At 36.8% G+C, this 72,089-nt stretch overlaps 4 protein-coding genes across 4 annotated transcripts; all 4 read left to right on the top strand.

Moving 5' to 3' along the window:
- The first annotated feature begins 5,240 nt into the window (after positions 1–5,240).
- On the top strand, positions 5,241–14,624 carry LOC139143926 (neurotrypsin-like). Its single transcript, XM_070714544.1, has 9 exons — positions 5,241–5,334; positions 7,721–7,864; positions 8,716–8,886; positions 9,269–9,553; positions 10,745–10,930; positions 11,730–11,885; positions 13,635–13,793; positions 14,014–14,292; positions 14,611–14,624. Exons 1-9 carry the CDS (start codon positions 5,241–5,243, stop codon positions 14,622–14,624), a joined length of 1,488 nt encoding a protein of 495 aa, XP_070570645.1.
- Positions 14,625–29,426: 14,802 nt separating this feature from the next.
- Positions 29,427–32,665, top strand: LOC139137035 (kremen protein 1-like). The gene is made up of 5 exons (XM_070705007.1): positions 29,427–29,568; positions 30,036–30,206; positions 31,020–31,307; positions 31,555–31,897; positions 32,486–32,665. The coding sequence occupies exons 1-4, from the start codon at positions 29,508–29,510 to the stop codon at positions 31,680–31,682; spliced, it is 648 nt and encodes a 215-aa protein (XP_070561108.1). The 5' UTR covers positions 29,427–29,507; the 3' UTR covers positions 31,683–31,897; positions 32,486–32,665.
- Positions 32,666–39,906: 7,241 nt separating this feature from the next.
- Positions 39,907–45,435, top strand: LOC139136965 (uncharacterized). Its single transcript, XM_070704876.1, has 5 exons — positions 39,907–40,115; positions 40,412–40,587; positions 40,990–41,031; positions 41,685–41,760; positions 42,650–45,435. Exons 2-5 carry the CDS (start codon positions 40,539–40,541, stop codon positions 43,236–43,238), a joined length of 756 nt encoding a protein of 251 aa, XP_070560977.1. The 5' UTR covers positions 39,907–40,115; positions 40,412–40,538; the 3' UTR covers positions 43,239–45,435.
- Positions 45,436–46,525: 1,090 nt separating this feature from the next.
- Positions 46,526–54,318, top strand: LOC139135031 (histamine N-methyltransferase A-like). The gene is made up of 4 exons (XM_070702205.1): positions 46,526–46,637; positions 51,762–51,962; positions 52,450–52,791; positions 53,387–54,318. Exons 2-4 carry the CDS (start codon positions 51,770–51,772, stop codon positions 53,773–53,775), a joined length of 924 nt encoding a protein of 307 aa, XP_070558306.1. The 5' UTR covers positions 46,526–46,637; positions 51,762–51,769; the 3' UTR covers positions 53,776–54,318.
- Positions 54,319–72,089: the final 17,771 nt, after the last annotated feature.

Genomic DNA, 72,089 nt, shown 5'->3' with positions numbered 1-72,089 from the left:
GGAGCAACATCCGCCAAAAGTTCGCAGGAAAGAGATGATAGGTCACCTTATGAGAACCTTGACCCTAAAACGCGCAATCAGCACCAATACACTGGCCTGACAAAACATGAAGAAATTCGACAGAGTGACGAAACTTTGTACAAAAGAGAAGAATCAGTCGCTATGTCCGCGTATAAGCCTACACATCCATCTCTTCTTAGCGATAATACTTACTGTAGTTTCAAGGAAAACAACGCCGATAATGGTATCTAAAAGGCCCTGTTGAAACAAATGGCTTGAGGATACTTTTCCAAAACAAGTTTTCGTATGCAAACCTTTGTCATATATGATTTTAGTTTTAGGGTGATATATTACCTTTAAGTTAGACCATAACTTCAAAAAGAAATGTTTAGCATCGCTTTGCTCTTCGTAGGCGTATTTTGAATATTCACCAACCTTATTAATATTTTTATCAGTTTTTGCGGGCGGCGGTCAATGTGAATGGGACACCTAACTAATAAAACGGACTTTGTCAATAATCATGTCCGATTGTTCGTCCATTATCTTCAACTTTCAGATGCCATATGTTTGTGATATCTGCACATTTCATCTGGCCAAACAGCAAGTATTTATCACAAAACTCATATTTTAAAGTCAAATAAGGCACGAAGCCGCATAAATCCCTGATGTTGAAAATATCCACTCTAATGACTGGTGTTTTAAGAGAATCCATTTCTATTTGTTCCCTCAGGAAAACGATTATTTTAGTCGTGGTAAATCCTGCTTATTTCTATCGATAACAATTATTTTATATCTTTTATCAGGTACTGGATTAAGAGTACATCAGACAAGATCAATAGTAATTGTTACTTGAAACTATTGAATGCTTCGAGCTGTAATTATCAAATTTATTGAACGTCAGATAGCGTACAGTGCGTGTTTCGATAAGTTTTTGGTCTCTTTTAGGCTAAAGAATATCGAACAACATACTGAACATGTAAATATGAAAGATTCTTATGTGTTCTTTGTAGGATGGATTAGTGTAATCGTACGAAATCAGTACAAACGACATACCTTACTACAGAGGAACTTTAAAGGTTTCGCTGCATCGAGGTCAGAGACAGCACAATATGCCATTATCACAGACAAATTTAAGAGTTATATTCTATGAAAGGCAATTTTGTCAATGTAACTGTCTTCAATGCACCACTATTTACCCCTGAAAAAGTTCTCCAAATAGCGAATGCCATCAAGTTCCCGATGTCTTCTAGATAGTATTCGTCAGAAGATGCTTGAAACGAGATCTTTTGTGTGCAGCATTTGTTAGGGAGATGTCTAAAGTTAGATCCTCTAGTTCAATGCAACAAAGTTCCTGGTGCATACAAAGTCGTTCTATTCTCCAGAGATTCTAATCTCTAAGAAGCAAAGCCATATCATGGCAAAATACAGAAGATATAGATATTGGCTGTAGCGCTTGAAATCACAATATTGTATTCTATGGCACTTTTTACGACTTTTAAAACTATGTTGATTTCATGTTAAAGGGACAAATTGGGCCATTTTCATGAATTTTGTTTGATACGAGATACTACTTATATTGTTTAACACATGTTGAAAGACTCTGAATGAATGGATGACCATGCATATATTCGACCCCGGTTTTAAAAACGATACATGAAACCATGGCGAAAATGAATTAATTGTCATGACCATTAATTCATTTTTGCGATAGTTTCATTTAATTTGTCTAAAACCGTCGTCGAATATATGCATGGTCACCTAATCATTCAGTATCTGTCAACATGTCAAACAATATAGTAGTAGCTCGTACCAAACAAAATTAATGAAAAATGGCCGACTTTGTCCCTTTAACCACGAAGTAAAATGATAGTGTAAAACTATGCAAGTAAAACAGTATTACCTAGGCACACCACGCACTGAATTGTTGGAGAAAGTTTGGGGTTAGTTAGTTAAGGAGAGAGTTTCAACAGAAAATGAACAAATATAAAGCCTGATATTAAAAGTATATGTGTATACATGTAGACGGCAAGACGAATACATGTGTAGGTATTTCTCTGATCTGAATTATCCATACATCAAAATACATGGAATTGCTATGAAAGATTATATGATTATTGTATTTTGCTACTTCCTTTATCTTTCATGAAAAATACTACAAGACAATATTAAATTCAATGTTTCAGTGATATATGTTATGAATCACATGACAACATATTTGAATAAAATATTATCAGTGTCCTGATATTTACCAGTATGTGACATTCTAAATGGCGACACCTTTTTTATTTTTGTAGAGGAAAATTAATTCCTTATAAGCCGACGAATACTAATTTGCTCCATAACTTCAAAATGAGCAACTATTAAATGGTAGGCTAGAATAATGCTATAATTATTTTAGAGTCCGAATATCTGTTACCGCGGTACATTCATAATATTCTTTAGTTCTAATGCTCTTCTTCTTCAAAAGTAGCGTAAACACTCGTGCAAGACTTGGGACACTGTTTACGGTTTAGCATACTAGAGTCTGCCCCTGTCACTTTGAGAAGTTTTGAACAAGGAATTGAGTGGAGTGCTGTCAATCCTGCGAGTGCTACTCGATCATACTGTCGATTGGAAGTGGTTTATTTGTTGTATCCTAATTCATTTTGGCCTTTTCAACCATGCTTCTCATAGAAATAACATGTGAAATCGAATCGTCCTGAGCACAACCTTACTGACCTTGGCATGAGCAATTGATGCGGGGAAGAAGGGGATGCCAAAGCTGTTAAAACAGCGTTGTACATGAAAGTAGAGATGTACACAAGATGCAGTAAATGCAAAACCGATTATTCAAATTCAACTATGACTGGTATAGCAGTTGAGCAAGTCGTTGATTTGCCCAGGGCACGATCTTTAACCATACATCATCTTCTCCACGTTATCAGTTCTACCAGAAGATTGCTGGGCATTTCTTGCCATGCTCCAAAGGATCATTCTTGCCAGAAAATGGTTTGAGCCAACAATACAAGCTGACCGGCGGCTTCAATCCTAGTTGCTGGAATCACTTAATACTCAGAAAGTTTGTCTTTCAATCGCAAAGTTTGAAGTTGCAGTTGCCATACATGGTGTGGAAACAACACCTTCGACACAGTGCCGGTCAATTTTAAGGACTACATAGAATACAAGTACAGGTGGACAAGTGTATGAGGTTCTTTATCAGATCTGTCTACAGGTCACTCTATTTACAAAGGGACATTATAATGTGCGATATTTGATAGGGATACACTAAAGTACTCTACACGTAACGGTGCAAATTTACTGCTCTGTTTATATACGCGACGTCACAATTTTACAATTGAGGAGTTTCACCTCGATGGTCTCGCCCGCGACAAATCTTTTTGTAGTGTTCAGGTAAAATTTACACGCAGGTCATTGTTCATCGAACACTATAGCTGCTTGTTGTCATTTGGTAGCTCCTAGTTCATATGAACTGAAATGCATGATTTCCCTCAAAAACCCTGACACTACCCAAAATACGCAGATGATCACAATGTTGTTTTATTGTAAAAAATCAAAACATTAAAAACCAAATGCCATGTTTTTCATTCATATACAAAATCAGACAGATAGAATTATATTTATCTTCAACTCGTTCATCGCCTGTATGGTCTCCTCTTTAATAATTTTGCTGCTCAGAGAGAGTTGCCTGCTCTAGACACAGTTGGTAAACAGACCGACCTAAACTAACGCAGTTATTTACCATTATTATTATTATTATTATTATTATTATTATTATTATTATTATACTTTATTTAAACTCAATGGACTGTTGAGCCAAAGGCTCTTCTCACACAGTGTCGAGATGCAAGAAAAATACAATATGTACATTAAAAAATATAAAAAACAGAACAGAGAAAAACAAACATTAAGGCAGCAAGAAACAATGTACAAAATGTAAAAAAATGTACAAAATGTAAAAAAATGTACAGACATGTAAAAAAACGGCCAAAATGGCTTTAGAATTACATTTTGCCAAAAGATGAGACTTACATTTCATTTTTAAAAAAGAATGAAGAGTAGAGCATAATTTGACATCTGCTGGTAAACTATTCCATATTTTGACATCTGCTGGTAAACTATTCTATATTTTACACCGTAACACGTAAAACCTCTCTTAAAAATTTTGAGTTCTGTGTCTTGGAATGTATAATTCATATCTGTCTGCAGAACTTGTACTACGACTGTGGACGTTCTGGACACTTCTAAAAACCACTAGGAGTGCTAAAATAGGAGTCTAAAAGTACTCTGGTTACAGCTTTCTGTAATCTTTCAACACGAAGTAAAAGTTGTTTGGAACAATGACCCCATATGTTAGAACAGTAGTCAAAATGGGGTAATATAAACCAATTGTAAAATATCACCTTAGCTCTCTGAGTTAAAGAGGGACAAATACGTTTGAGATGCAGCAATTTAAAGGCTACCATACTACAAACTGTATTTACTTGCTTTTCCCAATTTAGGGTGTCGTGAATGGTTACACCAAACAATTTTTCATGAGTTACACAATCGAGCTGATCATTGCCACACATAACATTGATGTGATTAAAACCCCCGTATGTGTGTTCTGTACTAAAAGAATGCTCGCCGTAGAATCTGACGGGAAGAATGCTGACAGGAGTAACTTTATCCTTTGTGGTCGTGATTACACCATCATGTCGTTTTCGAGAGAGGGACAGAAACTTATGGAGGCGTAACGTGGCTAATTTCTGATCTCGATAGCCGTAAGACCATGACTTCTGCTTTTGTGAGTAGGGTGAAGAACGTTATAAGGGGTTATACTTTCAAGTATACACTGTTTTATGGTCTGTTGTTTCAAGTTTTAGACTTGATTAAGTGTGGAATAAATGGAGTTCAAGAAGATCTAACATTTACTGTACACAAAAGGTTGACCCAAAGACCGGTGAGCGTTTCACGGACTGGTGACTTCGTGTCACCACCAAGCCAAATTGGTCCATTGGACAATGGGTGCTGTAATTGATAGGTCCTTCATGACTCATGGTGAATATTTTATATCCACCCCCTCACGTGCAGTGCAGCGATACAGTATGACGATGCGTTTTCCACAGAAATGCTAACACTAAAATTCGCATGTAACCTATGAACCGGGACACCGGGACATCACGTGTTTCGCCGTCTTTTTTACACCCACTCCGCTGGAAGAAAGCCATACTTACCTAAAAATCAACTGTCAACGTAGAGTAATGGAAAGCAAAAAGTGGCAAGCCAGAGCCACCTTGCTGCTTGTTGCCATTCTCCTACTAGTCGTTAACGTTCTCAGCGTGCGAGGAAATAGAGGTAAGTTTTAAGTACAACATGGCTATTGAACAAGCACGGTTTAGAGGTTAACACACCTCGGAATTTAAGAGTTATTTACGTCTATTAAAATATGTGAACATTTAGCTACACGCAGGGACTTACCATTATATTGAGTTTCTATGTGAGTACATATATATATTGCTAAATGAACGGAGTTTCATGTAATCGAAGACCTAGCAAGTTGCTCTTATTTTGATACGTTTTTCTTTGAATTAAGGAGGTTAGCCGATAAATGCCGCGGGTTTAATGGACTGTCGCTATCTTACGTATGAAACGCATGATCTACTCCTTACACAGATGTAGAAGAATGATAATGCCAGCTCCAACACCGTAAATCCCATGGCCTGTACTCGTAAATGCCTTAACTTTAAGTACTCCTGGTGTAAAGAGAGTTACGCTGTGCTGTTTTCCATCTGATGCCCTTTTTCATTCCTGTTGAAATGTTCGTCATTGAGTTTCTTCGTCACTAAAGTTGGAATTAATGTCATTTACAAATGCTATAAGGATTGGCTCATAAAGATAAAAATACGAACGAAATTCAATGGTAGTCATGGCAACTCCAGGCATTACCTTTGTTATCTTAATATTTGCATGTCATACAATTTACGATGTGAGGTTACATAAAAATATAAAAATAGCACGAAACAGAAACACTCCACTGCATTGTTTGATAACGAATTCAAGCAGATTAATGTATAGAGAACTTGCTGATGTCACAGGGGACAGTTTACATTTTCAAACCGGGTGTCATTTTCTCACCACGGGGTTCTCCTCGCTATTGTTAATTTTATTGTTTTTTAATAAATTTTGAATGTGATAGTCTTAATAAATATATTCACACTACCCACCTCTTGTGCCTTGGTCTTAGCATTGATATCGTAAAGAGTATTTTCTGTGTATCCTTTAATGTGTCATGTATTTGTCCCGTGATGACTCTAAGGTAATTGTGTCGTTGTGTAGCGTCTATTGTCTGATGCCTTTGATTGCGTCACTGTCCCCTGTGGAGGGACCGTGATTGCATGTGCAAAAGCAAGTAAGGGTAAGCTACTAATTTGTGGACGCCGTTACCTGATTATCACTGGATTAACTTGGACAAAGCTCGTTAAGCAATAAACCATGCCGAGGGTCGGTTTTGACCAGTTCACCTCGACATATATACTGGTCAAAACCGAGGGGTATGCCCATTGCTGGGATGGTTTATTGCTATGATATCATAACAGTATTATATTAAAATTCTGGCGTGAACGTTAAATATGATTTTTTTTTTCTATATAGGGTTCGTTCCTGTTACAACAGTGCTTTATCGTGAGAGCACGGTTATTTTCACGTCTCTTCCAATCACATCACTTCATTTACGCAGCCGATATATTGTATGACATAATTCATATTTTCAAAATGGTAAAATAGTGTTCATATCAGTACTCTTTATATGAGAATGGCAATACAGGCATAGCGTGTATCATATAATGCACGCTGTCACCTTGCATGAATTAAGCAATAAAGTGGTATACCATGATATTTTGACCAGTTCACGATATATATCCACAAGCGATAGCGAGTGCATATTTAAAGTGAACTTGTCAAAATCGAGTGGTATACCGTCGCTTAGCGTGCTTTATTACTATTATATCAAAACAGTATATTGGCATGGAACGTCAAAAATGATTTTTACTATTGCCTAGAGCTCGCGCCTGTGCCAACCGTGATATATATTCCTGAAACGGAAGCGTGACGGGAGCCAAACTTCAATGCAAGCGATCTCTTGTGCGAGGCATGCTGCAGGACATATCTGCTGCTAGGGCCTCTCACACTGTTCTTTTCACTTCTCGACCAATCAGATCGCTTTATTGGCGCCATCAATATACGTGTATGATATAATAGACTTGACATTCCTCGTCAAGTCTATTTTAAATCAATTTCCTACGATGATTGAATCGGTCAGCATTCAAAGATCGCTCGACTCCACATAATGTTTGCACAAAGTAAACAGCCCTTTTCACATTAAAATATATTACAATATTCTGAACCAAAAATAAAATGCGCGAAGCAAAGGCTTTATCTCAGACGAAAATTTTGATCTGAACGTGAATTTGTTGACATTTAGCCATATTCAAATACATTATTTGGCCAAAAAACATCAGCACCAATTTTCAGATATTCCTTTGTGATTTTAGACACGCGTAAATGCAACATTCTGGGTACATTTGAACTGATAAATATAGATACTGTAAGGTTGATGCATATTTTTACACATAAAACGATCATAGCAACTAGTAAACAAACCTTTGGACCTGCATGAGATATATACACGTATATTTTAGCCAATTAAATATGAATTCTTTCTATGTTCTTTACAATTCCGCAGCAAAGGTTCGACTTGTTGATGGATCGTCTCCTTATGACGGCCTCGTTGAACTGTACGTAAACGACACTACTGGATGGTTACCTGTATGTGGAACTCGGGGTGTGTGGCACTTTGTGGACGCCGATGTCATTTGTAATCAACTTGGTAAGCGTCGCGATGCCTACATTTTAACCCAACGAAAAGTAGTCACTTTGTTTTCGCGAGTTAGTCACTCCGGATCCTTTGAACTACTATAACCAGAATAAATTATGAATAAATAGACAAATAAATAAATAAATGTTGTTTTAACAGGTTTTGTAGGGTGAAGTTTTCGTGTCATTGTCATGCTTCTCACTCGCTGGACTGAAATATTCTGTTGCGTTTGCGTTTCCACCATTTGTTTGGGTTGAAGTTGACAGAGCGATCAAGCTATTCCCAATGCCTGAGGAATGCTGAGTATAGTCTACAGAAATACTACAAGTAATTTAGTTTCCGATTTTAAACTTTAAATATATCTATCTCAGTATATAGATAGAATGAAAACCTAAAATCACTTTTATATTAAAATCAATCTTCGTTCAGCGCCAACTCGACAACGACGCAACCAACAGAATTAATGAGTTGAAACAGTGTATCCAAAATGATAATTACGTCACTTACTCGCACACTGAACCATATGTATGTCAAGGAATGCTGGTGTAGCGCCGGTGCCTCACCTGGCCTGGTACACTCAAAAAAATGTAGCGCGATGTTTTGCGATACATAAAAACGTGTAACGGGATGTTACGATATAAAAACATGTAGTGCAATTTTTGCGAACGGTAACAGAAATAAAGCCAGACCCCCTCCCCACCCCCTAAACACAGAAATTGCGTTCACCATGCGAGTTTTTTAATTTTCTACGGCCCCCGAAACAATGAAATAAATGCTGGAAAATATAACATGCCCTGTACTGTAAATTTCTAGTGCATGCTCAATAACTGCTAATGTGAAGTGCATTTTTTTGACATTTGCAGGTTACAATGGTGCAATGCGATCAGGACGGGAGAATAATATTTTACGAAATGATCCTCGTAGAGTCGTAGATCAGGTTGCGTGTCCGGCAAACTCCATCACCATCGATGATTGCAGCTTTAATATCGAGGAAGCCGGCCATTGCACTGATGGCGCCAGGATTACGTGTAACTGTAAGTTTAGTTTACGAAAGAATGTTTACGCAAATTATTGCAGGTATTGTTACCAATGTTATGAGTAGCTCAATATTCCAACATAAATGTATGAATATATTTCCTGGACTATTTTTGATGATTCACAGTCAACTCTGTTAAAACCAACGTTGTCTAAATATCAAGTAGGGTCTTAGTCCAAATGATTTTTGACCAGATCGGATTGTAGACAAAGTGTCGAAATTAGACTGCCGTGGCCTGCGACACGAACGTTTCGCGAGATGTTCAATGGAACGACATGCACAGCGATTTAGTCTTGTTCTCGATTAAACCTTTACTGTAGCCTCAGCGACGATTGTCATTTGAGCAAGACTCATATTTCATTTACTTTTATTGAATCTAGTCCATGGTTACATTGGATGTTTCAACAATAACGCTAGCGATCCAGTACTTGCTGATGATGAAGAGGAAACCAATCAGATGACGATTGAATGGTGTCTGGATTACTGTAGGGAACGTAACTGGACGTATGCAGGGTTGTCCTGGCGTAAATTTTGTCACTGTGGTAGGCAGGGAACCGACTACGCACGACAGGGAGTGTTACAAAGTCAGCAATGTAGTACTCCATGTGGTGGAAATAATCAGCAAGTATGTGGAGGCGGAAAGGGAAGAATAAGCATATATAATAGTAAGTAAATCAAGACATCATAGGGTAAACTTCACATTTCTAAGCTTCTCAGGAGTAGAAGCAAATTTGGGTCGATCAAATTACAACAAGATGATCAGTTTGATGGTGGACAGAAATGCGCAAGAAGACGTTTTTCTGTTTCTGCTGAGAGTGTGGTTATGAAAGGAATATGAATGTGCAGTAACTGTTGTAGTATTTAAGCATGTATATTCTTTGAGAATAAATTAAATCGTGCTCATATCTCTTTGTAGCCCATTTAGGTGCATGTGGAGGCCAAGTCAACGTTAATGGATCTCGGACAATCTACTCTCCTGGATTTCCGGGATATTATTCGAATTCTCAGGATTGTACTTGGACCTTATCATTCTCAAATTCAATTAGTTTGACGGTGAGCTTTATCCTTTGGACATTGGATAGTACTAATGATTACGTAATACTCTATGATGTCAGCAATGGTGAGAGGCGTGTCATTCGTCAGTTTAGCGGATCTGACGTACCGGAAGTGGTATGTTCACACTCCAGCGAGGTGCTCGTGCACTTTTATTCAGCAAACAGCAGTGGTTCGAACACAGGGCTCTTCGCCATTACCTTTGAAGGTACAGCTACGTATATCATGAATCGATATCTGTAACACCACTAATTGAGTGTCATCCGTAGGGATGGTTAAACGCTGAATATGCAAAAAAAATTTCATCTACTTTGTTGTATCATCTTTCATTTCTTACTCATTGTTTTGTTCTTTTGTCACTTAAATCATCGTCAGAGAACATGAACACACTCTTACATGCTCGACCAAGCTTCGTTTATTTCTATCACCATTGATTATTAAACTTGAATGAAGTACATCAATGACAAAATGTAAAAACATCAAAATGAAATGGAGATGATACACCTTTCTGTATCACAACAGCAACGGTTTAAGAGTAACTTCATAAGATTAACCATGCGATCTTACGGAAGGGTAACTTGCTGCAAAGTTGCACAAGACAACATTAGTCACAACAATAAAAATGCGTGCAGTCAAAGTGTGATTTAACTTGTGACATTTCCTCTGACATTTATTACCAAGGTCGAAAGTACGAGTAATCTTCATTGGCAACAGTAAATCGCTATTGATGCCTTTCATCGGAAGATTTCTACATAATACTCTTTCAGTCAGCCGCAAACATTGCTATAAAATCTAATTTTCAGAAGTGTACACTGCTTGTCCACTCCCAAGAGAAATCAAGCATGGCCACTTCAATGTAACTGGTGACTGCACTAAAAACTGGACGTTATCAGTCACATGTAACGAGGGTCTACAAGTGAGCACATCCCATTCAAGTGTTGTCTGTTATGAAGGTCATGGATGGAATGATACTTTACCGACTTGTACCGGTATGAAGGCTTGATTTCGTAGTGTAAATTTGTATATCGACTATTGAGTTAAATATATCGCTTTTTCTTGTGTCGAAATGGACTAGACATAAAACGTGTTCATTTAAATTCACGATCCATATAAATATCAAGTATGTAAGAGTGAAATTTGCTTGCATGTAACTATACTTGCATTTACGGGTACCTACAGGTGTATTAAGTATTATAAGAATGTTTTAGGGTTTTTTATAAGGCTATGACCATACTTACTTTGTCATTCTACCTTCAACAGTACAGGCCAGAATTATAGTAGAAGGATTGCAAAGAATAAGGTCGACTTTGGCGTTCTTGGGTTCAAAATATTGTTTTAGATTTACAGGAGGAATTTACCATCTTCACGGTACTTCTTCGAAGCATTTCACCATATACTGTAGTATGGTATCATACGCGTACCGGTGACCACCACCTCTTAAGTCATACTCATGAGCAGTCTAATTTAATTCTTTAGCGAGCATGATTGTTATCACAAATAATCACTAGAGTTAAATGAATCTTAAATGAAGTATTTTGAGCGAAGGTTCATGATAATGCAGCCTGCAATATCAGAGTAGTGAAATTCACAAATGGAATAGGTATTTCATATCAGCTACGTTATATGCTTGGAGTTCAGATATTTTGTGAGTTATATACAATACGCATGCAATCGCCCATTTTTCTCTCATTAGCTGTGCATATGTTTAGGTATCTATGTAGTGAAGTTGTTCAGAATGTAGAGATTCTTGGTTTTATAACATGATATCACTATTATTAATATTCCAAGCTGAAGTACCGGTGAAGCTGACGGACGGAGTATTGCCGAATGAAGGACTTGTTGAAGTGTTTGACTCTGAGTATGGTTGGCTTAAAGTGTGCCTGATAGGAAGTCGAGACAAAACGTGGAGTTGGAATGAAGCCGATGTTGTCTGCACTCAGCTAGGTAAGCGTTAAAGTTATCAATCATGTATCAATGGCTTAGTCGTATTAGAGAAGCTGGACATGTAATATGTTGTTTTGACAGTAGGGAATACTTGAATCACCAAAATTCATGTGAAGATATTAATTCTCCGATGTAGGTGACAGTACGTCATAAATTGTTTCTACAGATTAGTTCATACTAGTTTATTCGTTTTACGTATTGCACCCGAATTTCTGTCCACATTTAGGTGAACGCGTCCATTACCGGGTCAACCATTTGTTTATTTAAGAGCAGCACGCGTCAAATTCAGCAATGTCGCCTAAATTATCATTAATTTCACTAGTTTGGAGATATTAAAACATAGCTTCTACATTTTTTGCTCCCTGTTGACGGTGACAAATTTGAATAAGTTCCTAGAATTGCAAAGAAAACCAAGCTCAATTCAATTCAATTCAATTCAATTCAATTCAATTCAATTCAATTCAATTCAATTCAATTCAATTCAATTCAATTCAATAGAGCATTATAAATGCAAAACATAGACAATTAAAAATTGTGGCTCAAGTAAATCAAAATATTGAAAATATACAAAAAGTACATGGACTAAGAACGATACAAAAATAAAACACACATAAAAAGTTTACGAATCATTTAAAAAAGCACAGCGGTGGGGCACAACGATAATTTGCGCCGGCTTAACCTCTATTCTGATCCCTGTAGAAGAAGTGTAATCAGAACACTATCAAACTTTACAAGATGGCTACCTTCATGACACTGTGTACTTTAGTCTACAATCATCAGTATAAAGAATATACAACGTAGGAGATAGGACGCAACCCTAGGGAGAACCAATATTTGTTTTTATTAATTCGACATGGGACCATTGACAGAAACCCTATCTATTTGTGAGAAAGTCACGAATCAAGAGTACGAGTTGACTACTAATATCGAACTTTAAGAGTTCCTCTGCAAGGATGTGGGGCTGAATTGTTTCGCAAGCACTGAAGATATCTGCAAAAAGGATTCTTGCATGAGCACTTGTTTTTTATCTACATTTTAGTACACTTTGTTAAGAATGAAAAGCTTATCATCTTCAACACTCTTTCCTGATCGATATGCAAATTGCAGGGCATCTAGTTTATGTTCAACCCGTGTCAGAATGGATTGTACCAAATTATTTTCTCAAATGTTTTTATTAACAAAGAAGTAAGAGCAACGGGTCGAAAATCACTGGCTTCATTTTGGGTTAGTTTTCTGTGGAACTGTTACCACTATAGAATTTTTCCATATGACAGGAATAGTAACCTTGTCAAGAGATATTTGAAAGAGGTGTTGTAAGACTCCACCACACTGATCAGTACAGAACTTCAGGATGCGACCATAAATACTATCAGGACCTGGACTTTTGTTTACACTCAACGATTTAAATGTTTTAAGTTCGCGCCTCTGATTCAATACACGCTAATCTCGCTCATAAGCGACATTTTCCACTATTATTCCGGTTGAGAGAAGAGATTCTAAAGCCAGAAATTATCGTAATTTTAATAAAATTCTTTCTTACAATCTCCCCTTCAAGCCAACAAAATTAATTGCAGGCAAACAAGTGATTCTTTCAAACCTGATAAGGTGTATGACAAAAACTTCATCGACTGTAAACGGCTCTTTTGGCCATTGAAAGTACAGCGGAAGTACCCGAGCGAGTACTCTTCTCGGTCCGAAAAAGCCATATGCAATCCATAAAGATTGAAATTTTTATATCTGCTTTCATAGGATACGATGGTGCCATGCGACATACCCTAGGCAAACAACAAGCATCTGGCATTTTCGGTATTGCTTCTGTTAACTGTGAAGGCGACGAGAATTCAATACTGGATTGTGGTTATTCAACGAGCAATTCATGTAGCCAATTGATCAAGACCAGATGTAACTGTAAGTCATCCTTGCAGTATTTTCTCCAGAAATGTTGGAAATCGCTGAATTCGCTTTAATTCGTTCGGCTTTACAATTTGTTTCTTTGGAAATTATAGTGTATCTTTAATAACAAAGGAAATATCAATCAATCTTTTATGTAAATTATGTTAATAAATCAAGTTCGGAATATAAATTAATTGTGTAGTGATAAATGTGATTGCACCTGTCTTCTGCATAGATATCGGATACGTTGGCTGCTTTAATCATGGCGTGGTAGATCATCGCTGGAATTCAAGTGATTCCGTCTCCAATTCTACAATGACGATAGAATGGTGCCTTGAATACTGTCGATCACGTGACATGTTCTATGCTGGATTGAAGAACAAAAACCAATGTTATTGTGGACAGAGAAGTCCTGATGAAAAATACAGAAGGCGAAATAACAATTGTAATCAGGCATGCGAAGGAGACAAGTCACAAAGTTGCGGAGGAAGAAGTGCTTTGTCTGTATATCCTAGTAAGCACCATGATGTAGATTTATATATGATACTTAGAATGAGAACAACTAAAGACATGATAGTCAAGCAGTTAATATACCTTTTCAATCATAATGTCTTTTTAATGCACGGCTTTCAATTCACTTCGAAATCTTCCTAACTTATTTCAAACTAAACACGCTGTATCTACTATATCTCACTGCAATGCTTCCATATGTCGGTGAGAAAAGAACGATTCAAGAGCTAGAAGGTTCTTGCAATAATTTGAATAGACAGATACCCCCAACCTGAAAATTGATGTTATATATGATTAAACATGTACAACGTTTGCACTTCAGGTGTGTGTCAATAGCGTTTGACCATGTACTTCACACCAATCAACTTTAACCACAATATGTAAATGTCACAACCTTACCTGTTGTAGCTATGGTTTGTGTTTAAACGTCTCTTATTCTGAATTGCAAATGATCTCGTAATCATGAATCACACCAAACCCTATTTAACCCTACATATAGCGTCAATGGGAGCCTGTGGAGGTCACGTGAATGAATCAGGAGTCATCTATTCACCTAGATTTCCTGGAAATTATCCAAATAATCAAAACTGCACGTGGATTTTATCAACATCGAAGAATAGCACCATCACAATGGAATTTCTGTTTCTTAACTTTGGTGGCGCAAACGATTCGGTAACGATGACTGAAGTAATAGATGGTATCCACTATGACATTGGACGATTTGAAAAAGCATCTGCCAAATCAGAAGCTATATTTTCTTTTTCAAACGAGGTTTATGTCACCTTTAACTCAGAATATCGACACGATGTTAGCAATGGCATATTTGTTTTACATTTTGAAGGTAAATTGCTTATCATTCGACATTATCAAAACACAATCTATAAATAACTTCATAAATATATAGTATGGTATCGCCACGTCTCGATCGATCATTACATATGAAGCGTTGTCGCAAAATCATGGAATAAAATATGGTAAAATTTACTGTCAGACAGATATATAAGACACTTGGCGAATATCAATGATGTGCTACATTAAGAAAAAAAACATTTGTGTGGTCATTGACGCTAAAGAAGACAAAAAGGAGCGAAAGGAAAAGGCTCATACAGTACGTAAAATAGACCAAAGCTGAAAAATCGAAAAAAGAAAAATCGTTGATAAAGAAGAAAAATCACAATGATATCAAGTGTTTGCAATGTGCACGCTTTGCCCTATAATGGAGGTTAGGAGGACCCGTTTATGCTTAAGTTTACAAACGAAGATGATATTACTGACAGTCATTCATTTCATTTCGCATTGACGATTTGTCACTCAGTGACTTACCCTGAAATATTATTAAATAATGAATCAATGCCAAAACAATACTTTTCCAGAGGCAGAACTTGGTTGTCAACTTCCGATTGGCATCGAAAATGGTAGCTTCAGGATTATCGGCGATAGTCGTCACAGCTACTCTTTGTATATTACTTGCGATGAAGGCTTCCAGACAACAAAGCAAGACACAGTCACTTGCAGAGAAAATAGACAGTGGACCAGTCCATTTCCTAAATGTCTTGGTGAGAATGGTTCCCCAGTGTATTGTTTATGAATCAAAAAAGAATTATATTCAGTAAATATATTGTGTAAGCGCTCACTGGAAATTAAATTCTCATTTGAGGACTTCTAATATGGTGATCCCTTCTTATAGATGACAATATATGATTTAATGATTTATAGTCATCTAACTCTTTCAGGATAATTTTATATGAAATTACCTTACAAATGGAGATATTGAGGCTAATATCACATCAAAAGAGAAATTAGGTTGATATGTAGATTGTCATCATGATTTAATCACAGTATTAGTATAAATAATAGCAAAAGGCCTGATTCCGTTTAAATGAACAAGTAAGACTGTGATACTTACCGAACTGTCCTTGCAGATACCGAGCTGACTGGTCAGACACCAAAAACTCCATCGACGGGTAAGTTCACAAAAAAATGACCGGTGAAAAATCAAGTTTACACACTGACTGAACAATAAGAAAGGTGTTTTGCAAGAGTATCAGCCTATTAGACGTGCGATAAATATTTGTTGTACGTTCACAACGTGTCTGTGCCGTTTATTTCTTTACAAATTGAATATCTTCTTAGCTCAACCCTTGCTAAAACGTTCTGTTCAATTATTAAACAGTTTAGGAAATATGTTTTCACTGTTACTCCCATTTGAGAATACACACAACTCCATATATCAATATATATATATATATATATATATATATATATATATATATATATATATATATATATATATATATATATATATATACAGAGAGAGAGTTGTGTGTATATACAAAAATTATATGTTTCTATGTATACTGTATGTATATATCTATCTATATAATATAGAGAGAAAATTGTTGAAAATTATGATCTTTATTTTATCATTACTCCGTGGTAGATGACTTTTTAGTTTTCACCTCCATAGACTCCCATGTATAAGGCAGACCATAGACTCCCATGTATAAGGCAGACCATAGACTCCCATGTATAAGGCAGTCCATAGACTCCCATGTATAAGGCAGACCATAGACTCCATGTATAAGGCAGTCCATAGACTCCCATGTATAAGGCAGTCCATAGACTCCCATGTATAAGGAAGTCCATAGACTCCCATGTATAAGGCAGTCCATAGACTCCCATGTATAAGGCAGTACATAGGCTCCCATGTATAGGCCAAGATAAATAAAAATTTAGTTTCTCATCGTATTCATATTGCAAAAAGGATGCAGTGAACAGTTTTTAGTCCCCACAGATAAAGTCCAGGGGGCTCATAGATTGGGTCATGTCAGTCCGTGAGTCCATCCGTTCACGCAGATATCTCAGACACTTTGACAAAATGTCATGTGACCTTGGTGACCTTTGACCTCGAATATACATATTTGTCCATAACTCAGTAACCACAAGTGGTAAACCTTTCATATATGGTATGATGGGACACCCTATGACGCCACATATTGTACCTCATTAATTATGTGCATATCTAATTTTGAGCGAGCCAATAGAGCTAGAGGTCTGATTTTTGGTATATATGGATAACTTAGCAATACAATTTTTTGGAAAAAATGAAATGTGACCTTGGTGACCTTTAACCTCAAATATACATATTTGTCCATAACTCAGTAATCACTAATGCTACACCCTTCATATTTGGTATGATGGGACACCCTATGACGCCACATATTGTACCTCATTAATTATGTGCATATCTAATTTTGAGCGAGCCAATAGAGCCAGAGGTCTGATTTTTGGTATGTAGGTATAAATTAGCAATACAATTTTTTTGACAAAATGTCACGTGACCTCAATGACCTTTGACATCAAATATACATATTTGTGCATAACTCAGTAACCACAAGTGCTGCACTCTTCATATTTGGTATGATGGGACACCTTATGACGCCACCTTTGACCTCAAATATACATATTTGTGCATAACTCAGTAACCACAAGTGCTGCACTCTTCATATTTGGTATGATGGGACACCTTATGACGCCACATATTGTACCTCATTAATTATGCGCATATGTAATTTTGAGCGAGCCAAAAGAGCTAGAAGTCTGATTTTTGGTATATAGGGATAACTTAGCAATACAATTATTTTGAAAAAATGTAATGTGACGTCAATGACCTTTGACCTCAAATATACATATTTGTCCAAACTCAGTAACCACAAATGCTACACCCTTCATATTTGGTATGATGGGACACCTTATGACGCCACATATTGTACCTCATTAATTATGCACATATCTAATTTTGAGTGAGCGAATAGAGCTGGAGGTCTGATTTTTGGTATATAGGGATAACTTAGCAATACAATTTTTTTGACAAAATGTCACGTGACCTTGGTGACCTTTGACCTCAAATATACATATTTGTCCATAACTCAGTAACCACAAGTGCTACACCCTTCATATATGGTATGATGGGACACCTTATGACGCCACATATTGTTCCTCATTAATTATGTGCATATCTAATTTTGAGCGAGCCAATAGAGCTAGATGTCTGATTTTTGGTATGTAGGGATAACTTAGCAATACAATTTTTTTGACAAAATGTCACGTGACCTCGGTGACCTTTGACCCCAAATATACATATTTGTCCATAACTCAGGAACCACAAGTGCTACACCCTTCATATTTGGTATGATGGGACACCTTATGACGCCACATATTGTACCTCATTCATTATGTGCATATCTAATTTTGAACAAGCCAATAGAGGTAAATGTATGATTTTTAGTATATAGGGTTAGACTATAGGATAGAATTTTTTTGACAAAATGTCATGTGACCTCGATAACCTTTTACCTAAAATACACGATTATGTCAATAAATAAGTAACCACAAGTGCTTTGTCCTTTATATTTAGTAGGATGGGAGACCTTATGACAACACATGCTTTACCTCGTTAATGATGCCCATATATAATTGTGGGCAAGCCAATAGAGCTAGAGGTCTGAATTTTGGCATATATGGATTAATAAGCAATACAATGTTTTTTTTTCCAAAATGTCACGTGACCTTGATGACGTTTGACCTTGAATATGCATATATATGCATAACTCAGTAATCACAAGTTCTTTACGCTTCAATTTTGATAGGATAATAGACCTTAAGATGTCACATCTTGTACCTCATTTATTATGCACATATGTATTTCTTGGCTGGCCAATACAGCTAGAGGTTTGATCTTTTTTCCCGATTTAGAACCATAACTTAGACATGCCTCTTGTTTCAAATTGGGAACAATGACATAGACCTATTTGTCCATAGATCTGAACATATACACTTTAGTGATACTTCTTAATGACCTCATTTCCCTGCCCCCTCAAGACTAATACTCCTATTACAAGTGGGGACTATGTCATTGTCCAATGACTTATTCATGAGTATTATGCCTTTGACATACCTCTGCGCACGTTCGCTGGTTTCAGAGGCTATTCTCTTGTATCTGAATCTACGCTTTGTTGTATGTAAATGCCATATCACAGGAAGACTCCTTGACTGTCAACAGCCACCTGTGCCAAAGTGGTTTGGGACAAGCATACGTAACGGCACCTGCCACTGTGGCTACGTAGGTGTTTATGAAAAGAAAGTACGAGGGACTATCGACAGTCTAGAAGGCTCCCTATTGTCCCCTTCTTAATCGTAGTTATCTTTAAAATGTGAAACTTTCTGAGTATTGCAAATATTCAAGGAGCGCTTTTGAACTGAACAGAGTATGCCCTTGTTTAATCGCTTTTGTGAAAATAATCAGTGTAAGAAATTCTGAAGATTGCATTTGTAAAAGCAGCAAAGTTAATGTTTATCTCACTGAATCATTTAGTACGTAATTATTTATTTAGTACTTAATTATTTATTTGTAGTAACTTATTAGTAAGCTTTCAGTTTTTTTCTCCAAATATAATGACAAGTAAGAAGTAGCGTCTTCGGACTTGTGTTAAAATTTTGTGATGTGAAAGGGGCAGTTCTCAATCCCTGGTTCTCTCATTAGTTGTTGTTGACATTGAGTACTTACATGGATTTAGCCCATTGCTTTCGTTGGAATTTTTATCGTATCAGCCAATTTGCTATAAGATGAAGCTGATAATTTGTGTGCCCCTTTAACCAACGTGTATTTGTAATTTCCAAGATTGAAGGTAAGCAGCTGTGAATACGTTGAAATTGATATCCACTAACATTTTTGTCGATGTCTACCTCTTACAGAAAGCAATATTGCTACAAACATCGCCATAAACAAGACTTTATCACTATGCCTGAAGGGTTCATTGAATCACATAATACAACAGAGAGTGGATCAAATGGGTATGATCAAGGGAGATTTGAAATTCGGGAATACGAATCTATTTCGGATGCAGTTAAAGTAGAGCATGTCGCGATGATTAACATCGCTGAATCTGTCGAGAAAGCAAAGGTAGACGAAACGATAGACTCACCTTCCGGAGGAACAGCCGTCGAAAGTCCGCAGGAAAGAGATGATAGGTTATGTTATGAGAAACTTGACCCTAAAACGCGCAATGAGAACCTATACACTGGCCTAGCAAAATATGAAGAAATTTCGAGGAGATTTGAAATTCCGGAATATGAAAATGTTCCTGATGCAGTTAAACTAAACTATGCTAGGAAGATAATCGCTGAATCTGTCGAGAAAGCAAAGGTAGACGAACCGAATGGCTCGCCTTCTGTGGCAAGGGCCGTTGAAAGTTCACAGGAAAGAGATGATAAATCACCTTATGAGAAACTTGACCCTTTAACGCGCACTGAGCACCAATACATCGGTCTGACAAAATATGAAGAAATTCACCAGAGTGACGAAACTTTGTCCTCACGAGAAGAATCACTCGCTATGTCGACGTACGAGCCTATACGTCCATCGCTTCTAAGCGATAATACGTACTGTAGTCTCCAGGAAAACAACGTCGATAATAGTATTTAACAGGGCCTGGTGAAGAAAATGACTCGAGGACGATTTTCCATGACACGCTTTTGTATGCAAACCTTTGTGATACATTTTTTTAGATTTATGGCTGAAATATTCATTTTTAAGTCAGACAATAATTTCAATAGGGAATATTGTAAGTGAATATTCACGAACCTGAATGAAATCTGTAACAGTCTTTGTGACGGCCACTGTGAACGGCAAATGTGTACCGTGACTTGTGTTTTAGGGGGAAACTGTCAGAAGTCTACATAGTATTTTATGTGTTCTCCCAGAAACACGATTATTTTATAGCCATGGTAAACCCTGCTTATTTCTATCATTAAAAATTAATTCGACATCCTTAACTATTATATTGGGTTCATAAGTACATCAGACAAGATTAATATACTTCAAGTGATGATCATCGAAATATCGAACGCCAGATGAAGGACACTTTATGTTTCGATACGTTTCTGGTCTTTTTTAAGCTAAAGAATATTGCCGAACATATTGAATCTGTAAATATGAAATATTCTGATGTGGTCTTTGTAAGGATGGAGTTAGTGTAACAGTGAAAAATCAGTACAAACGGTATATCTTACCACAGAGGAAATTTAAATGTATCGGTTTTATCGAGGTTAGAGACAGCACATTATAAAATTATAACAGACAAATAAAGAACCATATTCTCTGGAGTAATTTTGTCAATGTAACTGTCTTCAATGCACCATTATTTACCCCTGAAAAAATTATCCAAATAGCGAATGCCATCAACTTCCCTTGCTTTTGAATAGTGTTTGTAAGCAGATGCTTGAAACAAAGGATATGACGTGTGCAGCATTGTTTGGGAGATGTCTACTGTTAAGTTCCTGGAATGCTGTGAAAGATTCTATGATCACTGTATTTTGGTACTCCCTTTCTATTTCATGATTACCATGTGCCAATGCATTATTTTGAGTAACATATATATATATATATATATATATATATATATATATATATATATATATATATATATATATATATATATTTGAGTAAAATATTATCAGTGTCCTAATATTTACTTCAATAAAACTTTGAAAATGTTGTTCGAAACATTTTTAAATCATCCGACTTTCTAGTTTCTTTGTGCTCGCGTTTCAACACTTTAATTCCCCTCTAGCTCGGTCAAATAATGTGATTTATTTCACATCATGTTCTTTAAATACTACATAACAAACGACAATTCTTTGCAATAAATATCTTACATCTTGAATAAGGGTCATTTCAACTTTGCTCATCGTGATTTTAATCATATTTTTGGAATGTCAATATTTTGCCTTTATCGAGTGTTAACTGTATACAAATCCATTTTTGCAAACGCTATATGAGGTCGAATGAGCCGCGCATCATTTTTTATCAATAGAGGAAACTGCTCTGCTTACGACAAGGTAACCATTAACATAATCAAGGCTCATGAAGATATTTCCGTGTGTACACTTACTCTTTTACCACGAGGTGAAGCCAACAACTCGTATAACATGTTGTTTAACTTTAACATTTCTTCGAAGACTTAGTTCTCGGCTTATGACGACAGACTAATGGATTTGTCTAATTATAAAGCTGCACGACACCTTCCAAAATTAACGATTTCCCGATTTTTTGTCCTTGGAGTTGGATAATAAAACCATGGTCAGGATGATAGCATAGACAGCTCCCTCTGGTGAAATGCTAATACTTTATTTATCAGAAAACAAAAATGTGTGAGAGCAAGAAAATTAAAATTTCGTGTTCTGGGTATTTTGTTTCTGTTCCTTTCAAGTGGTTGTCTTTATTACTGGCGCTTGTTATTGCGTATAAGTTCAGTCACTTTGTTTAACTATATTTAGCTTCATGATCTGGCTTTTTCTTCTCTACACACATTAATGCAACTGCCACAGTGTCCTGAAGTCGCATGCTAGACTCTAGGGATTTTGAAAGTAACGACAGTTCACGGATGCTATGCAGGTGATAGTTTTTTGTCATATTTTCATTATGAATAATAAGTCATGGGTTTGCGGATTTTTGTTGATTATTCGCCAAATAGGGCCTTGGTCCTCTAGCAGAAAACATAAACGCCGGTTTCAGCTAATCCGAGTACAGGATTGAAACAAGGCATATCATACATTGTGCTATATGTGATAGGGATACACTTCAGTACTCAATACGTGCCTGTGCAGAATTACCGCTCTGTTTACCTAAGTGACGTTAAAAATTTACAATTGAGGAGTTTCACCTCGATGATTTTGCCTGCGACAAATCTTTTTAAAGTGTTCACGTAATTGTAAAGCACATTCACACAGGTCATTGTTCATTGAACGCTATAGCTGGTTCTGGTCATGTGGTAGTTCCTAGTTCATGTGAAATGAAATGCATTCACTCAAAAACATTAACACTACCAATATTCACAGAAGCTCACAATGTTGTAATATTGTAAACAAATCAAAAGAGTGAAAACAAAACGCCATTTTTTTCATTCATACACAAAATCAGAACGGTAGAGTTATATCCATATTCAACTCGTTCACCGCCAGTATGGTCACCTTTCACTAATTTTGCTTTGTAGTTAAGAGAGAGAAGCAGTAACGCAGTTACACCAGGATTAAAACACCAGTATGCGTGCTCTGTATTAAAAGAATGCCTCGCCGAAGAATGCAGACGAGTAATCTTATCCTTTTACCGAGTGCGTAGTCGTGATTATAACATCATGTCGTTTTCGAGGGATGGCTAGAAACTTATGGAGGCGTGACGTGGATAAGTTCTGAAGTCGATAGCCTGAGACCATGACTTCTGCTTTTGTGAGTAGGATCGATGAAAAGCGTTATCAGGGGCCACACTTTCAAGTATACACTGTTTTATGGTCTGGTGTTTCAAGTTTTAGACTTGATTGAGTGTGGAATAAATAGAGTTGAAGACGATCTAACATTTACTGTACACAAAAGGTTGTCCCAAAGACCGGTGAGCGTTTCACGGACTGGTGACATCGTCTCACCACCAAGCCAAATTGGCCTATGGTACAATGGGTGCTATAATTGATAGGTCCTTCATGAGTTATTGTTACTATTTTATACCCAATCTTTCCAATCATTGCGCCGTTACGGTATGACGATGCCTTTTCAAACAGAAACGCGAACACTAAAATTCGCATGCAACCTCTGAACCGGGAAATCGGACATAACATATTTCTTTGTCTCGTTTACATCCACACCGCTGGAGGAAAGCCATACTACCTAAAGAGTTACCGTCAACGTAGAGTAATGAAAAGCAAAAGGTGGCAAGCCAGAACTACCTCATTGCTTGTTGTCGTCCTCCTACTCGTCGTTAACGTTTTCAGCGTACGAGGAAATAGAGGTAAGGTAAAAATAGAACACACTATAAATTACTTTGAATTTCAAAGATGTCTCGAAGTTTAGGAACGCAACATTAACACTACCGAACGTATTGTATATATACATATGCTATCGGGTAGTAAAACACCGACTCGAAGTTTGACACAAATTTTCAGGTAATTAACATTCGAACTCAAAAGGTTAGTATATCTATGCTCAAGTTTTGTGAAATGTACGTCCTTTGAGATGCTGACATTGTGGCAACAACAAAGACGAAGATTTGGCTTGATTGTCGATGCTTTTCATACCACGCGTACGCTGGCCGCCCGAAACTTCTCTAATGTTCATGCAAGCGGAACATAGCCCTCAAATTTTAATGAAGGATAGTTAATAAAACGAATAAAGTAATACTTGCAAATGAAATGCCGCGAGCGCATTTCAGGGGTGAACAAATTCCGAGATGGTGGCTGTATTTATAGTGGTCAGGAGCGGCAGTAATGCCTCGGGTACGTGGTTATGAGAAGGAATTTGTGGTGTGTTACATGTATGTTTACGGGCGATCTGCTGCTTGGGTATTTTACGACACTGCGTTTGTTCAATAGCGTGTAGACTTATCAGCATTGATTAAATACAGCTTTTCTGATAGACAAAGATGAAATCGCTTGTTTAAGTTAGAGTAACTCGAGGCTCCGGCAATAATTGACCGTGATACATCAAAGTCTAAGTCCTTGTTCTTAAGAGACCAAATAAAACTTAATAATACCGTCCCATTCTCACACATTTTGTTATCGAACGATTGCCTGTGATTGGTGAAGTATGTCTTTAAGGTGAAGTACTACGAATTACGTCAAAATTAGGTTGTGGTGTCATTTTCTTGAAACTTTGCACAAATATTCTTGGAAGTTTTGCAATGCAAAAACGAAATAAAAAATGAGGGTCACCACGTTCGTTTCCATGGAAACGAGCGTTAAAATGGCGTGAGAAATAAATAAAAATGATATAATTCACTTAACATAAAGAAAGCAATTATAAAACGCCTAGCAAATGAGTTAATTTTAATAAATACCAAGAATTAAGATCCATATCTATCGAATGTATAGTTTTCATGATGTTTGTAAAGAAAGTTTAACATAAGTATTGATTACAAAATGACGATATCGAAATTATATCACTACATAATTTTTGAAATTTCTTCCTGTCGCTTTGAATGGTGTCATTTTGACAGAACTTGGCGAATAAAATCCTGACATAATACCATTTAGTTTACACTTTTAATAAAGGGTGTCACCACCACGTACTTTTTACAATATCTCCAGGTGAATGGGTAATATGCGCCATGTAAATGGAGAGAAATGTGAATTGTGCGCTCATTTTGAATAAAAACCAGTTTCCTAGGGGGTCAAACTATGACAAGATTGAAGGTCACATGTATTTCTAAGAGATGGGTCAAAAAATTAGGTAAAAGCGCAATTTCAACAATGACAAGTGATATTAAATACATGCGCTACAAATTTGCGGCAGGTTGGAGTTCAATCTGCGCAGAAATGTTTTAAAGCGTGTGCGCGTCCGAATTCGTCGCCCTTTACCTTAAGGTGTTATCAGTGAGGCCTCAGTAAACCTTCTCCTTATTGATTCCTGTTGAGACTTTGACCTTGTAAATGACCCTACTGACTTGATATTCACCTTTAAAAGACCTCTAAACTTTTACCCGCAATAACTTGTAACAAACAGATAGTCGATCGCACTTATCATGTGATTTTATTATACAGGGCATATTTTACATTCAACTGTAACTGGAAAGTGGTGATCAATAAGTCGAAGGAATATCTTGCCGATATGAAAACGATAAAAGTGTAAAAACATGATCAATTAGTGCATCGAGTTACTCTAGCGTAGGAAAGTGATGTAAGCTTTGTCCATCAGAATAGGTACACATAATCTATGCAGAGAGGTCTACGCTTTTAAACAAACGATCTAAGTTTGTTTTCAAAATGCCGCTACCAGAACAAATATCGTTCATCGAATTTGAACACCAACAATAATAGTACATCTAAAGCATATAAATAGTGAAAAGGCAAAAGGAAAAGCTAGATCTGTCCGTAGATTGAAAGATGCTTGATACGTAAGTGGCAGATAGTATTAATTTGTATTTGATCTACCTTTTTATTAATATATATATATATATATATATATATATATATATATATATATATATATATATATATATTATATATTAATATATATATATATATATATACGCCAATAAAAAGAAGAAAGAAGTCCTTATTTTAGTAATCTTGTATGATTACAATATTTAAAGAAATTGACTGACCTGAAATATCACTGGTTATCAAAAATTGCCTAACACAATTTAATACGAAACGCAAGATCTACTCCCTACACAGAAGTGTAAAAGCGATAATGTTAGCTCAAATACCGTGACAACCCAAGTGGCCTGTTTGTGTAAATATACGATTGAAGTTCACCTGGATGGTGTGCGGATGGATTATGGGCTGGTAATGGGAATTAGGCTGTTGTGTTCAATCTGCTCCCTAAGAACGACGGTCAGTCAGCCATACTGACCTCACCAATCTTCAAAACACATTTCTTTTATCCTGGTTGACAGGTTTTTTATGAATATTTATATGCAAATAATAGGTTAATTTGTTTACGCCAGCAAACTTACGCTCTCTCCACCTTTGACCTACAAATCATAAAGGAAGCATTTCCTTACCTTTTCTTTATCATAATTCACGTAAAATCTACATGTTGCTCAGATTTGTAGTTTTATGAAGTGAAACAACCGACTCATAAACACTAAATGGAGTGAAACAACCGACTCATAAACACTAAATGTAGTGAAACAACCGACTCATAAAGACTATCTGAACATTGTAGGAACTAAATTCATTAGTAGTCGTGGCAACTTCAAGCACGACCTCTTTTATCTTTAATACTTGCTTATCTTACAATTTACGGTGTGAGTTAAAAAAATAAACGTTTTCGACTACACTCTGATAACAAATTCAAGTGGATTTTTATGAAGAACTAGCTTATGTGCGAGGAGGGGATAGAAACTCCTTTAAATATAAAATAAATGAATAGGATTACAGTTTACATTTTTGCAATATATCGGATACTCTCTCAATTTTATGCTTTGAGGGTCGGTATTTCATATCTACATATTGTCAGTGCTATCGGTCATGGTATCCTTAAATAAGTTTAAGATTTTTGTCAATCAAATCAATAAATCATTAAAATTCGAAATTTTTAAATTTCACATGTCAGCAGTATACATTCTTGAATATACATTAATTGTGCGGGATATAGGATCACCTTATAGAGAAAATAGCAAATGCTTATCACATTCGTTCCATAGCCATTTTGAATAGATCCCTGAAATACGATCACAGGAACTCTGGAGTGCAGCATTGTAAGAAATAACAGGGACTAACAGGTATTTACAGTACATTTCAAAATGATCACAGGAACTCTGGAGTGCAGCATTGTAAGAAATAACAGGGACTAACAGGTATTTACAGTACATTTCAAAATATCTTGGAATTACAATGTGCTAGGGTGATTAGAAAAAAAACGTTCCTGGCTATGGAAAATAACGCCAAGAGCATTTATTACAAGCGTTCTCTTTCGATAGATTTTGCAACAATTTAACCCAATACGATGTTCACTGTTCTTAAGTAAGGAACATGTTCAGTGTAAGAAATACCAATCGTGGTACCGACCCGTACACACTGTACCGAAAAAACCTGTCGTTGGCGTTCTGCGCAGTTTCATCGACGGGAAATTGATAAAGACAGTATAAGAATGTTCAAGCAGTAAGTGCACGGGTGAGTTTTTGTGGGAATTCGGCAACACTGACGATGTTGACCGTGGCACCGTGAACGTACTTTTGGGTTAAATTGTTGCAAAATTTATCGAAGGAGAACGTTTGTAATTACTGCAGGTGGTGTTATTCTTTATCGCCAAAAACGATTTTCTTATCAACCAAGGACGTTGTAATTCCACGCTATTTTGAAATCCACTGTAAGTGTCAGGAAATATTTTCTTGTATTATGTCATTATTAGTACAGTGTCTTACTCTAGATTCACTCTGTGACTTCGGATGACAAAGGGCACTGCTGTTTGTCGTCCTTCCGCATTGTTAATCAGCGCTTCTAATGCAATCTTGGTCAAAAGCGCCAGCACTCCCACCACGTCTTAAATTTTGCATCGTTCGCCTTTTGAAAGGTGGCGATAACAAACACGATAGACATAAATACCATTGCCAGGAGGATTTGTGAAATTTTTTTCGGCGATGTAGATGTTTTCAAAGAAACAATCAGTTTCACGACTCTACTGAGGGGCCGTAATATACATATATGTTGTCTCTGTCTCCGTTTTATCCGAAATTACTTATAATTAACCTATGATGTCTCAATAATATTATCTGTAACGTGTCAACCACCACTAGATATATGAACCTTTGAGTAACATATCGAGAAAATCCTACAGGAGTAAATTACCTCGGATCGTAACGATATATTTCTGTTTTTCCATCTCTCTGTAGTCATGATATGATGACAAACCTTTCTTATGAGAAATAGTCATACAGAAAATTGTATCACATTAATATCTGTCAACCAAGGCTAAATGATGGACGTAAAATTTCTCGTCCCATTTATTTTGAATCAATATCTGATTGCTACACGATCAGTCAAGAGTCTACCTAACACGTTGTGCTCTATGCGATTTGTAAATAAAGTAAAAATGCCTCTGCAATCATAAAAGATAAAACATGCCAACCCATACTGTGAGATTATGTCGACCTCTTAACACGTGATCTAGGTCTTCTCTAAACAGCTGCTTTACCTCTGAAATGATCTCCAAACGACAAATAGCTGCATTGTGATGTCGATTTCTGTCACCTCCATAGCAGACCGGTCAAATACCACCGCCAATATTTCTAATGACCAAGTGCTGATGGAAGCAATGACGTTTGCTTACGTTTTTACACTGAACTTGGTATTTAGCAGACGAACATAGTCGCTTGTCATGATGTTACGAAAGCCTTCGCTTGTTTTCTTGAAATTGAATAAAACTGAAATGAAAAATTGTCGAAAATTTGTTAGAACTAAAAAGATTAGATAAATGAATGGTTGACAAATTTGCACTAATATGAGCAACTTTTGTCACAACAAATGTCCTTGACGATTTAACAAGAAACCTTTAGACCTCTGAACGTACAGTGAAACTCCTAAACAAACTATGTTTTAGGCAATTACTCTTACATTCGTTTATGTTATTGCACGATTTTACAGTAAAGGTTCGGCTTGTTAACGGATCGTCTCCTTTTGAGGGCCTCGTTGAACTGTATGTGAACGACACCACAGACTGGTTACCTGTATGTGGAACTCGGGGCGTGTGTGGCAGTTTTGGGACGCCGATGTCGTTTGTAATCAACTTCGTAAGCACGATCATAGATTTTACTCAAGTACAATCAGTCACTATTTCTCGAAGATCAAAGGCCTTTATGAATTAATTCCGTCTAGCTGATAATACCATACCAAAACTATTATAACATCCTTAAGTACCTTGAATCGAAATAGTGCAATATTCGTGTTATTGTCAGCTTCCCTATTGGCGCCAGGCACTAGGATAGTTTGCAACCATCATTCTTCCGACGATAAATTTAATTTTTCAAACTTTGAATGTATCTTCTAGTATATAAAATATAGCTGCAATATCATCGAGTTACTGGAGAATGTTTACGATTTTGATATTTAATGGTTTAGTATTGTGTATTTTTTATTTCCTGTAGGTTGTTATTTATCTATATTTGCTTTTTACTCTAGGGACGGTTTTCCTCTATTAAAGTGAATAATGATGAAAAACATTAGCTAAATGTAATGTTAATTTGAATTCGTTCTACAGGTTACAATGGTACAATGCGATCAGGACGGGAGGATGGTCTTTTACGGAACGACTCTCGTAGAGTCGTAGATCACGTTACCTGTCCGGAAAACTCCACCACAATCGATGATTGTAGCTTTGATATTGAGGAACCCGGCCACTGCACTGATGCCGCCATGATTACATGTAACTGTAGGTTTAATAACGATTGCTGGCGATCACACGACATTGTTTCAGTTATGCCTCTGTTCACCTCCACGACCTTAGTCTTTTTCATGGAATTTCTGATCAATGGCCAATAACCGACTTGTCTAGGTTACAAATTTCAGTCGAAAAGAGAGAGAGACATCACATTATTTAGTTATTGATACTTCACACCTACTTTAAGTCTGCCATTTGTGTTTCTCAATTTTCTTCGCGTTATATGCCATTGAGTATAATTGATTGTGGTTAGCCGATTGACTTAAGTCTGCCTGATCAAGCTCACTACGTCTCGATTACGACCATCCCGTAATCTAACATAATTATGTATTCACGTCATTCAACGCAGAATCTAATCAGTCAAAGATCGTAAAAGGCGTAAAGATTACTAGGAATTTATTTAATTTACAATAGTGACACTATGGTGAATTTAGATCGAGTTGGCTGCGGCAAAGTAAAGTATAGCATGTGTCAAATCGTCTTGGGATGGATCAAGTTGTAGTCGAGTTAGTTTTTGGTATTAATCGGTCTTAGGGTTAATTGATATATGTCGAATAGTTTCATGTATCTTCTAATATATAAAATATAGCTGAAATACATAATATTCGACACGTGTTTAATCTAATAATATGGGAATACGTCGAACAACGGCCAAAATAAACCTGTTTCTAATAAAAAGGTTTGCGATTTCTAATACTGAACAGTATGGAAAAACGATTAAGTCTTGCCCAAGTGATTCACCGTTCCTTTATCATCTTGCGAGAAACACCCATTCTGCAATTATATTGTGTTTCATTAATCTAGTTGATGGTTACATTGGATGTTTCAACAATAACGCAAGCGATCCAGTACTTCCCGATGACGAAGAGGAAAACAATGCCATGACGATTGAATGGTGTCTGGACTACTGCAGGGAACGTAACTGGACGTATGCAGGATTGTACTGGCGTAAATATTGTCACTGTGGTAGACAGGGAACGGACTACGCAAGACATGGAGAGTCACGAACTTATCAGTGTAGCACTCCTTGTGGTGGAAATTACCGGCAAATATGTGGTGGCAGTGGAACGAGAAGAATAAGCATCTATCAAAGTAAGTACATCAGTACATCAAGGGGAACCTCTCATTTATCATCTGCAGAAGTTGACGCAAATTTGATGATAGCCGTCGATGAAATTAAAAGAAGATGATCAACTTGATGTCAGAGGGATGGACAAGAAGTTTTTTTCTGTTTCTACTGTGAGTGTGCTTATGAAGGGATATAAATGTACAGAATTTGAAATTGTTTATACTACTACTCTATGAAATTAATGGAAAACATGCCAATGTCTCTTTGTAGCCCATTTAGGAGCATGTGGAGGTAAAGTGAGCATAAACCGTTCTCGGACAATCTACTCTCCTGGATTTCCAGGATATTATCCAATTCTCAGGATTGTACCTGGACCCTATCATCCTCAAATTCAATGAGTTTTAAGATGAGCTTTTCCTTTGGACATTGGATAGTACTGATGATTACGTAATATTCTATGATGTCATCGATGGTGAGAGGCGCGTCATTCGTCAGTTTAGCGGATCTGACGTACCGGAAGTGGTATGTTCACACTCCAGTGAGGTGCTCGTGTACTTTTATTCAGGAAACAGCAGTGGTTCGAGAACAGGGCTCTTTGCCACTACCTTTATAGGTACAGCTATGTATATTATCAGATATCTGAAAGTAACGCGATTAATTCTGTGTCATCCACAGGGATCGTAAGATGTTGAATATGCAAATATGTTTCGTCTGCGTTGCTGTATCATCTTTTATTCCTTACTCATTGCTTTGTTCGTTTGTAATCCCAGTGATCGTCAGAGAACTGTTACACACTCTTACATGCTGGACCAAGCTTCGTTTATCACCATTGATTATTGAACGTGAATGAAGTACATCTATGACAAAATGTGAAACATCAAAATGAAATGAAGGTGATACACCTTTCGGTATCACAGCAGCAACGGTTTGAGAGTAACTTCATAAGATTAACCATGCGTTGTAACGGAAGGGTTGCTTGCTACAAAGTTGTACAATGCAACATTAGACCGAAAAAATGCTTGCAGTCAAAGTGTGATTAACTTGTGACATTTTTCGGATACATTGTATTACCAAGGTCTAAAGTAAGTATAATATTCCTTGGCAACTGATAGTAAATCGCTATTGATGCCTTTCATCGGAAGATTTCTACATAATACTCTTTCAGTCAGCCGCAAACATTGCTATAAAATCTAATTTTCAGAAGTGTACACTGCTTGTCCACTCCCAAGAGAAATCAAGCATGGCCACTTCAATGTAACTGGTGACTGCACTAAGAACTGGACGCTATCAGTCACATGTAACGAGGGTCTACAAGTGAACACATCCCATTCAAGTGTTGTCTGTTATGAAGGTCATGGATGGAATGATACTTTACCGACTTGTACCGGTATTAAGCCTTGATTTTATAGTGTAAGATTTTATAACGACCATTGAGTTTAAATATATCACATTTTCTTGTGTCGAAATGGATAAGCCATAAAATGTCTTCATTTAAATTCACAATCTATATGAATATCAAGTATATGAATATCAAGTTATCATCTTCGCCGCACTTCTTCGAAGCATTTCACCATATACTGAAGTACGGTATCATACGCGTACCGGTGACCGCCACCTCTTACGTCATACTCGTGAGCAGTCTAATTCAATTCTTCAGGGAGCATGATTGTTTATTACCAATGATATTAGAGTTAAATGATTCTGAAATGAAGTATTTTGAGCGAAGGTTCATGATAATGCAGCCTGCAATATCAGAGTACGGAAATTCGCAAACGGAATAGGTATTTCATATAAGCCACGTCATAAGCTGGGTCCTCAGATATTTTGTGAGTCTTGTACAATGTACATACAACCGCCCATTTTCTCTCAGTAGCCGTGCATATGTTTAAGTATTTATGTAGTAAGGTTGTGTAGTTATTAAGAATGTATAGATTCGTGATTTTATAACATGATACCACTATTTATAATATTCCAAGCTGAAGTAGCGGTCAAACTGACGGATGGAGTATTGCCGAATGAAGGATTTGTTGAAGTGTTTGACTCCGAGTATGGTTGGCTTAAAGTGTGCCTGAAAGGAAGTGGAGACAAAACGTGGAGTTGGAATGAAGCCGATGTTGTCTGCACTCAGCTAGGTAAAGTTATCGATCGTGTATCAATGCCCGAGTCGTATTAGAGAAGCTTGACAAGTAATATGTTATTTTGACAGTATCTGATAGGGGAATACTTAAATCACCAAAATTCATTAATGTGAAGAAATTAATTCTCCGATGTAGGTGACAGTATGTCATAAATTGGTTCTATCGATTTACGTATTATTGGCCCAAATTTCTGTCTACACTTAGGTGAACGCGCCCATTACCGGGTCAACCATTTGTTTAGTTAAGAGCAGCACGCGTCAAATTCAGAAATGTCGTCTGAATTATCATTGATGGCCGACAATACATTCACTACCTGGGAGATATTCGAAAATAGCTGCTAGATTTTTCGCTTCCTGTTGACGGTGACAAATGAATTATAAAAGGAATTATATTGAAAAGAGCTTGTTTTCTTTGCAATTCTCCGAACTTATTCACATTTGTCATCGTCAACAGGGAGCGAAAAAATATGGCAGCTTTGTTCGAATATCTCCCAGCTATTAAATGTGTTGTCGGCCATTACTTACGACGACATTTCTGAATTTGACATAAGTTCGGAGAATTGCAAAGAAAAGAGCTCTTTTCAATATAATTCCTTTCAATAGAACCTTATTAATCCAAAAGAGGGACAATTAAACGTGTGACTCAAATACATCAACATATTAAAAATATACAAAAAGTACATGGACTCAAAACAAACACACACAAATTGTACGCAACAGCATAGCGGTGGGTATGAACGACAACTCGCACCGGTTTAGCCTGCATTCAGATCCCTGTAGAGGTGAAAGCAGAAAACTATCGTCGGCAAACTTTACAAGATGGCTACCTTCATGACATTGTTTACTTCTACAATCATCAGTATAAAGGATGTACAACAGATGAGATACGACGCACCCCTGAGGAGAACCATTATTTGTTTTTATCAAAGTCGACATGAGACCATTGACAGAAACCCTATCTATTTGTGAGAAGGTCAAGAATAAAGATTACGAGTTACTACTAATATCAAACTTGAAGAGTTTCTCTCCAAGCGTGTGGGGTTGAATTGTATCGCAAGCACTTGAGAAATCTGCAAAACGGATTTTTGCATGACCACCTGTTTTTTCTAGATATTTGTACACGTTACTAAGAATGAAAAGCTTAGCATCTTTAGCACTCTTTCCTGCAAATTGCAGGGCATCTAGTTTATGTTCAACCGTTGTCAGAATGTATTGTATCTAATTATACTTTCAAACGTTTTCATTAACAAAGAAGGAAGAGCAATGGGTCAAAAATCATAGGGTTCATATGGGTTAGTTTTCTGTGGGACTGTTACCACTATAGAATTTTTCCATATGACAGGAATAATAGCCTTGTCAAGAGAAACTTGAAAGAGGTATTGTTAGACTGCACCACACAAATCAGTACATAACTTTTGGTCGGGACCATAAATATTATCAGGACCTGGACTTTTGTTTACATTCAATGATTTTGAAGTTTTAAGTTCGCTCCACTGATTCAATACACGCTAATCTCGCTCATAAGCGACATTTTCCACTATTGTTGCGATGAAGAGAAGATTCAAATTAAATTTTAAGTAAATTCTTTCGTTTGATCCCCCTCCAAGCCAACTAAATCAATTGCAGGGCAAACAAGTGATTCTTTCAAATGTGATAAGGTGTATGACAAATTTTCACGGACTGTAACGGCTCTTTTGGCCATTGAAAGTACAGCGGAAGTACCCGAGTGAGTACTCTACTCCGGCCGAAAAAGCCGTATGCAATCCATAAAGATTACTATTTTTATATCTGCTATCACTCTTCAGGATACGATGGTGCCATGCGACCTACCCTAAGCAGACCAGAAGCAGATGACATTTTCGGTATTGCTTCTATTGATTGTATAGGCAATGAGAATTCGATACTGGAATGTAATTATTCACCTACAAATTCATGTGTCGATTTCATCAAGACCAGATGTAACTGTAAGTCATTCATGCAGTATTTTGTTCAGAAATGTTGGAAATCGCTGAATTCACTTTAATTCGTTCAGCTTTACAGTTTATTTCTTCGGAAATTATAGCGTATATTTTATAACAAAGGAAATATCAGTCAATCTTTTTATGGCAATCATGTATATAAATCAAGTTTGGAATATAAATTAATTGGGTAGTGATAAATGTGATTGCACCTGTCTTCTGCATAGACATCGGATACGTTGGCTGCTTTAATCATGGCGTGGTAGATCATCGCTGGAATTCAAGTGATTTCGTCGCCAATTCTACAATGACGATAGAATGGTGCCTTGAATACTGTCGATCACGTGACATGTCCTATGCTGGATTGAAGTACAGAAGCAATGTTATTGTGGACAGAGAAGTCCTGATGAAAATTACAGAAGGCGAAATAACAATTGTAATCGGGCATGCGAAGGAGACAAGTCACAAATTTGCGGAGGAAGAAGTGCTCTATCTGTATATCCTAGTAAGTACCATGATATTGATTTCTACATGACACTAAGATCAAGAACGAATATACGATAGTCAAGCAGTTAATATACCTTTTCAATCATGATGTCCTTTTAATGTATAGTCGGGCATTTTCTCAAGTATCTTCAAACTTAGCATCCCGTATTTACTATATCTCACAGCGATGTCGTTATATCATATCGGCGAAAAGGGCGACCTAGGAGCTAGAGGGCAAGGTTCTAGCATAGTGACTAACCATATATCTCCATAAAAATTGATATTATATCACTTAACATGTATGTTTGCACTTCAGGTGTGTCTCAGCATGTGCCAAGGTATTTCACACCAATCAGCTCTATCCACAATATGTAAATTTTACAACATCACCCGTTGTAGCCATGGTTTGTATTTACACGTCCTTTATTCTTAAGTGCGAATCATCTTTTAATGCACGAATCACACCAAACACCTTTTTACCTCGCACATAGCGTCCATGGGAGCCTGTGGAGGTCACGTGAAAGCATCAGGAGTCATCTACTCACCTGGATTTCCTGGAAACTATCCTTATAATCAAACCTGCAACTGGATTTTATCAGCATCGAAGAATAGCACCATCAAAATGGAATTTCTGTTTCTTAACTTTGGCGGTGCAAACCATGAGAAAAAATGCCGAGAGGTTTTGACCGGTTGACCTCGCTGTTAATTTTATGCAGGAAATTACAATAACAATGCTTGGTCGAATGACGCAGTGCCTTGAGGGAGGGATCACCAGTGGTATATGGGGAGGAGTACCTTCCCGATGGTGATAAGTGGTGCAGATTACCGTCGCCTAGGTGACTGGCGTATACGCGTGCCAAAAGACACCTATGGTTGATTTCCTGTTGACCAGTCGGATGGCAGAGTTGCAAATACCTGGACTGAACCATTTGGTTTTTGTGGGGTGTCGGTGGTACTTTGACAATATAAGTAAAAATGCACATATATTGAGTTTATTGTCTTGTTTATGAGCGGCCAGTATTTCCAACAGCATAAATTATGTGCATTTGCCCTTGAAGGAATAAATAATTTTCGAATAAAACATCGCGAATGTAACTACATTCCTTAAGCTCGACGTACACTTAAGTGCCCCAAAGAACCATGAAATCGCCCGACTTTCGATTGAAGAGATGAGTTTTGCCAAACCGCGTATACAGAAAAAGTGGCAGATGACTTTATTTTTAGAATCATAGACAGTATAGCGAGATGTAAAAAATGTGAAACAGGCTCCCCACCTAACTATCCTAAATGTTTTTGTGTCGAGTTTGTGTTTGATTCGTTTCGAAAATGTGTTCCTACATTCTTATCCGATTGTTTGTGTTAATGAAATGTTTGTTTCGCTTTGGATATTTGTAGAGAAGTTTGGATTAGTGTGTACGGTAATGTTTTGTTTGTGTGGGGAAAGCTTATGGCGAGACGCAGCCGGACCTATGTTGTTACAAAAGTTGATAGAGTCGCCCTTTGACGCTTGCGTTTCAAACCCGAGTGTGGTTTCTCATCAGTCGCAGTGTAGATTCTTTCCTTAGTTTGTGTTTGTGAAAATTTATTTTAATGCATTTTAGTGGTCTTGCTTTCCGATTAGCGAGGCAAGTATATTAATTTTGGTCACGTTGTGAGTCCGTTTGGTGGTTCGGTTTGTTTGTTCTATATTTCTTTACTTCGGTAAATTTTGTTTTGACTGGTGTGTCTTTTAGATTTTTGCGGAGGTTTGTTAATTTTTAGGCAATAAGTACCACTGCGGGGTACGGATTTTATGTTTATTGGATCAAGATACTTACAAGTATCCTGGTTGATGTGCTTGTTCTCGTACATTTTAATTAATAGTTCGTTTACTTTGTTTACTGTTTGTTCTGACTTGTTGTGTATAATACTGAGTGTTACGTAATTGCCTTTCGCATTCGAGTACGTAATCGTTTGTGTTGACAATAACGAAAAACCGACCCTTGTCGAAGGGTTATTTTCCCAAAATTTGTCCAATGTTTGCAAGCTGGTTTATCGCGATTCTTTTGGCACGCGACATGTTTTATTTCCTTGTTTGAAAGGGTATCTCTAGAAGTGCGAGTTTAAAAGCTTCAGATAGCTTTCAAGTTTTTGTTTTTTTGTTGTTCGTGGAGTCCAATTTGACTTTTCTTTGAATTGGTGTTGTCATGGAGGTAGTTTCCTACCTCCATGCTACCTCCATGGTGTTGTTGCGATTGTTTGTGTCTCACGATGTAGTGTAGTCACATTATACTTTATTTGTTGAAATCCTGAGGTGTGGTTTTATTCTGTTTGGTTTTGTTGGTGTCCGAATGAATTTTAAGGCTTTTGCCTAGTACTATTTTTCGGAGTTTCATAGTTTGAGCGATGATAGGTTGTTGTTGAATTTCATGTTGTTGTCGGCTTTTCTTTGGAAATAGCTGATTTATTTCCACGGCCATGTTTTCTGTTACGTTACTGTGATTGTTTATTTTGTATTTAATGTTGTGTTTCAATTGTTTGATATGTGTACGATTTTTGTTATTTCTTTTAAGTGTTTGTGTGTTCTATGTCATTTTATCGTATTTTTTTGTAGTTCCCTTTTTGGAGTATTGGTGGCCCTGAAAAGGGCCGCTTGGTATGGGTTTTTGTTAGCGCTTGGCGCGTTTGTTTTGGCGATGAAGCCTAGCTTTTTATGCTTCTTTTCGCCGATTCGATGTGCTTGGTGAGTAGGTGTTTGCCGCCTTCTTGTCACTGTGTGTGCGTACATGGACAGTCTGCATAGCCCTTGAATGTGGTCTCGATTTTGATCAAACTTACAATTTAGGAGTATATATCAAAACTGATAAATGATTTATGTGATTACTGTAGCTATAGATAGGCTACATTCAGGACGGGCAGCGACGGACAGTAATTAGTAGGCAAAACAGGTGGTTTTCACCGTGGGCAGAACTCGGTGCAATGATACTGAACATTAATAGTAAGCCTGTCACCTTGAAGGTAATGCTGTAGGTGAAACACCGTGGGTGGAGGGACGGTGGGTGAAACAAGGACTTCAAACACACGATGGTACAAACAACACCAACAAGTGAAACGTACACATAGAAATACACGCGTTCCTACGTTGTGCCCACCCGGGCCACGCGATTAAAATATGACTGATACTGCTGGATAGTGTTAATTGGGTCGGTAAACAGTCAATTAATAGTTTAATTGACTACCTGGGTGATTGGCAGGTCGTGTCCAACGACGCATATGCAAAGCAGGCACAAAGACAAAAGCCCCCAAAGTTATTGACAGCTGGCCAGGGGTCACCATGAATACGTAATGAAGCTTCACTACGCAGAAACTGCGTAGTCAAGCCCTTCTTAAACGGTCAAAACCTCTCGGCATTTTCCGGCATGGATTCGGTAACGATGACTGAAGTAATAGATGGTATCCACTACGACATAGGACGGTTTGAAAAATCATCTGACCTATCAAAAGAAATATTGTCTTATTCAAACGACGTTTATATCACCTTTAACTCGGAATATCGACAATATATCAGCAATGACATATTTGCTTTACATTTTGAAGGCAAATTGCTTGATCATTCGACAATATCACAAACACAATCTGTTAATAAACAAATAGTATGATATCGCCACTCTAGATAGTTCATTATATATGAAACGTTGTCGCAAAAGTGTTTAAAAAACAAATATGTTTTTTTGTTAAAACTCGCTGTCAGAGAGATATGTAAAGTAGACGAAGGTCGAAAAAGCCAAAAACCGAAAAATCGTTAATAAAACTACTATACTAAGCATGTATCCTATCTTTTCTTAGGGCGATGCTCAAAGCAACTGTTGGTTGCACGGCATTAATATTACGGGTATTGGGTTCCTTGCATATAGTCCCCGTTGAATGAAAATTTACATATTTGAAGAAGAAAATGACAATGATATCCAGCGTTTGCAATATGCACGCTTTGGCCTGTAATGTTGGTATACGAAGGCCCGTCAATGCTAAGTTTACAAACGAAGATTTGTCCCTAGGCGACTTACCCTGATAAATAAATATTTTTTCAGAGGCAGAGCTTGGTTGTCAACTTCCAATTGGCATTGAAAATGGTAGCTTCAGAATTATTGGCGATAGTCCTCACAGCTATTATTTGTACATTACTTGCGATGAAGGTTTCCAGCCAACAAAGCAAGACCTAGTAAAGTGCGGAGAAAATAGGCAGTGGACCAGTCCATTTCCTAAATGTTTTGGTGAGAATTGTTCCGAAGTTTATTGGTTAGGAGTTAATCAAAATTGTGTAAGTGCTCATTGGAAAGCATATTCTCTAATGAGGACCTCTAATATGGTGATCCATTCTTATAGACGGCAATACATTATTTAATTACCTGTGGCAATTTGCCTCTTTCAGGATAATTTCCATAAAATTATCTTACAAAGTGATATTTTAAAAATAATATCACATAAAAAAGAAATTACGTTGATATTTAGACTGTTATAAGATGATAATGCCTGTAGTTATGTATGCCGGCAATGTTTTGTCTTTTAGTCGTTAATTGCGGTGAGCCAGGCGAAGTAGCGAACGCTTTAAAGGAGGGCAATTTGTATACATACAAAAAAGCCGTGAAATATTCTTGTAATGAAGGCTACAATATCGAAGGACATGACGTCATCAAATGCGAGGAAGACGGAACTGGTCTGGAAAACCAACGTGCATTTTGAAAGGTAACCGAAACAAAGCCTACAGGCATATTTGAAAACGTTTACTGTTTTTTTTTTGTTTTTTTTTCTTTTTTGTTTGTTTTACGAGGCGAGTATCCATGTGTAATAATGAGGATGCACGTTTTACATACCACTAGCTACGCAATGTCTGAGGGAAAAAAATAAACGTACATTTCGTTGTCTTTTCATGAACCAGTCAGATTGATAATGCCTTTAGGCTTCTAAGAAAAAGGCTGTCAGGGAGAGTATTAAAATGTTTTTAAGACATGCATAATAGCCCCCAGATTGTTAAGAGCAATTTTAGAGGTTATTCCATTGTAGTAGTATGAGTAAAGCAAAAGATAGGTATTTAATCCGTCTATATAAACAAGTAACACTGTGATACTTAACGAACTATCCTTGCAGATACCGAGCCGGTTGACCAGACCCGAAACACTACATCGACGGGTAAGTCCACAAAAATGACCGAAGAAACATCAAGCTTGTTAAACAGAATTGAATATAAGAAATATTTGTTGTACGTTCACAACGTGCTGGTGCCGTTTATTTCTTTACACACTGAACATCTTCTTAGATCAACCCCTTGAAAATGGAAGTATTGTAGTATGTACCATCGTCATTGAACTCCTTCAATGCTATTAATGACTGCTAAAACCTTCTGTTTAATTATGAAACAGTTTGGGAAATATGTTTTCACTGTTACTCCTCCATTTTAGGATACACAAAACTCCATACAGACACACATCTCTTCTCTCTCTCTCTCTCTCTCTCTCTCTCTCTCTCTCTCTCTCTCTCTCTCTCTCTCTATATATATATATATATATATATATATATATATATATATATATATAATATATATATATATATATATTATGGAGTGTGTGTACATTTACACATTTTATGTATATGTTTCTTTATATATACTGTATATATATATATATATATATATATATATATATATATATATATATATATATGTAAAGAAATTCGTTGAACATTATGACGTCTATTTTATCATTACTTCTATTACAATTAAAAGTTCCAGAAATAAAGGTTTAATTATAGATAGTGTTTTTAATTGGCGAATCAATATTTTTCAGGTGCTATCGTAGGTACAGTCGTCGGAGCACTCATTACTGTTGCTTTTATAACTGTTACTTTCATCTTATATCGAAGGTAAGGTTAACACCTTTTCTTCATGAAGGGATATTAAATCGATACTATTGAGCTTCATATCACATGTTCCTCCTTATTACCGTATTCTTACAGAGTTTTTTTGTTTGATTACAAAATAAATTCATGACTTGACTTTTTCATGAGTATTTTCCTTTTGATATACCTCTACGCCCACCCATAGTAAAGAAAAAGTACTTTCGCTGGTTTCAAAGGTTATCCTCCTGTACTTAACCCAAGCTTTGGTGCATGTAAATGCCATATCACTGGAAGACTCTTAGACTGTCCACAGATGCTTGTACCATTGTGGCCTGCCTCGTACCTTCTGCACCCGGTGGGGGAGATAAGCACACTCTTATGACAAAAAAGTACAAGGGACTGTCGGCAGTCTTGAAGGCTCCTTATTTCCATTTTGTCCAATTATCAATTATCGTTAAAACGTGGACCTTTTTCTAAGTAATGTAAATATTCACTGGACGCCTTTCTTATACCACGGCGTATGTCCTTAGTACTCTCCAGCTGGTTCTGTGAAAATCATCAGTGTAAGAACTTCTGAAGATTACAATTTTGTGAAAAGCGGACAAGTTTATGTTTATCTCACATGATCATTTAGTAATTATAATTATGTATATAAGTAACTTATATGTTATTTTCAGTGTTTTTCTCCAAATAGAATAACAAATAAGAAGAAGCACCTTCGGAGTTTTGTTGAACTTTTGTCATGTTAAAGGGGCAGTTCTGAATACCTGGTTTTCTCATTAATAGTTGTTGACATTGAGTATTTACTTGGTCTTAACCCATTGCGATCCGATGCGTATTTGTAATTTCGAAGAAGGTAAGCAGCTGTGAATACGTCTGACTTACAGTTTTTGTAAATGTTAATCTTTTTCAGAAAACAATATTCCTGCAGATATCGTCATAAACAAGACTTAATCACTGTGACTGAACGGTTCGTTAGAGCAGACAGGAATGCAACAGACGGTGAAATAAATGGCTATGATCAGGAGGGATTTGATATTCGGGAATATGAAACTATTTCGGATGCAGTTAAATTAGATCATGCCGCGAAGATGAACATCTCTGAACCTGTCGAATTAGCAAAGTTGGGCGAATCGAATGACTCAACTTCCGGGGCAACGGCCGTTGAAAATTCGCAAGAAAGAGATGATAAGTTACCTTATGAGAAACTTGACCCTAAAACGCGCAATGAACACCTTTACACTGGCTTGGCAAAATATGAAGAAATTCAGGAGAGAGTTGAAATTCGTGAATATGAAACTGTTTCCGATGCAGTTAAACTAGATCATGTTGGCAAGATAAACATCGCTGAACCTGTCGGGAAAGCAAAGGTAGACGAAACAAATAACTCGCCTTCCGGAGGAATAGCCATTGAAAGTCCGCAGGAAAGAGGTGATAGGTTACCTTATGAGAAACTTGACCCCAAAACGCGCAATGAGCACCTATATATTGGCCTAACATAATATGAAGAAATTCCAGGGAGATTTGAAATTCGAGAATATGAAACTGTTTCGGATGCAGTTGTTCTAGACCACGCCGGGAAGATAAACATCGCTGAATCTGTCGAGAAAGCAAATGTAGATGAAACGAATGACTCACCTTCTGGGACAACGGCCTTCGAAAATTCGCAGGAAAGAGATGATGGGTCATCCTATGAGAGACTTGACCCTTTAACGCGCAGTGAGTACCTATACATTGGTCTGACGCAACACGGAGAAAATCGCCAAAGGGACGAATCTCTGAGGACACCTGAAGAATCAGTCGCAGCTACGTCGGCGTATGACCTATACGTCCATCGCTTCTTAGCGAAACCACATACAGCAGTCTCCAGGAAAACCTCGATAACAATATTTAACAAGGGCCTGGTGGAGAAAATGACACGAGAACAATTTCCAATAACACGCTTTCGTATGCAAAACTTTGTTATTTACATTTTGTAGTTTTTAGGGTGATAAATTGGTTTTTAAGGTCAGACAATAATTTCAAATATTAGTAGAATTTGCTCCTCTAATATTCACCAACCTGGTTTATATCCTTGACAGTCTTTGCAACGGTCAATGTGAAAGTACTTTTTTACACCTCAGTCAGAGCTACATCTTTTCATATTATGGCGGACTGTTGGTTGCATGAACTTGAAATTGTTTGGTTGAAAAATGTTTGTGATGCATCACATTTTCATCTTGCCATGCAGGAAACCATGCAGCGACAAAACTCATATTTCAAATTTTGTTTTAAATTACAAAATCTCATAAATTCCGAATGTTGATATATAAATACGAATAGCTTTCGTTTTAGTGGACAAATTGTCTATTTTTATGTTCTCTGGGGAAAGGTATTATTTGCTCGAGGTAAACCCTACTCATTTCAAGCGATTACAATAAAAAAAATTATTACTTCTATATCCTTCATTGTTATACTGGATTACTTACCTAGGACATCAGAAAAGAGTCGACATACGACTCGAGGTAAAAGACAGCACGTTATGCCATCATCACAGACAACAATAAGGACCATATTCTATGAAAGGCGGTATATTGTCAATGTAACTGGTTTAATACACACCTATTTACACCAGAAATAAGTTCTCTAAACAGCGAATGCCATCAAGTTGCCCGCCTTTCCGATGCCTTTTTGATCGTTTTTTTTTTGTCAGAATATACATTTGTCAGGGAAATGTCTAATGTGGAATCACTTGGTTCAGTAAATACAAAGTCGTTCTATAATCAAGAGATCCGCCCCTGATCTGTAAGAAGTAAAACCTTTTCGTAGAAACAAAACAAAAGATACAGATCTGGGATGTAGCGCTCGAAATCATGATATAATATTTTTGGCGCTTTTATATTTTTAAAAAAATATGCTGATTTTACGTAGACCACGAACTTCAAATATAATGGTAACATTATTACCCAGGTACACCACGGCATTAAATTGTAGGAGCAAGTTTTAACAGGAAATGAACCAAAGTAGAGCCTAATATTTATAGTATAATATGTGCATATACATGGGAAGACGAATTATATAAGTATATATTCCAATTACCGGAATAACTATGAATCTTTCTATGATCATTGTATTATCTTTACTGGTTACCTCCACTAGAAAATACTAAATTCCATATGTCAGTGATATGTGTTATGAATCATGGGCCAATATATTTGTATCAGATATTATAAGTGTCCTACAAAATTGTATCGTAACCCTTATCAACACCCCATCCCCATGATTTCAGAAGTCGAATGCTACCAGTCGACTGATGGTAATCAACTTGACCGACAGCAACGATTGCCAACATACGTAACTTCCTGCGATTCACTGAGCCATTTAAACTCCCGATCTTGAATTAACCGCCATTTTAGTCTCGTGTTGATTAAACAGATGGTAAAGTTATTAGAAGTAACCACGGGTTGATGTTGACTCCAGGTTCAAGTTTGAAGACCACATCATGCTTTTTTGACAATATTTCCTGTCTTTGATATATTTCCCGAAGTATCTGTATTTAATTAATGCTGTATACCTCACTATGATATGTAGATTTGAAACTTTTTAAGTTACACACTTGCTAGACAGAAGTAGAGTAGAGCAGAGAGTTGGATGGAAAGTTTAAATATGAGTACTTCACCATTGCTTTAGTAATAAAGATCTAAAGTGGTTCTCACAACCGACAACTTTGGTGTTACCCTCACTTACTGAGCGCATTACCAGTAATCGGTACCTCGACTGACAGACAGTAAAGTACTTACCGTAACAGTATTTGTAGACATATGTGTCATTTTAAATTAGCCTTGGTATGGTTCTTTTTGTCGAATTACGACACAAAATGATACCACGCGTTATAATATATATGCCGGAATCAAGGAATTACTGAACTGATCTGTATCAAAATCAATGCAAGAATCAAAACATAAAAGAACTATTTCGTTTTCAAAATTACCACGAGCTTCACTTGTTTAAATTTCAATAATCTTTTGCTATGAAATTCTGACCCTTCAACAGTTGATATTAATCAATTTTTCAATATTAATATATTCGATAAATTTCCATCACGCACGTACAATATATCACCATCACTACATATCACTCAGCTGTTTAGCATATGAAAATGACGATTCCCTTCATTAAAATTTATTTTTAGCATTTGATGAGCCTGTCGCTCATCGAGAAAAGCAAGCGACGATAACTAACACAAATATTGCACCAAGGCAATACATTCAGGAAAGGGGCCTCGGGAGAAAATTATCAGAATCTAAAGGTTTTACAATTCCTTTCTTACATAACACTGAGGGATCATTTTGAAGCTCGATTGAGTATGTAAAATATTTACTGGATTAGTTTTGCGAAATCGAAAATCATCTTACCCCACGGAGTTAGCACAGGGATGGCTACTATTTTGAATATCAAATATCGGTATTTTTGTTTCCCTGATACCAACACTTTGTACTGCAACCCGGGTTTTTATTAGTGATTTTGAAAGAGAATGAATGAAAGCTGTCCTGGGGAAATCTTTCGAAAAAGTTCAAGTATTTCAATTTCGATGGGAGAATTACCTTAAAAGCGATTCGAGGTATCGACGTTTCCGATTTTGGTTATTTATTGAAAGGTACCGCACATTCATAAAAAGTATCTAAATGCGGAATGATTTCAACAGTTGTCTACACTTTTAGAGTTCGATCCGACCTCAATGAACTTCATCAGAGTGACATCAACGGCTCCATGACAAGCAATAAATATTCTGGATTTTGTAGTGGCGTAAACATTCTGAAACTTGCTTTGCTGGGCGATACTCGGAGACGCACCGTATTGTTGTAGTGTCTTTTCCCGTGACAAATCTGTATTCCGCATATTTACAGATAAATTAACTCGAGGTAAGTATAAAGTTTACGCGCCATTAAGTAATTATAAAATTTTGCAGAGTTTATTATGTGTTCTGCGGCGCATCATACAGACTTCTTGGTCGACAAGCCGATTAAGCACTGTTACATATTCAATTTCATGAAACTCTCTCGCTGCGCATTTATTCATAATTATGCTCAAGTATACTTTGTTCGCATGGGGCCCTTTTAATGCACAGTTTTTACATCGATTTACTTTCGTTTAGACTTTTGCGTCGAAATTTGTATTTGACAGGGTGATAGCTGTATTAAGTACCGCATTTGAAATGAAAGCCCAACTATCTGTATCATTTAGCATTATTTTATGATTTTACTTCAAACTTAAACAAGTTGAATGCACTAATTTAGGTGTGTGTATACACTTATTATTAAAGCCCAGTATTTGTAACTTTTGACCTTTTTTATGTTCGAAATTACATGTTATTCTCTTACATCCATCGTGAAATGTTATTCAGTAAAGAAATAAGCCAAATTTGTGCTCCTGTAGTGACATACAAACGCTAAATATTGCCCGATCGAGTTGGATTGCCGCGCGGGTTTGTTGACAACTTGTAGGCTGTGCACGTGACCGAGAACGCCGATACTGATGACATCATCGAGCCTACAACATTCCTGGGGCATTGCCATGCCACGCCACACTGCCCAGGTGCAGCCAACGAACAATGCACTTTTAAAGGGGTCCTTACTATGATAAGATATTTCCCCTCCCCACTGGGAATTTTGAAGCTCCCCTGCCCTATGGCGAAAAAACTTTGTCATTCCATTTCCCATGCAGACATGAAAGTTATAAGTACTTGCCCTGTGTCCCATCTCCGGAAAACCATGGCTCAACTTCCCTAGTGTCCCCGTTTTGAAAATGGTTTTCCCCTCTCCTTGTTTTTCGCCGAGCCCTGTCCCCAGAACAATCAACCGATATCTGCCCTGCCCTACAAAAAAAACTAAAATTTGCTCCCCTGCCACTTAAAAACATGTCCCCTGCCCGAGCAAAATTAAAATTTCCCCTGCCCTCAAAATTGCTCCTGGAACAGCTTTTTCGATGAATAGCTCCGTTGGATGCACCTGACTGCCTGGGTAATCGCCCATGGTCGCCGGCTGAATAACCTGCGAATGGTTTTATTTTGTTCTTCTCTGTTCAAATACGTACTGCTGTGTTTCAGAGGATACTGAACTTTGGCAGAGGAGGCTGACATTCTATTCTGGTACCTTGTGCGTTATATACGGATTGTTCAAACTGCAGTCGGCAGTGCATCGATGCGCACCCTGCAGTTGGTCACTCAGAACTCCGGGTACCGATGTAAAATCAAGACGACACTATATACACTTTGCTCACTTCTGCAGGCAAATAGCTATCAAAATTGAGTAACTTGAGGTAATAAATTTCAGCTGATTCATGCCTTAGCGGCAAGGTGATTGCGAAATCGAAGCAACATAGTTTGGCAATGTATTGTAGGCTGTCGAATGCAGTGAACGCGATGGCCTTTGGCAGCAAGTAAGGGAACCGTCAGTATTTACGACCTGGGGGTCATTCAAAACTTGAAAACTATAAGGGGGTGCTCAAAATATTTTTTCTTTGTCTAACTCTGTCCTCAATATTAGTTGATAATATATATTTTACTCTGATACATATTAATTAAAAAGAAAATAAATACTTTAACAGAACAAATAAATATCAACTAGATGAAGCAAGGCAAAAAACTACAAGTACCTGCTACTACTAGCAATACTTATTATGAAAGAGAAGATAGTGACGATGAGAATGATATCGTGGTTCATGTACTCAATGGCACCAGCGACAGTAAAGATGAGGATCGACAGTGGTGATGATGATGTCACACAGTAGTTTTCTGCAGTCGTTACCAGAGGTGGAAGGAGAGGCTGGGTCATGGAGAAATGTTCTTGACAGATATCACTATAAGTGCACAGGATCTAGGACAAAACTGAACTGTTGTGAATCCATTCTTTATATTATCATAGGAATGTATATTTTAATTGACTTGAGTTCAACAACCATTTGGACATTTAACCATACCATAATGGCATGCTACCCATCCAAATTTAACAATACTATATGGTCGGAGACTGCTTATTAGGTGAGCTTTTATATCTACATATTGTTACATGGGCTCAGCTAAGTCAAAATTTCTGTTAGAGAGGGGGTTACTCAAAGTCATCATGGTTGGCTGGGGTGCGACTCATAATTTCGGAGTTTCTAATGTATTCCTCCGACCCCCACGTTGTAAATAATGACGGCTCCCTAAACAGCTGTGAACGCCTGAGTCAGAACGATCGGGACCAGTATACGCACTGCTGTATCTCAGCGAAAATTTAGAAAAAACAATGGAACTACTGCTAAGAAATTTACAGACTCTTGGCTCTTGGTGCTTCAGTTTCTGAGCTTTTATACTGGTAAAAAGTTATTCTGAATACAGCGGTAAATTTCCTCCCAAACGCGAAAGGATAACACGCGGGCATTTTGCAATGGACGCTGTCAACTTTACCTTGCTGCAGGCCCCACACAAATCTCGGCCCGGCCCCGCTGCACTTGTACAGTGTACTACCTCCATGTAGTACAGCCTTACAGGTCTAGTAGCTGGCCAAACACAAAAAGAAACAACGCCGCAGTGTAAAGTCCGTAGGTCAGAACCATCGATCATAAATTTTCAGAACCAGTGATGTTTAAAAGTTTTGTATTAATCACTTCATTTAGGTTTATGTGAATGACTTTCTCATCGAAATGCGTCTATAGTTGTCCGGGCATTGTCCATGCAAATTTGGGGCCTGCCTTAGCTCCCTCCGATCGTCTGTAGACTACAGCCAAAATCACAGTCCTAAGCAAATTGTACAGTTGTGAAAGTCAGTTATATGTATCGTGAATTTTATACAAAAATATTAAACAACAGAATCAAACCAAGAGGTTATTTGCTGTCGAGCCGGGTGCGCAGGGGACGACTTTGCAGTGAGGCCGGGATCTCTCTTGTGTTCGAACTTCTACCATGCCTGGAGCTCCATCGCATCGCAGCTAGCCGATAATTGTACTACTGTCATCCTTGTGAGGATTAGATACCCGTTACGATCGATATTATTTGAAAATACTTTTAAATTTAATAAGTAAGACTTTTGTACTGCATTCAAGATGTAGTTTTTTCCTTTCTGAGCGTTTTCAATTACGGCAACGATATGCGAAGTTGATAGGCTGTGTTGCCTGCAGCGTAGCCTGGCCGTACACAAAACTTCGTTTGAGTAGACGGAGCAGAATCAGTCCCGTCATTTATTTTCAACGAAATTTTTATTATACTCCATACTGAAGAAACGACTAGTTCAATGATTACGATGGTGAAGTGTTGAATTTTTATTCATATATGTTTTTCTCTCTCAATTCATTCAGCAAACTTGATCTCCGTACCGTCGGTCACAACTTGCAATGCCTTGCATGAAGCTTACAATCGACTGCCTCCGTCGCGTCGTTAGTTTAGCTGTTCAAGACGTTTGTTTGCACGGCTCATTATAGTCGGAACAATCTGTAAACACTTACATATTTATATCTTTCCGGCATTTCACCCAACTTTCGCGCGTTTTTAGCTGAGTCTCCCGTTTCGATGGACCAGACCTTTTCGAAGAGCGTATAGTTTCTACGGACGCCACAGTAAAACTTGCGTAGATGTGGTTGAGCATGCGCGGTGGTGTGATTACGTTTCGTTTCGTGTGTCAACAAAGCTGACTTCTGGTCCGGACAAGAAGTCATTTTTCACTCCTTTTACAGTTAATCGTGAGGCGGGCTGGGCATGCAAACCATGCGAGTCAGTATTAATTATGGTCTACTTTCACATACTGAGGATGTCATTTTAATCAAAAATATGAAAAAAATTGTCAAAAGTTACAAATACTGGGGCTTTAACTACCAGCTGGGTATGTGCGATTTTGAACTAGATAAAAATTACATTGCGATTAAATGTTTGCCTAAAAGTTAAATTGTAGCTCCATGCGGAAAAGCAAAATCTATGGATACTGTGCATATCTGCACTGAAATCTTCACATAAACTGCACAGTAGTCCAATGTAATGCACAGGGTGAATGTTTTCAATTGTGACATTGTATGTTTTCTTTGTAGTATTGCCACTTTTTGAAAATGGCGAAAATCAAATTGACTGTTAAAATTTGAATTTACCTGTCAAGTGTTTCACTAAGGAAGAGTTTCCTATTGGAATATACCTTCAGAGGGTAGAATTCAGGGAAAACAAGGAGAGAATAGGAAGATATTTTGAGGTCAATAAATTTCAAGAGTTACAGCTAAATTGGGCTTTAACTTGCTCAAAATTAATACCAAGTGACATAGTTAAGATGAAAACTTATTTGTTGCGTTCATAACCAACGATCAATGTAATTGCTTAGAATATGGTAGTGAACCTTCTATCTTAATTAATTCAACAATACAGGCAAATAAAGTAACGTCACAATTCGTGACAATTACAGGACATACACCATCTTTTTCCTCAGAGATTGAGTCTATGACTGTTAGACCAAGTAAAAGTGACGTCACAATTCGTGACAGTTACAGGATATACACGATCTTTATCTTTGGAGATTGAGTTTATGCCTGTTAGACCAAATGAAGAAGTATGCTATTACGGTGTTCACGTTCAGCAAAAATATCATAATGCGTTTCATTGATGTGAAAACATACAACTATCGCTTTAAAATATAACATATCGTGAGATAGTGTGCTTTTTTACGGTAGTGTGCGCCTCGAAAGTGAAAGACTTAAGCTTCTGCTCAAACTTTTCTTAAGGAATCTTTCAACCTTTCTCTTTCAAAATCAAGAGCAAAAATCGGGGGTTACCGTGCAAATTTTGGTACTGGAGAAACAAATAACCCAAGATTTACCGATATATTTAAAATTCAAAATGGCCGCTATCCCTGTGCTAACTCTGTAGAGAAAAATAAAATTTTCGAATTTCGAAAAACTAAACCGGTGTAAAAGTTTGCGAGTCCGAACATGTCCCCGAGGCAAGTTCTACCTTAAAAGATGTGGAAAACAGTGTAGACAATGCTTTGATTGCTTGTCTGTTTGGTTTTTTGTTCCATCGTTTTATGGTGAAGACATTAGCATGGCATCCTCGTTCAAGAGCATATACTGCGATATGGACTACTATTTTGATGCGTACAGGACTATATCTGAGAAAACTAAGTGTCCTGCAGAACATGAGTGGATGGCCCACTGGGAAAGTATCATCGAAATATTGTCAAAGAGCATTCAGCCGGGTGATGATATCAGGATGCTGGCCGTTGCAGCAGGAAACGGTAATGGAGCTTATCATTTAAGAAAATGCCGGGAAAATTGCGTTATTTCTACCACCTGACTTAAAAACTTCCCACGGAAATATTGTATTCTAGTACTGACACTAATTTTCTCTTATTTATCAGTCCTGTATATCTCTTACTCAGAAACAGAATTGATTTTCATATTGAAAGATTTACTCTGATGTCAGCGGGATAGGTTTTATATGCTAACCAGGCATAAAACAGCAATACGTAAACAACACCTAGTAATGCAACAAAATGTGGCTGCTACGAATGATACGCTCACGTCCATGAGCAAATAAAATACATAACTATTCCTCGATCTATACCCAAAAGGGTTTTCTGTTTGATTTGAGCGATTATTAATCTAGTCTGACCATTTAAATCCGAAAATAAACTAGGAAAATGAAATGTAAACGCGAATAAACGGGTGAAGGTTAGCTTCTGTAAATTTATACAATTATGTTTTCATGTCGGTTTTATACAGGTTTCTTCGAGCAGAAAATAGTGAAGATACTGGCAAACATGTTCCAAACGTCCAGCGTGAGTGTCGAAATCGTTGAACCCGCAAAAAAACAGCTTGATAAATTCAAAACTAATGCCCCAGACGTGACGAATACATTTCCCAACGTTTCGTTCAAGTGGTTTGAGGACAACTTCGAAGAATACATGGTTAAAAGACAGAATAACGGCTGCCACCATAAATTTCATCTTTTGTTGTGCATCAATGGCATTTATTACATGGAGGACTGGAGGAGCGTCATTGACCAATTCTACAACCTTTTGATGCCAGCAGGGATCATGGTCAACTCAATAAACAGCTCAAAAAGTAAGACGCAGGTCATCATATCAATTTGTTTTAAGCCGACAGCTAAATATATAATAGGGTCTACTAAGTCAAGTTCAGTCGACGAGCATGAAGTGCACCACACTGGTACATTTCTTACATTGGTAAATTTAAATCAGCCACCTCGAATCTTTCAATACTATTTCATGTGCCTGAAGTACAATATTCGACAAATGCTTACCAAATGTTTGTGATTATTTGGGCTTTTACACGATTTCTTTGAAATCAGTATCGCAAATTTTTCTTATTCGTGTTGATAATAATACATGAATTTAGCGATATTTCCACCTAGAGGTCAATATTTAGATGTGCTTACGAAAATATCATACATATGGTTATTGGATGTGTCAAGACTGTTATTTGCAAAAACAAATCCAAAACTCTAAGCCAACTGCCCAATGTAAGGCCAATGAAATTCAGAGAACATCGTATGCGAACTTTCACGTCGAGTGATATTGATGTAATTATCGAATGTGTGTCATGTTTTCCAAAGATCTGTGCTTATTCTCAGGAAGCACATACCCCAGTCTATTGACTCGCATTGTATTCTTTTTGGTTTGGTGGTTTTATCTCACAGGTGCTCGAGGCATCCTCTCTACAAGATATAGAGAATGGGAAGAAGTTGCCGGGAACCAGCTCACGTCTGACGACATCACACAATGTGCGCTAATGCTCACGTCTGATGACATAACAAACCATTTGAAAACAAAAGGGATTAGCTATCATGGCCGTCCACGTGAGCGTGCCAATGATATAACCGATGTCTTTGACGAGCAGTCGGCAGATGGCAATATGATTCTTGATTTCATCGCCCAAACGAAGAATTTTCGTCAAAACGCCCCAAAGAACCTGCTACAAAAAGTTTTAGATTATTTGAGAAAGAACTCGCGTGAAGAAAGCGGGCGGCGTCTCATATGTGACGATGAAATCGATATCGTCATCATAAAATCTATATATTCTCCCTAACTGTCATCATAATGATAAGTTTATTCAGTACCACACAATTCAATATTTTCTGGTCAATATTACAATGTATACTGTATTATTTTCAACATACACAGTGTCCAAATTGGTCTGCCAATTTATCTTCACTAAAATACCATGTACATACAGAGTGCAGTGCGCATGTGCGTTTTCGTAACCCTGGCGAAGGCGCAGTATCTGTACTCACGTCACCGGACATTGAACCATGTACAGTGTATTAAACTGGTTAATTTCCTTTTCCATTTTTCTGCTATTTAACAGAGACGACATTTCCTGCACGTTGGAAAAACGTGGTTATTATTAGATTCCCTAAGGCATATTGTGTACACATTGACTATTAACATTTTAATTAGTCTGAGACAAAATTTAATTACAGTGACAAACTAAATGCTATAGGAGCAGAACATATGCTTTATTGTTCTCTCAAATTATTATCATTGACAACAGGTATTGTTGGTTAAAAATATCGCATATCATCAAAATAAATAGACCAGAAAATCGACCTCTGGCATATATTGATCTTAAGGACATTCGCAAATTTCACAAACATATCGATCATACGATGTTTCTTTGTCTGTATTGAGTGAGTGTGCTTGTTTCATCTTGCTATCTATACCTTTTCTTATTAATCTATGCGCTATACGCATGCCCTGCACGTTTCCACAGCCAAAAAAAATAAATGAACTGAAATGTTACTACTGTGGCCTTCCTAAAAACTTGAGATAAGATCAACGCCAATGTCTGAACATACATTGTATCGTTTTAGCACATTGAACCACCCGAATGGTAACAAAATGGACAAAACTGTTTTTCTAGACGCAATGTTACTTTGTTTCACTTCTACCATACGATTGCTTTTTAATAAATAATAAAACGTACGTCCGTTCATTTCTGGACCGTCACGATTTGGGCGCCATCATTAGGACATATCTTAACCCCTTCAACCTCAGTTCCCTGTATACAGGTCCAACTTTACCATAGAAAACAATGGATTTGGGACAAACCATGGTGGTGAAAGGGTTAAGCCTCGGGGACAAATGTTCGAATGTTCAACCTTTTTCAATACATATTTGGTCTAACACTTGAGTTCGGGCTCATTTTGAAACTCATAGAGTAAAATAAAGTTTTCATTTGCTTTATCTTTTAACCGTAGTGTTAACACAGGGATGGTGGCCATTTTGAATTTGAAGTGTCGATAAATATACCAAATTTTGCATGATGACCCCTGATTTCTATTCTTGATTTCATTTTTTAAGGAGAGGTAATTGTCATGTAAAGCGGTACCTTGCACAACGGTCCCGAAAGACAAATTAACTCTTGCCTTTCACTTACTAATCATCAACGGGCGCCGGCCAATTGGGATGTTGTTCAATCATTTTTGAAGAAATTCATTTTTTTGAACACCCTTGAAGGGCAAACAACCATCATTAAAATGTAAGAGTTCACATTTTGAGAAAAAAACCACAAAAACGACATTCTTCTCTGTCGTTTTGTAATACGTTTTGACGATTAGATTTTACTTTTAACTTAATGCCGACTATCAGCGTTGTATATGACAACCTTATTCCGTCTACGAACGACTATAAAACCTACTGTGAACAAATTAGGTTACACTTTCACGAACTCTACAACGTGTTGAGCGGTCTCAGTCAGAAAAAAATGTAACAACTTAGCCGGCTATTGAACCACTCTTTTTTGGGAGTGGAGATTTAGCCGACTGGTTCTGTCTGTGGCCTCCCAGCTAGGCGACTGATGCCGTATGTTGTGGGTTCGAATCCGATTGAAAACTATCCGAATTTTCTACCCTGGGTAGGTAACACTGCTGGTGGACAGAATTGTCCCCGAGGTTATCGTTCGCCCAGTTAAAGCGATGAAATTCGTTTCTTCGCTTCGATAAAGTGTGTATGTGCGATGTATGATAGTGAGCATGCGTGCGTGAGTGCTTCACGAACTCTACAACGTGTTGAGCGGTCTCAGTCAGAAAAAAATGTAACAACTTAGCCGGCTATTGAACCACTCTTTTTTGGGAGTGGAGATTTAGCCGACTGGTTCTGTCTGTGGCCTCCCAGCTAGGCGACTGATACCGTATGTTGTGGGTTCGAATCCGATTGAAAACTATCCGAATTTTAAAGCAGTATCATCCACGTAGATTGTTAACTACCTTAAAGAGGTACCAGTTCTAATTTGAAATCATGCCATGTTCATGTAGTCAATTCAACATGTCTGTAATATGGGATCAAAATCTATCTGGTGATGTACAGTATATGGACAATATATGGGGGTTTGGATCACTAGATTATTCTTTAACTTGAATGTTATGAAGATCGGCTGCCTAGTCGCTTCGTGCATATATCTGTTTCAATAATTATTTTTAACTGATTCGATTCCTGTGTATTATGCTTTACATGAGTAGTAATTTTTTATCTTTCGCTTTGGAATTTGTAACTCTCCCTTTGCTCCTGCATACGTTTGTGGCTTGAACGATCACAGCACTATAACACAACATCACATTGTATTGGTTTCTCATGATCAAATACAAAACAAAAACAAAAACAAAAAACAAACTCATATATTGATTTATGGACATTTTTGTTTTTGAACAAGATGTTGGCTGCATTGTGCATATGGCCTAAATTATATCGTCGTTTCGTTTTAATGAATTATTATAAAAATCATGACTGAAAATATTTTCATACGCTTAATATTGCAATTTGTAATTTACAGAGACGAATCTCGCTAGTAACGATGTTTTTGAATCCCGCATTTCAGCGGATATCTAATGAATGCCAACTTACATCAACATGGAAACCACACAAAGATCTAATAGCATACAAGCCAGCATCTTACGAATACAAGAAGGTACAAAAACAGTCCCCATGGACAGGAATAATTTAATTTTAGCCGACAATCGTCATATCAATGCACACGTAAGAGTTGTACGTTTGTTTATCCTTTGCCTTTTTTGAATACCTGTTTTGTTTGGTATGGGTGTCAAGAATAATCAGACTATCGGCACACATGGACTTTCGAGGTTCTTTGCAAATATATAGAAATTATTTCAAGGCAGACAAATTACAGACTCCAAAGACATAGATTCTCGGGTGCCTTGGCGTGCTTATTATTAGTTTCTGACGATTCTGTATCTGCTGTCATACAGTAGCTCATTTTTGCCTTCAAGTTTCCGACGCATGTGGTTTTAAACGATACCTTTAGTTACCTACAATTATACAATAGATAAAAATGAAAAATAAAAGATTCATCCAATCATAAACAAAAAACCTGTTGAAGTGTCGTTGTGACTACTTACACATTCACCTTTAATAATCATAACAGAAACGTCAAAGACCATTACGTTCATATTATACATACCTTGCCTCTGTAGTCGTAGCTAGAACAAAGCTGGTAAAACTTTAAAAGCTGTATTATCAATTTCACAAGCGTAACCGTTTTTCATATGAACCCAATGTGGATACACCACATGGCTACAATCTTACAATAGATATAAATGAAAGGATAAAAATCGATTATATCATACACCAAAGATACAACTCTTAAAGTATCGTATTTACTCATTATACATCCACCATTAACAACTCTCGAATTCAAAGATGTAATACAATACATGCCCATATATGCAAGGCTAAATACAAGGTCGTAAAATGATAAAAATTTATCATTGAAGTTAACAACCTTAACCCTTTTATAAATGACCCCAGAGTTGATACACCACTTGTCTACAATCATACAACAGATAAAAATTAAAAATAAAAAAGTCATCAAATGGTAAGCTAAAATCGTCTTTTAGTGATCGTACTGACTAATGTAATACATCACTGTTTATACTCATTGCAGACAGGATAAAACCATCACCTTCAAAGGTGTAATATAGCACGGTCGCATATCGCATCTTCATAGCTAAAACATACTTGTAAAATAATGAAGGTGATATAATTGAATTTCAAAAGAGTGTTTAGCAAGAAAAAAGATTGAGTATTTGAAGAAAACATCACGCTTGTTAGGAGCAACGCAAAACATTGAATCGGGCCCATACAAGCTTCTTTAATTCATTAAATACAATATTTACAAATATTACATCATAAATTAGTATCAGTGGGTATTATTAAAGAGGTATACACTAAATACAATAAACAGTTTATTTTTTTCAGAACAAGGTGCGTGCCACGTATAACGGGGAACCTCGCCCGACATGATCTATAACACTATTTATGTCACGGTGTCGTGCAGCAAAAATACTATGAGAAATCATTAAAAATTACAGCAATAACTCATTTAATCAGGTAGCAGTACTAATTAGCCTTTTATGAAAGAATTCACTTACTCGAAAAAACACGCCCGGTAGTGTTCACGTCCGATTTTTCCACTGTGTCTCCTGTACGATTTGTAATTCTGCAGCTTTACTAAAACTTCTATTGATTTTAATACCCTGCTCATGATGATGATTTAAATGTCAACCCTAATGTAATGTCACAATAACAATGTTTACTAAAACTTCTATTGATTATAATGCCCTGCTCATGATGATGATTTAAATGTCAACCCTAATGTAATGTCACAATAACAATGTTTACTAAAACTTCTATTGATTATAATGCCCTGCTCATGATGATGATTTAAATGTCAACCCTAATGTAATGTCACAATAACAATGTTTACTAAAACTTCTATTGATTATAATGCCCTGCTCATGATGATGATTTAAATGTCAACCCTAATGTAATGTCACAATAACAATGTTTACTAAACTTGTATTGATTATAATGCCCTGCTCATGATGATGATTTAAATGTCAACCCTAATGTAATGTCACAATAACAATGTTTACTAAAACTTGTATTGATTATAATGCCCTGCTCATGATGATGATTTAAATGTCAACCCTAATGTAATGTAATGTCACAATAACAATGTTTACTAAAATTCTATTGATTATAATGCCCTGCTCATGATGATGATTTAAATGTCAACCCTAATGTAATGTCACAATAACAATGTTTACTAAAACTTCTATTGATTATAATGCCCTGCTCATGATGATGATTTAAATGTCAACCCTAATGTAATGTCACAATAACAATGTTTACTAAAACTTCTATTGATTATAATGCCCTGCTCATGATGATGATTTAAATGTCAACCCTAATGTAATGTCACAATAACAATGTTTACTAAAACTTCTATTGATTATAATGCCCTGCTCATGATGATGATTTAAACGTCAACCCTAATGTAATGTCACAATAACAATGTTTACTAAAACTTCTATTGATTATAATGCCCTGCTCATGATGATGATTTAAATGTCAACCCTAATGTAATGTCACAATAACAATGTTAAGTTCCCCTAATCACAGAAATTCTAACTAGAACGTGTCCCAATTACTGATGTGCAATAAAACATTGCCAAGTAATGCTAACCAAATTATTGCATTTGACAACTCTGAGAAATCGCGTTACAAGTCTTTTGGAAAGCAAGCAACAGTTTGACATCACCACAACGATATTGGGCACATTAGGAACGTGGAAAAACACTTCTATATATTAGTGAAAAATAAAAGGACTTGAGGCATAACGAATATATATATGAGATTTCATATTGTGTACATTTTTTCTGTGAAAAATTAGATGGGTGGAATGTTCGTTCATCAGCCGTATCTTAAATGATTATTTGTAAATAATTTGTCAGTCAAGTTTTAATAGTCACATTAATAAAATCATAATCAAAGAATATTTCTCACCTCCACTAATGACTTTTAAAATCTACTCCCCGTAGTCACGCACTCGGTCAGCTTTGTTACAACATCACATTTTGATGCAGTGTAAGGATAGACATAGCTTCGTAAATTAGTGCAGGATCCTCCGTTCGTTGTAGTCTAGGCGGTCTGCATTGGCTAAGATATATTTTTACAAGCTACTACTGAACTCCCTGCAGACGGAAAGATGCCAGTCAGGGTAAGAGTTCGGGAGAGTCTGAGCTCAACAGCTTAATAGACTCAATTCGAATTTTAAACCTGTGAAGAAAATTCTTCTTAACTTTACCTTATTGAGCAAAAAGAGACTTGAAGTTTTTCATTGGGGTTAACAAAGAGAGTCGTAGAAATTTTGAGCTGTCTGTATGAGTACCACGGGAGTTACCACTGAAACAATGTAAACACAATGTTTTATTAATAATTTAGTCTCGATATATTAGATTGCTTTCACTACAAGAATAATAAAGTCCGATTACAGTGTCCAAAAATTGTTTGATTTGCTTTATACATTTCTTAAGCCAGAACATTGTGGCTACAGTAACAAAAACAACGCACAGTGTAAGTTGTAACACTTCATTGTTATGATGCCTAATAAAACTGACATTATCAATACATAAAAATTCAGAAGGCGCAAATGCGCCATAGTTCAAAGATGTAGGTTCAATACTGATTGATACCATCTTAGCCGTGCGACATGACAAGGTTTTACAATAATTGTACGAGAGTGTAATTTCCTCGTGTCATTTGAAAAACTGTATCAGTTTAATTGTGGCAAACTGGCACTACTTACTCATTGAATGTTATGTTTTATTTACGCGATCTGTGCTGTCTATGGTCCTCTCGCTCAAGAGTCTATGTAGTAACTAGCATGCAAGTGACATCTGTAAAACATGACAAATCACCAGAAGCAGCGCCATCAAACGGCGGATTGGCCGAGAGAGTGTAGCCGTCGAACGTTTTGCATCTGAGTATATTGCGTCGTGGCACTCGCCCTTCAAACAAGAGAGGCGAACACTAGTAGGTATGTTAAACGAGTTATACGAATTCCGAAAGATGAACCTTTCTTAAAACGGCTATATGCCGCATTTGCAAATACTAGCGTAACACTTATGCTCTGTGTATGTTTAGTGTGATCAAAAGCAATCGGTATGCGTTCATAATCTGAGGTCAACATATATCGACCTTCATAATGTTACCTTTGGAAAGTCAGATTTTAAATTTGAAGAAGAAGTCGTGTGCTAACACTGTTTTGACAGTCACTGTAACAAACTTAGTTTCGAAGTTAAATTATACATATCAGTCCGGAGCAAATGCTGCCGTCTTCAACAGCGAGGTAGATATAGGCGTTTGAAGGCGATTCATCTTTTCTCCACTGTCGTACGACCCTGTAAAATGGTACGGTGTGCTATATGCATATGATTACCCATGAATGAACAACAAAGGGCTCCTGCATCTTATGACCTTGCCATTTAGCATTTCAGTGAGTTTACATAGTCATGCATGGTCCTTCACGCCTTAGCGTACATGACCGGAGCCACTGGTGGTTGACCAAACTTCTTTTATTCAAGTGTTGGTGTATGAAAAAAAAACAAAATTGCTAGTTGCCACAATTAGGCGATCCTAAAAGTTTCAACACTCGAGTAGAGTAACAAGAAAATTAGTCATTATTTTCATTTTTATATTTCACTTCTTTTTCCTAAAACAATTATGCTAGAAAGCAATAAGTAACTATTTAAGAATTTGAACATATTAAACCCGTTGTCAACGTTAGACATAATACCATGCTGTATCTGAAATTTAAGATAAATTAAGAAGTATGCTTTTGCACTCATAAGCATTGAGTATTGTATGGTCAAATGCCAGCTACTCAACAATTTGATGATACTTTGTCTTTTAGAATGGTAATTTCAAATTGTACCAATCAAAACATCGTCCAATAAATTATAACCAAATATCTATCCCCCATAGACCTTGCTGGTTTGAGGATGGAAAGATGAAATGATATAGAACAGAGTTGTGATCTTAATTTTCAGACAGATTTGGCCACGCTGAAAAGTATCAAAAGTATTCCGCAGTATCGTCATCATTGTAATAATTTTAATAGTAACATTTTCTTTTAACAGAGAGCCTAGCAAATCTGCCAAAGATTCATCCTTGTCAAGGACAAGGGTGTCTATGTTTTATTGAACAACATCTGTCGATCATTAGTCGTTTCGATAATTGATTCGCCGTCTCATCTGTTAAATTATTTGTGACTGTTCAGAAATATCACTCAAGTTACCATGGTTACACGTTCTATGAAAACAGAAACACTTTAATCAAAACGCATAACGACATGTCATGTTACTTATCATCCTTTAGAAAATGACAAAAAGTGAGCACTTTGTAAAGTTATCTTTGATAGGGATTATTGCAAAGAGACGAAACACAGCGGATACATTGTATCTTGTGTATGATTTTTGATGATAGACTTGAAAAAAACAAGCATGGCGTCTTACCTTCAACGTCTCTACAGTGATCATGACAACTATTTCGAAACTTACAAGGTTTACCGACAGAGATCGACCGCTGTAACTGACAAACAGTGGAAGACAGAATGGGAAACGACCATCAAGGGATTGTCGAACAGAGGAGTCGTTCAAGCTGATCATGATGTTCGGATGTTGGCAGTTGCGGCTGGACAAGGTACCCGTTTCAATGTAGAACGTCGCAGAAATTTCTGCACGTAATATTACATTACAAAATATGGCTCACTGTGTTTAACAAATCCCTGACGTATAGGAGAAAAGCAGTTTTGCACTTGTGTTGAACGTAGCTCTAAATATTATTGGTCTACTGAACTCTAGTTGTACGAAATCTCAAGTATTGAACTGAATATCGGCGAGTACAACCGTGTTTAAAATCACTGGGGTGCAATTAGTACTGCCATCTTTTCCATTTCGGACCAAAGCTCGAACAACGTGCTTATTATTTTCAATATAATCATAATGACACTTTTTTCGAAATGAGAGCTACCACATTTATTCGGACGGGTTGACCTTGGCACTGAATGCAATTCCATGGCATATAATAGGGTGGACACTAAGTGTCTTGTACAGACATTTTAGTCAGCCTGAAACACTCTAATTTCAGGAAATGAGACAGAATTTAAACGATATTTATTCGGTGCATTCAAGATTTTCTCTCATTCTGTCGAAATGCACTACCTTGTACGGACAAATAACGTTTAACATATCGTGTGCACATTCAAACTTTTATGAGCGACAACATGATGCATCGAATATTATAAAACCTGTCCTTTTATCGTCCGTCTCTGTACAGGACGGAAAGAGATGAAGATTATAGAGACACTAGTGAAAGTATTACCGCCACCTAACTTTGACGTCGAGATTGTAGAACCCGTCAGAGAACAGCTCGAAAAATTCAAAGCCGATGCCCGAAATATGATGGCTGAATACCCTAACCTATCTATCAATTGGTTTGGAGACACATTTGAAGGATACATGGCGAATAGACAGAACGACCACAAATTCCATCTCTTGGTGTGCGTAAATGGTCTTTATTATATAGATGACTGGACATGCGCTGTAGACAAATTTTACGATCTGCTTTTGCCGGGAGGAGCGATGACTAACGCGATGTCTAGTGGAGAAAGTAAGTATTGTCTTCTATTGTTCACTGTGTATCGTTAGATATTTTTACCCATTTGACTTTTATCACACGGTTAATTCGTATAGAGAAAAATGATCCATGAAGGTTTAAAACATAAAAGTTCTCGTCACTTATTGATTTTTAATTTTTTTCGTCAAAAATGTATCTAATCGATTTCAGGAAAAAGATCATTATACGTCACTGACACCAAAACAATCGTAGTATCAAAGTGTTATCTTTATCATTTGATTCTCTCTCTGATTGCCTGTCTTTCTCTGTCTGTCTGTCTGTCTGTCTGTCTGTTTACTTGTCCCTATGTCTCTCTGTGTCATATATATATATATATATATATATATATATATATATATATATATATATATATATATATATATATATATATATATATATATATATATAATACAAATTAATTCAATTACAAAGTAATAATATCTGTTACTTAAGTTTCATGCATCTTGCAATCATCAGACAGATCACTTCATCTGTCTGATGATTGCATCCGGAATGCATGAAACTTAAGTAACAGATATCATTACTTTGTACTTGAAGTAACTTGTATTACTAGTATTATTTATAACGCTCTGCTTTAGCATTGAGCACTGTAATTTTTCACGAGGTCATCTGTATACTTAATTTATATTATATATATATATATATATATATATATATATATATATATATATATATATATACACTTATAAGTTGTTCTATGTGTTGTATGCTTTTTCATTCCTGGGATATTCTTTACTCCACAGGTGTTTGTGGCAAGCTGATTGCTAAATACAGAGATTGGGAAGGACACAGAACAGGCCTCCTCACATCTCATGACATAACATCTTACATGAAGACAAAGGGACTGGACTACCATGTCTACGTGCGAGAGGGCACCATCGACGTAGCGGAAGAGTTTGACGAAACTTCACCGCTGGGAAATATGATCCTTGATTTTCTTGTGCAGAGAAAAAAACTTCCGGAAACACAGTTCCAAAGATTTGTTGACGAAGGTTTTAGATTTTGTGAAGGAAAATTCAAGCGAAGAGAATGGCCGGCGTTATATGAGTGATGATGAAATTGAAATTGTCGTCATAAAGTCTAAATAGCCTCCGTTATATTTTGTACACCAAAGAATATCACAAAGTTCTTTTTTAAGATACAGTGCATAAGCTCACAAGAGCAGTTATCAGTGAAAAGATATGAACTTTTAAAGGTATTATCGACCAGCCAATCTTATTTCGCCAATCGTCCATTCTGTAAGCTACTGGCAAGGTTCAGCCTTCGGATTTCGATAGATTATCGAGGCAGCGTAGAGAGCACCCGTGACTTTGAGGATGGGCAGGCTGTGTACGGTTATTGTGGGTTAAAAAGTATAAATCATATCTAAAGATAGATAGATAGATAATATTTTATTATAATGACACGGTTTCATATACAACACAAGATTCTTATTTTGAAAAAGTACAATAAATTTGTTTGAAACCCCAGCCGAGTTGTCAGCTTATGAGTCACTTATTCCTATAAATTGAACTAACCACAGTGTGCGTTTAAATAACATATTTTACAGTATAGCAAAATTCATAAAGAAAGTACATTAAGTGTTTGAAATTACATTTCTCCTTCTGATATACATTTGGTGTATACACTTAGCAAAGTTTCTGACATAACTGTCTCTATAAGAAACATAAACCATATTATTAAAGAGCATGACCCATGTCGTGTATTTCCATAATCAGAAAGAGTCGTGGGTTGAAAAATCGGCAAGGACAGCATGTAGGCCAATTTAGATAACGAGAACAAACCAATGGTTAGAAACCCTGTCATTTTTAACTTACCGGGTCGTAATTGTTTTTTCTTGTTTTACAAGGTTCCTGAAAACTACGCTTTACCTCTTTTAATACCCTGGCAGAAGTGACCTCAACAACATTTCACAAGATGACTCCCTCATTCATACATCCAAAAACAATATGTCACAAATTGATTTAATTGAATAAATCCGTGGCATGGTTGGCTATGTGAAAAGACTGTCAACAGTGCCTCTCTCGCATGTCACCACTTTCTGTTACCTGAAACGTTTCCATCAAATCCCTATACCGCTGCTGATCAATCAATAAAAGAAGAATCTCCGAAGACTAAGTTAAGGAATTCTTCTTCAAAATTTAATTTGACGCTACTATGATGAGGGACAACTAATATTTGTGCAACATGTGCCTAAGTCTGTGCAACTTGTCCTCCCTATTCATTTGATAGGTAAAATTAATTTGTTGCCTCTAGGGGGGGGGGACGCCTTAATTCTAAAATTGCAGAATTTTTTTTTAAATGATGTTTACATTATCTAATGAATGTACAGTGATCAGAAGTAGAGTACGTATTGGTATAACTGAGGGATTTCATTCAACAGATGATATTAACGAAGGTGTAACATGTAAATTCCCTTATTCAACAGAGTTCTGTGTGACCCTCCATCGATATTTGGAAACCATATGGATTGGATAAACCTATACGTTTGACGATATACCAAAAATTATTCACTTTGCTGATAATCCAGAGACTCGGTAAACAATAATCTTAACAAGAGCTACAGAAAATTTATAGTCAAAGGGTAACATCTTATCCACATGCATCCATAAATTTTGTTATGTCGGAGGGATTTATTTCCAAAACGTCACAACAAACCATGCCATACTGAAAAGACATTGACGGTTTGTACACGCACTGGTTTTGAACTACCAAACATTTCAGTACCACTTTATGTTTAACATGGTGATCAACTAATTTCTCCAATCTTGTTGTGTGGAGCTGAAATTTTGGCAATAGAAATTATAAGTAAGACTAACACTGAGGAACAGATTTAGAGACGAAAAAATGTAAACAGGAGTTTTATTAAAGCCCCAGTGCTGCTAACTTTTGATGATAATTTCACCATTTTTATAATGAATGGGAACCATAATTCCTTCTTCTTCTCCCAAAAGAATGTTGATATACACAGTATCCAGCTTGTCAACTCAGCCCCTATGATTGTAAAGGCATTGTTATTGTTGAAAACTGACTTCTGGTCCGGACTAGAATTCAAATGTAAACAATATTCATGCATTTTACACATATAGTCAGGTCGGAAGGTAGAGTTCCCATGCTACCCATGGATGTATTTTTAACCTATATTTCTGTAATCCTTAGGTTCTATATTTAATGAATTTTGATGTTCCCAAAATCAAATCGTGTCCCATGGGATTCATTTGGCGCCATCTTTGCCGCCATCTTGGCCGCCATCTTGGATTTCAACAATGGGGTAGGGGTCACGTATCTACCGCTCGACGGAAACAGAAACAATAAAATACTATAAACGTTACATTTTTAGAAAGCCAAGATCATGGCCTTTTCATTGATATATAACTTAATAGGGATTAATTAATATTTGAACGTCGATTAGACTTTATATCGGTCATTGGCCGTAAATCGTAAAATTTGCGAAATTTCACACCCAATAATTAAGTTCCCGTTCCCCCAAACAATTTTTCATAAGGTATTTATATATTTTTTGGAAGAACTCAGTGCAATAAACAAGAAAAACAACATTAAAAGTATGTGTCTTGAGATTTAGTGGGTGCATGAGCTTGTTTTCTTATTACACGGTATGCCACATATCCGTGTGTAACATAAGGGGTAGGGGTAATGTTTCCCTTTCTGTTTCGAATCATGAATGATGAAACCATAAAAATGTTACATTTTTTGAAAGTGCTGCATCAGACCTTTCTAAAAATATATAGATTTATGGGGAAAAGTTGCATATTTAAAAGTTACAAAGCTTAAACCTTTCGGTTTGTGTCGATTTCAAGTGATTTTTTAAGAACGAAATTACAACATATGGGGTAGGGGTAATGTTTCTCTTTCTGCCTCGAACCATGAATTATGAAACCATATAAATGTTATACTGTTTGAAAGCTCTGAAATTGGCCTTTCCAAACATGTATAGTTTTATTGGGAAAAGTCCATATTTTAAAGTTACAAAGCTTATGCCTTTCAGTTTGTGTCAATTTTAAGTGATTTTTTTAAGAACGAAATTACAACATGTGGGGTAGGGGTAATGTTTCCCTTTCTGCCTCGAACCATGAATTATGAAACCATATAAATATTATACTGTTTGAAAGCTCTGAAATGGGCCTTTCCAAACATGTATAGTTTTATTGGGAAAAGTCCATATTTTAAAGTTACAAAGCTTATGCCTTTCAGTTTGTGTCAATTTTAAGTGATTTTTTAAACAAAATTATAATATAAGGGGTAGGGGTAATGTTTCCCGTTCTGCCTCGAATCATGAATTATGAAACCATATAAATGTTATACTGTTTGAAAGCTCTGAGATTGGCCTTTCCAAATATGTATAGTTTTATTGCACTGCATAAAAAGCCAATAATACTTACTGTATTTGCATGGATTTTTGCCTGTATTTTAGCTGAATAGTGCATATACAGATGAATACAGTTAATAATCCATTGCTTGTATTCAGCAAGCCTGTATTCATGTGGATTCATCTGAATTCACGCGTATTATTCAATAATACAGTCAACTCATTAATGTGAATTTATCTGTATTATTGCGTTTTCATGCAGTGTTGGGGAAAGTTGCATATTTTAAAGTTACAAAGCTTATGCCTTTCAGTTTGTGTCAATTTTAAGTGATTTTTTAAACAAAATTATAATATAAGGGGTAGGGTAATGTTTCCCGTTCTGCCTTGAACCATGAATTATGAAACCATATAAATGTTATACTGTTTGAAGGCTCTGAAATTGGCCTTTCCAAACATGTATAGTTTTATTGGGGAAAGTTGCATATTTGAAAGTTACAAAGCTTAAGCCTTTCAGTTTTTGTCAATTTTAAGTGATTTTTTGAACAATATGCACAAAACAGTTAGTCCGTTGGCCAGGTATCGAAATCATCCCCTCTAAGGCATTTTACCCACTATGATTTTCTGTTAGCTAGTATTCTCAGCTGTCATAATCTGCTTATTTTCCATTTAACTGATGGTGTGTGAGAGTGTAACGACTTGTTTGTGAAGGGCTGTCACACCCTCAGTAGTAAAATAGGAATGGGTTAGGGTAACATATTTACCGCTAGTCGGAAACAAACACAAGAAGTACCATAAACAATACATTCTTAGAAAGCCCAGATAATCCCCTTACCATTGGTATACAACTAAATGGGGATAAATCGATATTCAAACATCGATTAGATTTTATATTTGACATGAAATGTAAATTGTAAAATTTGCTTAATTTCAAACCCAATAATTAAGTTCACGTTCCTCCAAACAATTTTTACAAGGTATTTATATATCATTTGAAAGAACTTAATGCAATAGAGAAGTAAAAAACATTAAAAGAGTGTATCTTCTTGAGACTTATGGGGTGCGTCGATTGTTTACCTAATATATGGTATGCCGTACATCCCTCTATAATATACATTTAAGGGATAGGGGTATGGGTAATGTTTCCTCTCCTACCAAACGCAGCGAATAAGGAAGCCACATAAATATCATATCTCTGAAACCTAACGCAGTTTTTTTTCCAACAAGATATGGCTTGATTGGGTAAACTCAAAATTATGCAGTGACAATGCCTAAACTCAAAAGTTTGTGTTACTTTACTGACATTTACTTGTTAAAAGGAACATAGAAAAATACTCTATAGCACTAAATAGCACTAAAAAGCTAAAATGGTGGTTAATAAAAGACGTTTTACTCATTTCAATAACTCAAATTAGGGAAAGAAAGTTAACAGCTATAATATGTCAAGAATTATATATTCCAAACCCACAAACACTAAATTGGCTGTCATAGTCGTCATGCCAAGTTGATATGACAGCAGCAACAATCAATCCCTTTTCTTTAATTGTATCGCGAGAGATATATAGGCAATAAAGCACCACTTTGAAAGGATACCACACGGTTTGGACCGGTAAACAACATATACGCACGAAACTTCAGTCGTTTGTATAAGGAGTGAAATGGTCAAAACCGAGCTCGAGTGGTGTACCCAACTTATAGGGGTTTTTATCGCTATATTATATCAGTATATATGAAACTTGTGATGAAAATACAAACAATGTGAAAGAAACCCACTTTGGAGATAGGAATGGCCAACTTTTCAGTATATCGTAAATACATGCACAGTCACGTGACCGTCTGGGCAAATCAGAGCTCACTATTAATTGTGTTACTTTAATACATACCACACGGGAACACGAGAGAATCTTTTATCGCTGAAAACCAATCACCATTAATCCACAATATAGCTTCTCCATAATAAGATAAGATGGATCGACAACACTTACCTTCCTTACCAGAAAACAAGAGATCATAACAAATTTTCGAAATTATTTTACAACGCAGAACACTATATACTCCCAATGAGGATTACATTTTCGACTGGGTACTAAAATTCAATATCAAAATAATTCTGGAACTAAAACCCGAAAAGCCAAATGTCACAGAACGCATTCAAATTACGCAACTAAATAGTAAACAGAAGGCGAACAAACACTCTCTACACCAAGCAATAAGAAGGCGAGACAAACCTCAGAAAATGACTAAAAAGGCTTATATTCCCATTGACACCTCAATGTTTAAAATGCCTTGTGAGTGAATCTATCATTAGTTTCTTATCATGGATGACATTTAACCAATGTTAGACCCTGACGTCTTTGAAGCAAAGACCCTACAAACGGACGTTTTAGGGTCAATGCTTGAAGATACCATTCCCACTAGCATGATCGAATCAGAGAGACTAGATTGATCTAACTTTCGAGCTAGATCAGCCACCAGCAGCTGAGAAAAAATAAGTCAACATAATCATCAGAGTCAAGCGAGGTAGACAACGACTTCACACATTATACTCCACAGAGAGGACATTCTTACACAATTCACAAAAAGCGTTCAAAAGCTCGTTAAAGGCATTGTTCGCGATCCCAGGGACGGGCATGGCTGGTGGTGTGGCAAATGCAAAATGTTAGTCATGCTGAATCAAGGTGTAATCAAGTAATAGCTTATTTATAGATTGGGAAAATCCTAATCCTGATAGTAATGATGGAATATAAACTTTGTGAAAAGTTGAGAAATTTGCCACTTCTATGATTTGTCTGTTTTACATTCCATGTTGTACTAGCCTGTACTATACATGAACAGTCAATACATCCGGCAAGTATTCTGTGCTGTTCTTTTATAGTTAGGTCCCCGCAATCCGAGATAAGTCTTTCTATAGTGTCAACCATTCTCTTCGATTACTGTAATCTACTCCAATAAATTCCCATTTAACTCATTTGTATGATTACAGGGAAGCCTAAGCCTATCTCTTACAATCTAAGATTTGAGATATTTGACAACAATATGTATGCAATTTTCATATTTTTCATAGGCCTAAATAACACACAGAAGAAAGTCATACTCAATGTTTTGTCCAATTGAAAGTCAAATTTTCACCGAAACAAGTAGAGGTGGCCATCTGTAAGCCAAACGAGAATTAATATTAGCAAAGATGGATATTAATTGAGCCTTTCCCATTTCCGATCCCAGTTACTCATACAACGGGGTATAAGCGAAAGCCAAGAGTATCGAATGTGTTGAAACCTAAGTGGCCCCTATTCAGTACCACGTAGCCTACAGGTACACCTTAAAGAATACTTACCAGGCCAAAATACAGAGTATTGAATTCCTTCAAAAGTGGCAACACCTGGAAAGACACTGCGGCAACCAATTTATCACCCTGTTTCTAACTATTTACCTCTACACCCAATAAAGCATCGGGACTCAAGACAGTTGTACATCACAAACTTAAGAGAGCGATCGAAGACACTCGCTACACAGAACGCAGGATGGAAGGCTGCAGAGAGGATTCTTCAAATAGGCAAAAAGAGGCTAAAAACAACACAAACATTCACAGCAACGACGATAGGTCGGGTTTTCTTCCTATACTACGGTACAAAACCAAACCAAAGGGTCTTTCAAAGGCCACCGCACTCCCTTAAAGCCCGGCTCGAAATGGACTGGGATCATGATTAGTGCCAAGTTTGGTTGGGCGTTTTGGGGCATGGCTCTGCATAATGAGTTTGTTGGTAACGGTTGCGATCGTTCGCATTATCTGCGGATCTGTTTGCTCTCAGATCACGCTCAGGCTCGGACTAATATAGATACGTACAGCCTTCGTTTCAAGGTTCGTTTCAGTCATGCCATGGCAAATACTCGAAATATAAAAGAAAGGAAAACTATCAACTTAATCAAACAAGAGTTTGCTTGAATGAATTTACCGAAGTTTCAGGCCATATCAACGTTCGTTATGTGAATGATTCAGCTGCTGACCGCCATGTACATACGGAATATTGGCGCCATCCAAAGTCGAATAATTATCAAAAAAGTAAAAAGATTATATCTGGGCTTTCTAAGAATGTATTGTTTATGGTACTTTTTTGTTTTTGTTTCCGACTAGCGGTAAATATGTTACCCCTAACCCATTCCTATTTTACTACCGAGGGCGTGACAGCCCTTCACAAACAAGTCGTTACACTCGCACACACCATCAGTTAAATGGAAAATAAGTAGATTATGACAGCTGAGAATACTAGCTAACAGAAAATCATAGTGGTAAAATGCCTTAGAGGGATGATTTCGATACCTGGCCAACGGACTAACTGTTTTGTGCATATTGTTCAAAAAATCACTTAAAATTGACAAAAACTGAAAGGCTTAAGCTTTTTAACTTTCAAATATGCAACTTTCCCCAATAAAACTATACATTTTGGAAAGGCCAATTTCAGAGCTTTCAAACAGTATAACATTTATATGGTTTCATAATTCATAATTCGAGGCAGAACGGGAAA

Source organism: Ptychodera flava, chromosome 1 (genome assembly GCF_041260155.1).
Source record: "Ptychodera flava strain L36383 chromosome 1, AS_Pfla_20210202, whole genome shotgun sequence".
Taxonomy (NCBI): domain Eukaryota; kingdom Metazoa; phylum Hemichordata; class Enteropneusta; family Ptychoderidae; genus Ptychodera; species Ptychodera flava.
This window is presented reverse-complemented; position numbering and strand designations above follow the sequence as displayed.

Coding starts and splice junctions, on each gene's coding strand:
- LOC139143926 (XM_070714544.1), top strand. CDS start 5,241: ATGGAAAGCAAAAAGTGGCAAGCCAGAGCCACCTTGCTGCTTGTTGCC. Junction 8,887..9,268: donor CGCCAGGATTACGTGTAACT/GTAAGTTTAGTT, acceptor TATTGAATCTAG/TCCATGGTTACATTGGATGT. Junction 9,554..10,744: donor AAGAATAAGCATATATAATA/GTAAGTAAATCA, acceptor TCTAATTTTCAG/AAGTGTACACTGCTTGTCCA.
- LOC139137035 (XM_070705007.1), top strand. CDS start 29,508: ATGTGGAACTCGGGGCGTGTGTGGCAGTTTTGGGACGCCGATGTCGTT. Junction 29,569..30,035: donor TGTCGTTTGTAATCAACTTC/GTAAGCACGATC, acceptor TTCGTTCTACAG/GTTACAATGGTACAATGCGA. Junction 31,308..31,554: donor AAGAATAAGCATCTATCAAA/GTAAGTACATCA, acceptor GTCTCTTTGTAG/CCCATTTAGGAGCATGTGGA.
- LOC139136965 (XM_070704876.1), top strand. CDS start 40,539: ATGCGAGGAAGACGGAACTGGTCTGGAAAACCAACGTGCATTTTGAAA. Junction 40,588..40,989: donor ACCAACGTGCATTTTGAAAG/GTAACCGAAACA, acceptor CTATCCTTGCAG/ATACCGAGCCGGTTGACCAG. Junction 41,761..42,649: donor ACTTTCATCTTATATCGAAG/GTAAGGTTAACA, acceptor AATCTTTTTCAG/AAAACAATATTCCTGCAGAT.
- LOC139135031 (XM_070702205.1), top strand. CDS start 51,770: ATGGCATCCTCGTTCAAGAGCATATACTGCGATATGGACTACTATTTT. Junction 51,963..52,449: donor GGCCGTTGCAGCAGGAAACG/GTAATGGAGCTT, acceptor GGTTTTATACAG/GTTTCTTCGAGCAGAAAATA. Junction 52,792..53,386: donor CTCAATAAACAGCTCAAAAA/GTAAGACGCAGG, acceptor TTTATCTCACAG/GTGCTCGAGGCATCCTCTCT.